This window comes from Lepidochelys kempii, chromosome 13, assembly GCF_965140265.1.
Source record: "Lepidochelys kempii isolate rLepKem1 chromosome 13, rLepKem1.hap2, whole genome shotgun sequence".
Taxonomy (NCBI): Eukaryota; Metazoa; Chordata; order Testudines; family Cheloniidae; genus Lepidochelys; species Lepidochelys kempii.
The window spans coordinates 33098713-33170489 of record NC_133268.1 but is presented as its reverse complement, the minus strand read 5'-3'; the positions used below and the strand labels follow the sequence as shown (position 1 = coordinate 33170489).

General features: G+C 44.1%; 4 protein-coding genes and 1 pseudogene across 4 annotated transcripts; 3 read left to right on the top strand and 2 right to left on the bottom strand.

Annotated features, from left to right (window-relative positions):
* Nucleotides 1-1336: 1336 nt before the first annotated feature.
* On the top strand, nucleotides 1337-2126 carry LOC140897207 (olfactory receptor 226-like). Its single transcript, XM_073309601.1, has 2 exons — nucleotides 1337-1445; nucleotides 1612-2126. The coding sequence occupies exons 1-2, from the start codon at nucleotides 1337-1339 to the stop codon at nucleotides 2124-2126; spliced, it is 624 nt and encodes a 207-aa protein (XP_073165702.1).
* A 6500-nt stretch (nucleotides 2127-8626) lies between these two features.
* On the bottom strand, nucleotides 8627-9583 carry LOC140897014 (olfactory receptor 11A1-like). Its single transcript, XM_073309266.1, has one exon. The coding sequence runs from the start codon at nucleotides 9578-9580 to the stop codon at nucleotides 8627-8629; it is 954 nt and encodes a 317-aa protein (XP_073165367.1). The 5' UTR covers nucleotides 9581-9583.
* A 17089-nt stretch (nucleotides 9584-26672) lies between these two features.
* Nucleotides 26673-27614, bottom strand: LOC140897047 (olfactory receptor 12D1-like). Its single transcript, XM_073309317.1, has one exon. The coding sequence runs from the start codon at nucleotides 27612-27614 to the stop codon at nucleotides 26673-26675; it is 942 nt and encodes a 313-aa protein (XP_073165418.1).
* Nucleotides 27615-43230: 15616 nt separating this feature from the next.
* LOC140897206 (olfactory receptor 12D1-like) lies at nucleotides 43231-44137 on the top strand (annotated as a pseudogene).
* Nucleotides 44138-63398: 19261 nt separating this feature from the next.
* LOC140897298 (olfactory receptor 12D1-like) lies at nucleotides 63399-64340 on the top strand. The gene has a single exon (XM_073309745.1). It carries the CDS (start codon nucleotides 63399-63401, stop codon nucleotides 64338-64340), a length of 942 nt encoding a protein of 313 aa, XP_073165846.1.
* Nucleotides 64341-71777: the final 7437 nt, after the last annotated feature.

Sequence of the window (71777 nt, the reverse complement as noted above, 5' to 3'; positions counted from 1 at the left end):
TGGCCAATGAGGGGAAAAGATTCTTTCAAATCTGGAGGGTGGGGTGGAACAAAGGGTCTGTCTGTCTGTGTGATGCTTTTGCAGGGAACAGATCAGGAATGCAGCCTTACAACTTCTGTTAGTTAGTAAGTAATATAGCTAGAAATGCATTAGATTTCCTTTTGTTTAATGGCTGGTAAAATAAGCTGTGCTGGATGGAATGTTTTTGTGTCTTTTTGTAATTTAAGGTTTTGTCTAGAGGGATTCTCTATGTTTTGAATCTGATTACCCTGTAAGGTATTTACCATCCTGATTTTACACAGGTGATTCTTTTACCTTTTCTTTAATTAAAATTCTTCTTTTAAGAACCTGATTGATTTTTCATTGTTCTTAAGATCCAAGGGTTTGGGTCTGTGTTCACCTGTACCAATTGGTGAGGATTTTTATCAAGCCTTCCCCAGGAAAGGGTGTGTAGGGCTTGGGGGGATATTTTGGGGGAAGACGTCTCCAAGTGGGCTCTTTCCCTGTTCTTTGTTTAAAATGCTTGGTGGTGGCAGCATACGGTTCAAAACCAAGGCAAAGTTTGAACCTTGAGGAAGTTTTTAACCTAAGCTGGTAAGAATAAGCTTAGGGGGTCTTTCATGCAGGTTCCCACATCTGTACCCTAGAGTTCAGAGTGGGGAAGGAACCTTGACAGCATGTTTTCTTTCTTTCTTTCTTTCTTTCTTTCTTTCTTTCTTTCTTTCTTTCTTTCTTTCTTTCTTTCTTTCTTTCTTTCTTTCTTTCTTTCTTTCTTTCGAATTTATGAGGTTTCTGTCAACGATTTCACCAATATTTATTCTGGAGTACAATACACATGGCAAGAGAATTTTGACAGTTACCCTTTACAAAAAAATCACTTTGTTCTGTGAAAATGTATGGATGGCAATTGAGATTTTTGCCTGTATTATTCACTTACATTTTCCATTTCATTTCCTTGTCCTTAGGAAATCAGACCCATGGTAAACACTAAATGGAGAAATCAAACGTCCATCACAGAATTCATCCTACTGGGATTCGGGAGTCGCCAGGAACTGCAGACCCCTCTGTTCCTGATGTTCCTGATGATCTACATTGTGACCATAGCTGGGAACATCCTCATCATTGCATTAATTGTGACTGATCGGAAACTTCACACCCCCATGTACTTCTTTTTGGGAATTTGTCCTGCTTGGAGACCTGCTACACCTCCACCATCCTTCCCAGGATGCTGGCCAGTCTCCAGACTGGGGACAGAACCATTTCTATTGCCGGCTGTTTTGTACAATATTTTTTCTTTGGTTGCCTTGCAGATTCAGAATGTTACCTCCTAGCAGCAATGTCCTATGATTGGTATTTAGCAATATGTAAACTGCTGCATTATACAATGATGATGAATGGCAGATTTTGCTTACTTCTCATGACTGGCTCCTGGATAGCTCAGTGGTTTGAGCATTAGCCTGCTAAACCTAGGGTTGTGAGTTCAATCCTTGAGGGGGCCATTTAGGGATCTGTAGCAAAAATTGGGGATCGGTCCCGCTTTGAGCACCGGGTTGGACTAGATGACCTCCTGAGGTCCCTTCCAACCCTGATATTCTATGATAATCTGCTGTGTAATTAATTCCATAATTATATGTTTGTTGTCCCATTTGATTTTCTGTGGCCCCAATGAAATTGACCATTTCTTTTGTGATTTGGCCCCATTGATAAATGTTTCCTGCAGTGACACTGAACTGATAGAACTTCTGGCTTTCATACTCTCCTCCCTAATAGCCCTGGGCCCATATCTATTAACCCTGACTTCCTACATGTGCATCATCACCACCATCCTGAGAATCCCTTCCGCAACCGGGAGGCACAAGGCATTTTCCCCCTGCTCCTCTCACCTCATTGTGGTGACCATCTTCTATGGGACCCTGATTCTTGTTTATCTGCTACCAAAAACCCACACACTGAGAGACCTGAATAAACTGTTCTCTCTCTTCTACACTGTCCTGACTCCCCTGGCCAATCCACTCATCTACAGCCTGAGAAACAAAGAAGTTAGCAAGGCCTTAAGCAAAGAAGTTAGAGAATTTATTGATTTCTTTGAAAGGCAGACACTCCGTTACTGCTTTAGATTAAAATAACAAACATGGAAAAGAGTTGACTGTGAAAGTGGAGTTCAGATTACTGATGATTTTCTATTAGGTGACCCAATAAATTTTCCAAAGAGTCTATGTGAATTTATTAGGTGGTTTTATTATTCCTGTTGCATACATCTATCTGGCTATCTACCCATCCATCCATCTAAATTTCCACAGTGTCAGATCTTGAGGTCCTTACGCATGCCATGCTTACTCCATATTCAGTCACATTCCTTCCTCCTTCTTACTGAGTCCAATTCCCATTTGCTTCAGTTGAGTATTTACTGAAGTGGCTGCTGTAGAGTTGTCATGTAGTTGCTTGCTACATTGACAAGAAGAGGTGTTTCCATTGATGTACTTAAACCACCTCTCTGAGAGGCAGTAGCTGAGTCAACAGAAGACTTCTTCCATGGATCTAGCTGTGCATACACTGTGGGTTAGATCAAATTAGCTACGTCACTCAGGGTTCAGAATTTTTCCCATCCTGAGTGATGAAGCTAGGTTGATCTAATTTTTACGTGTAGACCAAGCCCCAGTTAAAGAGGATGGGTCTGCTAACCAGAGGCCAGAACTCTGTGTATCCCCCATTTTCCCCTTTTGTGCTTCCCAATTTTCATCCAACAGCAAAACAATTCTGCCCACTGCGTCCCAGAACATTCCCTGAAGTTTTCAACTGGATCAGGTGGTGTTCAGCTGTTACTGCATTGCAAGCAGACAGGTGGAACAACAAACAGACAAGCTGAGAAACACCAAATCCTTGTGTATCAAAGCACTGTGAGGCGCTTGGATACTGCGGTGATGAGGGTTATATAGGTACCTAATGCAGACAGACGGACAGACAGACAGATTGATAGATCAATCCCAGAGATGGCTTTGAAAATCTCACCCATACTGTGTAGGGATATTAGGCTGAGCAACCAAACACCAAACTAAGGATATCAACATCTCCTTAGAGATATCTTCCTTTGGATGGAGAAGCTCCAATGACAAGCTATGTGCAGGTCCTAGGACATTTCTTTCCCCTAGCCTTTGGCATGGCAGGGCATACTTACTGTTCAGACCTTAAGTGACTTATCTATTCCAGGCTGAGAAGAGCAAAATGGTGGCCAAGAAGCTGATCTCCACTCCCAGCTCAGCCCAGTACACAAGAGATGTTCTTTTTCTCTCTTTTTTTGAGGAAAAATCTTTTCTTTGAGGAAAACAGACACCATGAAAATTTTATTTTACCCCAAATCCCAATTTTCCTTCAGGTGGGTCCAAACATGGGCAGTTAGCCCAAGCCCCCACCACCGCTGCAACAACCACATGCTAGTTTAAGCATGCTAGCTCAAGCCCTGGTAGCGCACGTCTATCTCCACAGTCTGGGAGGCTGGCTTCCAGCTGCAGTGCAGACATACCATGAAGACCTTCAAGGAAGGACTTTTCTCTTTCTATGTTTGAATAGCACCTGGAACAAACAGTCCCAATCCTGTCTGGGTCCTGTGAGGCACTAATAATAAACAATAATGGTGATGATAATAAATAATGAAGGATTTCTGCAGAAGAATCCAGTTTATCCAAAACCCAGTTATCTGTCAAACCACCAAAAAATTCTAGTAGATAATAGACTGAAAAAGTCAGATCAGACATAACACTTGTATGGGGATAAGTAGATAGAGGAGTATGTATGGGGCTAAATAGATAAGTATACAGGAGAACAGGTAGGTAGGTAGATATGCATGGGGATAGATAGGTGAGTAGGAATGGGGATAGGAAGAGAGACAGATGAGTATGCATGGCTGGGAGAGAGCATGACGCACTGTTTCCCAGGAGGTCTGTTCTCTCTGAGTGTTTACAACAGTCCCCCACTACAAACTCTTCCCATCAGTGCTCTATTGATCTTAGTTGGGTACATGGAACTGCAGGGACCTGCTGACATGGAATCAGCTACTGAGATTGGAGCTTTAGACCTTACCCTTTTCAGATGGGTCCTTTTAATTTCACTTGTATTAAAGAACCAGCATGATGGGACCCCAAACCTCACCGGGACATCTAAGAACAATTCCTATTGTGTCTGGGCTCAGCTGAGCCTTTACCACAAGCCTTGAGAAATCCACCTCCTGTTTTCCCTTGTGTGCATCCCACAGCAGGGCAGGAGACCAAGTGAAAAGGCAGAAAGTTGCAGCACTAGAAAACATAGTGCCAGTCACATTGTATGCAAAGGTTGGGATTTTCCACCGAGCTTAAGGCAGTTAGTCATCCAACTCTCTTTTGTACCCAGTGGGCTTTGGGCTTCTAATTCCAATGAGCAACTTGGAAAATCCCATTGTCACAGTTATGGGGCTGGCTGCCCCTCAGGTTTCTCTGGGAGCACACCTGCAAGGCCCATGCTCTGACCTGCCTCAAGGTGGAATCTCACAGTTCTCACCCTCTGAAGATCCATCTGCACTGCAGCCAGGGATATGACTGGCAGCTCTTGTAGACATATCAGCACTAGCATTTTGGGCTGTATAAGTAGGGGCATTGCCAGCAGATCAAGGGACATTGTTTCCCTCTATTCAACATTGGTGAGGCCTCACCTGGAGTACTGTGTCCAGTTTTGGGCCCCACACTACAAGAAGGATGTGGAAAAATTGGAAAGAGTCCAGCGGAGGGCAACAAAAATGATTAGGGGACTGGAACACATGACTTATGAGGAGAGGCTGAGGGAACTGGAATTGTTTAGTCTGTGGAAGAGAAGAATGAGGGGGGATTTGATAGCTGCTTTCAACTACCTGAAAGGGGGTTCCAAAGAGGATGGATCTAGACTGTTCTCAGTGGTAGCAGATGACAGAACAAGGAGCTCAAGTTGCAGTGGGGGAGGTTTAGGTTGGATATTAGGAAAAACTTTTTCACTAGGAGGGTGGTGAAACACTGGAATGCGTTACCTAGGGAGGTGGTAGAATCTCCTTCCTTTGAGGTTTTTAAGATCAGGCTTGACAAAGCCCTGGCTGGGATGATTTAGTTGGGGTTGGTCCTGCTTTGAGCAGGGGGTTGGACTAGATGACCTCCTGAGGTCCCTTCCAACCCTGATATTCTATGATTCTAGCTGTGCTCTAGCTCATGCACTAAAAATACAAGCAAGGAGAGGATAGCATCACTGACCCCCCACCCCAGATATGTACTCCCTTGTGCAGCCTGCTCTGAAACCCCTGCAATGGTATCCTCACTTCTATTTTTATTGAGCTAACTAGAGCACAGGGTAGTGAAGCACACACCCAGCAGCAGTGTAGACGTACCCTTGAGACCAGCACCTGGGTCAGGCTACCCCAGGCATAGCAATGGGTTACCACCATGGAAGTCCCACTAGGTTTTTGGCACCTGAATTTCCTCCCTCTGGGAACCTGTGACTAGTAGCTTCCTTAAAATAGAGTACTTTTATTCAGCAGTGGGAACAAAATGTTAGATAAGAAAGGATTTGAAAACAGAAAGCACCTGTATACATGTCTGTTTTACCTGAAGTCATGCCATGCTGTAATGGCAAGCCTAGCTGTTTTAGAGAGCCCTGCTGTCCCCCTACAGAGCCCCTTTCCAAAAGACTCTCCTTTCAAACCCTGGAGGCTTCTTTAAGTCTTGTTAGGCTTTCGTCCCTCCTAATCAAACCAGCTCTGCAGACTGTGTGGGACCAACCCAGAGTGAGCAGAGCCCATAGTTTGAATATTTTCCCTTAACTAACCTTAAGGGGAAGCTGATGAGGGAATTATCTTGAGCCATCTCCGCCTTCCTGCCTGGACCATTGCAGACCGTCCCTCACTGGGAAGCACTGAATCAAAAATATTTGCACAAAAAACACCATTGCAAAGCCAGTGCAGCATAGTCGCACCTGGCTTGGATTCTCCTGTCACTCCCATACCTTGTTCAACTGGGCATGTTCCTGTCAGTGGGTGGTAGATTCACAGGGCAAAAACTTGGCCCCGTTAAAGCAAATGACACCAACTTCAATGGGACCATGGTTTCATCCATTGATTTTAGCAGAAGCAAAGACCAGCATGACCCATCCCCTGTGTAAGGGGACTGTTGCCCCCTTACTAACATTCAGTGGGGGTGTTTAGGTTGGCTAGCTCCCACTACTAAAAAGGGGGAAGGGTCGATGACGAATCAGTACCCTGAGACTGACAGCACCCAGGAACAATGGGGAGAGGCCAATGCTCCAGGTCAGCCTGAATGACAGGGCAGGCAGGCTAATCAGGCAGTCAGGAGGCCAGGGCGGTCCCGTCCTCCGTGTGAGCTGGATTTGCCTGGGTCAGACAGAATGGGGCCGAGCTGAGGAGAAAGCAGGGGCCCAAGCTAAGCTGGGGAGCAGAGCTGTGCCAGATCCAGAGGGACGAGAAAACAGCCCAGAGAGAGCAGACCCTGTCCTGGGAGCAGAGCTGCAGCCCAAAGCCAGAGGCACAGCCCAGAGAGAGCGGACTTGCCCTGGGAGCAGAGCTGCAGCAACCAGAGCCAGAGGGGCCAGAGAAGCAGCCCAGGGAGCTGGAGGCAGAGCAGCAGCAGCCGTGCAGAGACCGAGTGGTGGAGCTGGGGCTGGAGCAGTCCGGAGCTGGGTGCAGTGAGCAGCTTGGGAGTGCGAGGGGGACCCTGGGCAGCGAGCCCAGCACAGGGAGATGTCTCAGCCAAGAGGCTCTGCAGGCCAGGCTTGGAAAGTAACCCCGACAGGGCGGGGGCGATGCTGGGAAGAAGGGTCCCACCACTTAGAGCCTGAGAGCTTGTGGCCACCACCAGCAAGTGTCCAACCCACAGCATCCCTGCAGCAAAGCCAGAGCCTGAGCAGGAGGCCTGGGACTTACAAGGGACAGGCTGTGAACTGCCCTGATGTTCCAGAGACACTGTTTGTGATGTTCCCTGCCACAGAGCGGGCTGATGTGCTTCCTTTAACCTTTCCCATTATTCCTTATTCTTTTTAAAATTAATTGTTGTTTAAATAACTTGCATTTGCTTTAACTTGTATGTAATGGTCAGTGGGTCAGAGAAGTACCCAGTGCAGAGAGAGTACCCCGGAGTGGGGACATCCTAGCCCCGTCCTAGGTGACCACAGCAGGGTTGGGGGGGTCGAGCCCCCCAGGAATCCTGGGCCCAGCCTTGTTGGGTGTACGAGGACTCTGCCAGACAGGGGAGTGGAAGGGGAGCCCTCAAGGGCAGGGAGGCCACTGGGTAAAGGAAGTGGGAGCGAGGACTCAGATCCTTCCGCTAGCCCACTTCACTGGGGTAGTGCAGAAGCCAGGAAAGTTCCCCACAAGGGCGGGACTATTCCCCCGCTTACACCTGCACAGAACAAGCCAGAGAATTCCACCAAGTCATTCCAGTATCAAGCCCATGACATCTGGATGGGCAAAACATAGGTGTTAGGAGACATCTGATCTTGTATTTTACTTACAGCTAGGTTGGCACTTCTTGATATTTAATCAAAAGACTTCAGTTTAGACAAGTACACCACGGGCTAAAAGCTTGTGGGAGTAAACAATGGTTTGAACCGATGGATTATTTGCAGACTAGTAGTTGAAATCCTATGCTCTCATGAAGTCCTATGTGTAAAAAAAGCTGAAAGTGTCTGAGAACTTAAAAATGGGATGAGACCAGACCGTGAACACCAGTGATGACTGAACGTGGTTATATTTCAAACAAAAAGAGTTCTCTACCAATCTTGTGGCTGTTTCCATCCCTTCACACTGACTCAATAGACATTCTAGGCTTCTGAGTGACAATTCTGGAATCTGATAATATAGATAAGAAGGAAGATACTATATTTGAGTTGCATGTGTTTGTTTTGCTTGTTGACCATTCTCCAGAACCAATATCTGAAAATGACTTGGTAGAACAACCTGAAGAAAAGCTCTGTGTAGCTCAAATGCTTGTTCCTTCCACCAACATAAGTTGGCCCAATAAAAAGGTATTTCCTCACCTATCTGATAATGAATGCATGTCACTTCACAGACTGTGAGGGATACATTAAAAGAAAGAGACAACAAATGAGATACTTTATTTTTTTTCATTTTTATTGGAAATTTGACAGAATATTAAAATGTTACATATACAGACACTATGGACATCCATCAGGTCAATTACCTTTTCACCTAGTTATATATTTCAGTATACTCAGTCTTGGCATAGATCTTATCCTATGCAAGTTGGTCAGATTTGCCTACCCCCATTCAGATTCTCCACTGTGAGGGAGAAGGTGGGACATTAGTTGTATTACAAGAAGCCTGCACCCCAAAGACTCCCATGGCCCCGCATCCGAGACACAGGCACTAAATTTGAAGAAGCTACCACAGAACTCACTACATCCTCACAGTCTCCTATGATGCATCATGTGGTTTAAGTATGGAACCATTAACATGCAGCCCCATCAGAGCATTTAAAACAGATTGATTAATCCTCATGATATTATACCCGGTCAAATTCTGGTGATCACTACAGACCAGATAACCACCTGGAGTAAATCAGCACAGTTGCATTTACTACTGCGGAGACACACCAGTTTACACCTACTGCAAATTTGATCCTGTGAACTTAGTCAGAGCTTTTCTTAGGGCCATATTTACATGCTTATTTCTTAGGCTGTAGATGAGGGGGTTGAGCAGAGGAGTCAGGACTGTGTAGAAGACAGAGAACACTTTATTTAGGTCTCTCAGTGTGTTGTTTTTTGGTAGCATGTAGACAATAACTAAGGTTCCATAGAAAACGGTCACCACAATGAGGTGGGAAGAGCAGGTGGAAAAGGCCTTTTGCCTCCCAGTGGTGGATGGGATTCTCAGGATGGTGGCGATGATATATATGTAGGATACCACCGTTAATAGAAAAGGGGGAAATGTATCAAAGAAGGAAAGGAATAAACTTACCATTGAAATCAGTTGCGTGTCACTGCAGGACAGTTTAAGCAGTGGAATGAAATCACAAAAGAAATGGTCTATTTCATTGGGGCCACAGAATGTTAACTGCAACATCAAAAATATAATTATGGTAATAGCCAGAAAGCCACTTATCCAAGAGCCAGCTGCTAGCTGGAGACAGAACCTACCATTCATAAGGGCTGCATAGTGCAGGGGTTTGCATATCGCTAAATACCGATCATAAGACATTGCTGCTAGGAGAAAACATTCCGTCACCACTAGGAAACCAAAAGAATAAAGCTGTATGATACAACCACTAAATGAGATGGTCCTGTCCCCAGGGAGAAAACTGGCCAGCATCCTGGGCAGGATGGTGGAAGTGTAGCAGGTCTCCAAGCAGGACAAATTCCACAGGAAAAAGTACATGGGGGTGTGCAGGTGCTGATCAGCCACAACTAGTGCAACAATGAGGATGTTCCCTGCCATGGTAACAATGTAGATCACTAGGAAAAGCAGGAAGAGAAGAATCTGCAATCCAGGGAGATTCCTGAAACCCAGGAGGACGAATTCTGTGATGGACGTTTGATTTCCCCATTTTCTTTTCTCCATGCCATTTAGCTACTTTAAGAAGAGATTATGAAAAATAATTAGAACATAAAGCATGGCTAAACCAGAATAAATATTCAACCAATTAGCTTTAAAAATCCAAAGAGCAAACTGAAATGAGGATTTATATTCTCTTACAGAGTCAAGTAATTAATATGTTGCAAACTTTGTAAGAAACAAGAAATATAGCAATTTTCACATCCGACCAGCTCACTCTTACATCCAGTCTTGTACCCTATCTCTGACAGTAGCCATGAGCAGCTGCTAGAGATCAGTGTGGAAGATCGCCAAATGGACAATTCCAGGTCATGCTGACTAGCGGCTACTCAGCATAGGTCCCGGAACAAGGGGTGCGGGGGGTGCTGAAGCACCCCCTGGCTTGAAGGGGTTTCCGTTATACACCGGGTTTACAGCTTGGTTCAGTGGCTCTCAGCACCCCCACTGTGCAAACTGTTCCAGCCCCCCTGCTGCTTAGGCTACCTCCCAGCCACAATCCCACCTAACCCCATGGATACATACTTGTGTGGTTAGCCAAAGTCTCTGCCTGTGCCACCAAGGTTATTTTTAGGCAATTTGTTGACACAATCAGTGAATTCCCATGGGCTACTTCACTGAGAAGAAGTTAATACATTTTTAAAAGCCCTTCCAAAAACAGATTTTCAAAGGAACTCTGGGCTAGATTTCTGAGGGTCCGGCAATCAAAACTGGGGCCAGATTTTCAATAGGGCTTGGTAGTTTCCCCTCTGAAAATGGGGGATCCAAAAGGAATTTGCAATTTGCAACTGTATTCACCCCTACCCCTAAAACAAGCAATGTTCCCTGTTTCAAGCAGCTTGGATACATGCACTTTGCTTATTTTTATGGCTGACTTAGAACAACGCTTCCTCAGCTCTCATCCCCTAATGCCCCTACTCTACTTACGCTATATTGATGACATCTTCATCATCTGGACCCATGGAAAAGAAGCCCTTGAGGAATTCCACCATGATTTCAACAATTTCCATCCCACCATCAACTTCAGCCTGGACCAGTCCACACAAGAGATCCACTTCCTGGACACTACAGTGCTAATAAGTGATAGTCACATAACACCACCCTATACTTGAAACCTATTGACCGCTATTCCTAACTACATGCCTCCAGCTTTCACCCAGAGCACACCCTGCTGCTATTGTCTACAGCCAAGCTCTACGATACAACCACATTTGCTCCAACCCCTCAGACAGAGACAAACGCCTACAAGATCTCTATCAAGCATTCTTACAACTACAATACCCACCTGCTGAAGTGAAGAAACACATTAACAGAGCCAGAAGAGTACCCAGAAGTCACCTACTACAGGACAGGCCCAACAAAGAAAATAACAGAACGCCACTAGCCGTCACCTTCAGCCCCCAACTAAAACCTCTCCAATACATCATCAAGGATCTACAACCTATCCTGAAAGATGCCCCATCGCTCTCACAAATCTTGGGAGACAGGCCAGTCCTTGCCTACAGACAGCCCCCCAACCTGAAGCAAATACACACCAGCAACCACACACCACACAACAGAACCACTAACCCAGGAACCTATCCTTGCAACAAAGCCCATTGCCAACTGCGTCCACAGATCTATTCAAGGGACGCCATCATAGGGTCTAATCACATCAGCCCACACTATCAGAGGCTCGTTCACCTGCACATCTACCAATGTGATATATGCCATCATGTGCCAGCAATGCCCCTCTGCCATGCACATTGGTCAAACTGGACAGTCTCTACGTAAAAGAATAAATGGACACAGATCAGATGTCAAGAATTATAACATTCATAAACCAGTCGGAGAACACTTCAATCTCTCTGGTCACTCGATTTCTGACCTAAAAGTGGCTATTCTTCAACAAAAAAACTTCAAAAACAGACTCCAACGAGAGACTGCTGAATTGGAATTAATTTGCAAACTGGATATAATTAACTTAGGCTTGAATAGAGACTGGGAGTGGTTGAGTCATTACACAAAGTAAAACTATTTCCCCTTGTTTATTCCCCCCCACCCCCACTGTTCCTCAGACGTTCTTGTTAACTGCTGGAAATGGCCCACCTTGATTATGACTACAAAAGGTTTTCTTCCCCCTTCCACACTCTCCTGCTGGTAATAGCTCATCTTAAGTGATCACTCTCCTTACCAGGTGCGGTGGCGCACGCCTGTAATCCTAGCTACTTGGGAGGCTGAGGCCGGTGGATCTCCTTACAGTGTGCATGATAAACACCCATTTTTTCATGTTCTGTGTGTATATAAATCTCCTCACTGTATTTTCCACTGAATGCATCTGATGAAGTGAGCTGTAGCTCAAGAAAGCTTATGCTCAAATAAATTGGTTAGTCTCTAAGGTGCCACAAGTACTCCTTTACTCTTTGTTCTGTGCCCTCTTCCCATCCATGGGGGTAGGGCACTGTACCTTGTCTCTGCCCAGTGATCCCTGGACCCTTGACAGTGGTCACTCCTCTGTACTGTTCTCCAACCAGGCTCCTTGTTCTCCAGGGCCCTGCACAGGCATCTGTGGGGTGAAGAAGAAAACTCCCCAGCAAATCCACCAAGCTGAACTAGGCTCCCATCGCTCAGTCGTTCCTTTCAGGGCCTGGGGAAGCAGCAGGAACTGATGGAGAGGGAGGGGGCAGGAGGGGGCTCCAGGTTCATGTTGCTTTGCTCTGCCACATCCATGCAGTGGGGGAGGGTCTGTGCCTTACATTCTTCCTAGCTCAGGGAAAGCTTGGTACATGTTAGCCTCCTCTCTGCTCCCCTCCCAGGCTCCTGCAGGGGTGAAGGGAAGAGGAGAGACCCTGCCCTACAGCACTGAGAACCAGAGTTGCTGAGATCCTGTCCCATTGATTGGGAAGCAAATGGTTTGCAATCTACCCCCAGGATGATCAGTGCCACAGGAAAGAGGGCAGATCTGAATCTGACCAGAGCCCTGCACAACGGAAATATCCCCATCAGACACATGCAGAGGTCACTCATAGACTTTAGGTTCAGAAGGGACCAACATAAATATCTAGTCTGGCCTCCTGCACATTGCAGGCCACAGAACCTCACCCACCCACTCCAGTAACAGACCCATAACCTCTGGCTGAGTTACTGATGTCCTCAAATCATGGTTTAAAGACTTCAAGTTACAGAGTATCCACCATTTACACTAGTTCAAACCTGCAAGTGCCCCATGCTGCAGAGAAGGTCTCTGCCAATCTGAACCAGGGGAAAAATCCTTCCTGGCCCCTCTCAGCTCCCCACAGACTGGCCAGCAAACCCTGAGCATCCATCTGCCCCTGGTTGCACACTGCAGCCCAGCTGATAGGAGCCTGGAACTGCAAACGGAGCCTCTGCTGTGTCCCTGCTGCTATGTAATAGCCATAACTCACTGCTCCCAGCCCCTCTCTGCAGCCTTGCAGCACAGCAATAACAGGAGGCAGTAGGAGACACATCAAGAGGAGAATAGGAAGTGAGACAGAACAGTAATGGCACAGTTAACGGCCACGCCACAGTGACAGATGAGGCTGCTCTTTCCTGATCTGCATGGATTTTCCATGCACCATGAATGGCTCGTAAAAGGTACTGAATGCCCCCATCTCTCACTGTAGGGGATAGCAAAAATGAAACATCTCTATTTAGCTAAGCAATAACCCCAACAGTAAAAAAGCACAGATCCTGAAGTCCAGACTCAGGAAAAGCTCCCATTGATCCTGCTCAGTGGGAGTTTTACTGGAGAAAACACTGAGCAAATGAATCAGAGCCTCAGGATTTGGCCTAAGGATTTCAGCACTTACTTTTAATCCTGACCGTGAAGTGGCGACTGCACCACAGAAGTGGACTGAGCTTGGGGAGCTGAAGTTGGTTTTCACTGTCTCTGCTTTCCTCGGTCCCTTTGCAGAGTCTGCCTCCATCTGCTGAGATGTCTCTATGCACTCAGAGCGACACCTGGTTTCTGCAGCTCTACTTGACTGCATGCATTACACCAAGGCTTAGTGCTGCCTAGCCTGGGCTCTAGCAGCTAAAGCAGCCTGCCTTGAGACAGCTGATTTTAATGATCACTTTTAAGTGATGGTGATTGGGGGAATTAGATATATGTACCTGTTAAACCAGTGTAATGCAGTGGGTGTTCCATTCTCCCTTTTCACCAGCACACCTCCCACTCCCCCAAAAGGAATGAGAAGTAAACAGGTAGTTAGGCACTTAATTCCCCTTAATTTGTGTGGGAGTTAAGTGCCTAAATATCTTTCCAAACCTGGCGGTGGCTTAGAGAATCATCCTATGGAGCTAGGAGAACTAAGGGATGAGCATTTAAGAGAAATCTGCAATTATCTGGTCATTTCTGGGCTAGGTTATAGTAACAGTACTGCAATTAAATTAGGGCTGTCAAGTGATTAAAAAATAATCGTGATTAATTGCGCAATTAAAAATTAATCATGTAATTAAAAAATGAAGTGTGATTAATCATGCAATTAATCACAATGTTAAACAATAATAGAATACCATTTATTTAAATATTTTTGAATGTTTTCTACATTTCCAAATATATTGATTTCAATTACAACACAGAATACAAAGTGTACAGGGCTCACTTTATATTTATTTTTTATTACAAATATTTGCACTGTAAAAAAACCAAAATAAATAGTATTTTTCAATTCCCCTATTGCAATCTTTTTGTAATGAAAGTTGAACTTACAAATGTAGAATTATGTACAAAAAATAACTACATTCAAAAATAAAACAATGTCAAGTCCTCTCAGTCCTATTTCTTGTTCAGTCAATCGCTCAGACAAAGAAGTTTGTTTACATATGCAGGAGATAATGCTGCTCGCTTCTTGTTGACAATGTCACCTGAAAGTGAGAACAGGCGTTCCCATGGCACTATTGTAGCCAGTGTCACTAGATATTTACATGCCAGGTGTGCTAAAGATTCATATGTACCTTCATGCTTCAACCACCATTCCAGAGGACATGCGCCCGCGCTGATTCTGCTCGATAACAATCCAAACAGTGCAGATCGATGCATGTTCATTTTCATCATCTGAGTCATATGCCACCAGTAGAAGGTTGATTTTCTTTTTTTGGTGGTTCAGGTTCTGTAATTTCTGCATCAGAGTGTTACTCTTTTAAGATTTCAAAAAAGCATGCTCCACACCACGTCCCTCTCACATTTTGGAAGGCACTTCAGATACTTAAACCTTGGTTTGAGTGCTGTAGCTATCTTTAGAAATCTCACATTGGTATCATATTTGCGTTTTGTCAAATCTGCAGTGAGAGTGTTCTTAAAATGAACATGTGCTGAGTCATCTTCCAAGACTGCTATAACATGAAATATATGGTAGAATGCGGATAAAATAGAGCTGGAGATATACAATTCTCCCCCAAGAAGTTCAGTCACACATTTAAATAATGCATTATTTTTTAACAAGTGTCATCTGCATGGAAGCATGTCCTCTGGAATGGTGGCCAAGGCATGAAGGGACATAAGAATCTTTAGCATATCTGGCATGTAAATATCTTGTGTTGCCGGCTACAAAAGTCCCATGTGAATGCCTGTTCTCACTGTCTGTTGACAGTTTAAATAAGAAGTGGGCAACATTATTTCCTGTAAATGTAAACAAACTTGTTTGTCTTAGCGATTGGCTGAACAAGAAGTAGGACTGAGTGGACTTGTAGGGTCTAAAGTTTACAATGTTTTGTTTTTGAATGCAGTTATGTAACCAAAAAAAAATCTACATTTTTAAGTTGCACTTTCACAATAAAGAGATTGCTCTACAGTACTTTGAGGTGAATTGAAAAATACTGTTTCTTTTGTTTATGATTTTCCAGTGCAAATATTTGTAATAAAAATAATAGAAAGTGAACAGTGTACACTTTGTATTCTTTGTTGTAATTTAAATCACTATATTTGAAAATGTAGAAAAACATCCAATAATAAATCCAATTAATACATTTCAATTGGTAGTCTATTGATTAACATTGTGAATAAAAGTGTGATTAATTGTGTTTAATTTTTTAATCATGATTAATTTTTTGAGTTAATCACATGAATTAACTGTGATTAATCATCAGCCCTAAATTAAATGTATCAGAAACCATTTAAATTGTGAAAAGCAGGAGGAATTACAAGGGCAGGGATTGTCTGCCTTGCTGGCTCCAAAGGATAAATTGAACCCCCCACTGCTATGCATTTGCACCATGACCTAAAGGTTATCTGATCTGGGTTGTTTTAGATAAGCTTGGGGAGCAAATTCAAAAGCTGAGGCAGGACCAAGCAAACCTAGACCATCCTGACAGATGTTTTTCCCAACCTGTTCTGAACACCTCCAGCGATGGGGATTCCACAACCTTCCTATGTAAACAGTTTCAGAACTTAACTAGCCTAACAGTTAGAAAGATTTTTCTTAATACCTAACCTCAATCTTCTTTGCTTCAAATTTAGCTGATTACTTCTTGTCCTACTCTTGGTAGAAGGAAAGAAGGAAAGAAAAAGAAAAGTTAGTTAATTCTGCGTGGCCGCATCCATACACAGAAGTTACAGCAGTTTAACTACAACTGGTTTTTAAAACAATTTAACTAAAGCTGCATTTTTAAACTGATTTAGTTAGCCTCCTGGGTGGGCATTTGTATCAATTTAAACCTGGAATGATCAGTTTAGTTTGGGCCTGTAAATTTACCAGTGTAAACTCTGGACTAACATTACATCATAGTGCAGAGGGCTGGTGATTTAACTCATTAGGCACCTTTTTCTCCATGGATCTTAAAAGCACAGAGTAAATATTAAGACATATCAGTTCAGAATCTATCTATCTATTTATCTATCTATCTATCTGGCTGGCTGGCTGGCTGTCTATCTATCTATCTATCTATCTGTCTGTCTATCTAATCTGTCCTACATACAGACATGTCCCTCACCACCATATTAGGTGAGGGTCAGATGTTAATACTCTCCTGATGTCCAGAAATGCCTAACTGTGCCTGTTCTTCGACTGGTTTCAAAGGGATAACTCTCAGAGTGCAGTCCTATACAGTGTGAATAGCATACTGGGTATCTAGAGAACCTGTCTACAGGAAGATATTTTGGGGTGAATATCTGTCCCCATATTTTATGTTAGGGGTGTAGCTCATGATGTTTTGGGGAATGGGACTGTGTGGAGGTGTGGAGTTCGCTGCCTCAAATACAACATGACCCTGAGGCAGAGAATTGCCAACTGAAGCTGGGTAAGGCAAACCCAACATTGAGTTGGGGAAAATCAATCTAGACATATGACTCAGATCACATGGTGTTGGCTTGTTGCAAGTACATGTGTGATGGTGGATTAGCTCATTCTAGGCTCTGGGTGCCATCCTGACTCGGTTCCCCCTTCTTCACCAAGTGTGAGGTAGACTCGGGAGCTTTCTGAAATTCTGGTGCTCTGTTGTAGAACGTCAAAGAAGTTTGGTGAGCTGCTTCAGTTATAATGACACAGAAAGGGTTAACAAATAGAACTGGTCAAAAAAAATCCACTCAACCTGTTTTGTGACGGAAAGCTGGGTTTTGACTAAATGAAAATTTTCAAGGAAACAATCTGGTTTTGACTTTTTCTCAAGAAATCTGAAAACCAAAACAGTCTTAAAAATCCAAGGCTGATTTGTCCTCATCTTGTTTATTCTCAAGCCTCCCCAAGAAAGGGGGTTTTTTGGGGGGATTTTTTGGGGGAACACATCTCCAAGTGGGCTCTTTCCCTGTTCTTTGTTTAAAATGCCTGGTGGTGGCAGCATACGGTTCAAGGACAAGGCAAAGTTTGTACCTTGGGGAAGTTTTTAACCTAAGTTGGTAAGAATAAGCTTAGGGGGTCTTTCATGCGGGTCCCCACATCTGTACCCTACAGTTCAGAGTGGGGAAGGAACCCTGACAGTACCTGTCAACCTAACATTAAAATGCCATGTAACTGCTACACCAGCATGTATGTAGTGAGTAGTCAACTATGCTGTTGGGCCTGTTTCTCATTTACACTCAGATCACTTGAAAGCATTCTGGGTATTTTAAGGGGCATTAAAATAGGAGACGATTCTGTTTATGGTATAAAGGGGCCTCATTGTAAATGTGAATCAGCCTTCTTATGTATTTGCCTCAATTCTCAGATACTCATATATCTGTATTTTTCATTGTTCAAGATTAAAATGTGTGTCTATTGGTTTGTTGTTGCTATTCATATCACCTAATACCCACAATTAACACACAGCATTGTCCAATGAATATGCTACATGTGCTGAGGTCAGGAGTGCTGGGTTTGATTCCTGCCTCTTGCAGTGATCTGTTGTGTGGTGTTGGGCAAATCTCTTCCCCTTCCAGTGTCTCAGTTTCCCCACCTTTAAATGGCAATATTGATCTTTACATGCCTGTGAGAAGTGCTTTGAAAATTTTGGACTGAAACTGCATTGATCAGAACAAGTATGTAAGTGATGGATGTGTATTTTTATGTCACGGACCTACAAAAGGTTTGTGGCACAGATCTTCACAATGCCTAACTTTTAGATGCCTACAAAATACCTGGAACAACAATTGGATCCACATAATCTGAGTTAGCCACCCAGGCTCCCTACACAATGCATGGGGAGAGAATAGAATTCACAAAAGCCAGCATGCTAGGCAGGAATCTGCCTCAGCTAGCAAAATGACTGAAATTCCACCCTGTCAGAAAATTCAGTGCCTAAGGCTATGTCTACACTACAGTCTATGTTGGTATGACATTGTACCCCATAATGCTTATGAAGTATGCTTATGAGTGTAAATATGACATAACTGGAATAATTTTTATGTTAGATATGCCATGTAACATATCTTTGCAAAGGTTATGATCTACTGAATATATTCATCCTATTTGTATGCATGTATCATTTTTATATCTGAAGTTATGAGTGTTGGCTCTATGTTTGTATTTAAAGTGTTTCCTGTAGGAAGCATATAAGGCAGATTTGGTCAACATAGTGTGAAGGGTTATTCAAGTAATTGGGAGTACTTAACTAACAATGGACTTTGGGAGATGCCAATCCACATCTGAGCTTTCCTGGGAATGTTCAAATTAACATGTAAACAATGGCGTCGGCCTGCAAAATGTTGAATCATCCATAGATATGTGGCTTGCTCAGTTGTCTACAGACTCCATATTGTTGCTGTGATCTTGCTCAGGAGAACAAAGGGGGTCCACCCACAAGAGAGAGAATATATAAGGCCCTGGAAATCCCTCCATTTTGTCTTCAGCTGGCTCAAAAGATAGCCTCTCCACCCCAAATCGATGCCTGAAAGAAACTGGAACAAAGTACAGTAAGTACGGGGGTGTGAGCGATTGTTGGACCCAGACTAGGAAGAAGTCTAGTCTGTGAAAGAAGCTTATTGGAATCTCTCTGAGGGTGAGATTTACCTGCATTTAGTTTCCGACTGTATTAGGCTTAGACTTGCATGTTTTGGTTTTATTTTACTTGGTAATTTACTTTGTTCTGTCTGTTATTACTGGAACCACTTAAATCCTACTTTTTATACTTAATAAAATCACTTTTTGCTTATTAATTGACCCAAAGTAAGTAATTAATTCCTGGGGGAGCAAACAGCTATGCATATCTCTCTATCAGTGTTATAGAGGGCGAACAATTTATGAGTTTACCCTGTATAAGCTTTATACAGAGTAAAACAGATTTATTTGGGGTTTGGATGCCATTGGGAACTGGGTATCTGGGGGCTAGAGACAGGAGCACTTTCTAAGCCATTTTCAGTCAAGTCTGAAACTTGTGAGGGACGTGGTTCAGACCTGGGTCTGTCTTTGGAGCAGACTGGCATGTCTGGCTCAACAAGGCAGGGTTCTGAAGTCCCAAGCTGCCAGGGACAAGGGGCTCAGAGGTAGTCTCAGCACATCAGATCGCAGTTCACAAAGGTGTTTCTGTGATCGAACCCATCACAGTTGACATAACTAATGTTGCTCAGGGGTGTGAATATTCCATAGCTTCTGCTGCTCATGGAGGTATTTTTTTTAATGCCGATGTGAGAGCTGTCTGCTGTCTGCATGGAGTGTCTTCAACAGAGGCACTACAGGGCACAGCTGTATCAGTATATCTGCAGTACTGTATGTATAGGCATACCAGATGTCAGGGCTTCAGGGAGGTGCCTCTCTCTGCTTATGAGAATGAGTCAGGCACTGGCCTAACTCCATACAAAATGTCTGGGGAAGGGATTGAGCACAAGTAGCTCAATGGTTAGGGTACCCCTCTGTAATGTAATAGATCCAGGTTCATTTTCCATATCTGCAAAGCTAGGCAAAAGATTTGAACAGGGATCATAGAATATCATAGAATAACAGAGTTGGAAGGGACCCCAGAAGGTCATCTAGTCCAACCCCCTGCTCAAAGCAGGACCAATTCCCAACTAAATCATCCCAGCCAGGGCTTTGTCAAACCTGACCTTAAAAACTTCAAAGGAAGGAGATTCCACCACCTCCCTAGGTAACACATTCCAGTGCTTCACTACCCTCCTAGTGAAAAAGTTTTTTCTTAATATCTAAACTAAACCTCCCCCACTGCAACTTGAGACGATTACTCCTCGTTCTGTCATCTGCTACCACTGAGAACAGTCTAGATCCATCCTCTTTGGAACCCCCTTTCAGGTAGTTAAAAGCAGCTATCAAATTCCCCCTCATTCTTCTCTTCCGCAGACTAAACAACCCCAGTTCCCTCAGCCTCTCTTCATAAGTCATGTGTTCCAGTCCGCTAATCATTTTTGTTGCCCTCCGCTGGATGTTTTCCAGTTTTTTTCACATCTTTCTTGTAGTGTGGGGCCCAAAACTGGACACAGTACTCCAGATGAGGCCTCACCAATGTCGGATAGAGGGGAGCGATCATGTCCCTCAATGTGCTGGCAATGCCATTGACCTTCTTGGGATCTGCCACTTCTCAGGAGAGCACCCCAAGCAGAAGACCGTAGAGTGGTTCTCACTTCTTTTTCTGGACCATTTAATATTTAATTAAGGTGAAAGAACTTCAGTAGGAGACCTGGCTAAACATAGTGCATACCACTTCAGGGTATCATCTAGTCCAGTGGCTAAGGTACTCCTCTGACATATGGGGAGCCTCTCTTCATCAGTCAGAGAGGGGAATAGAATCAGGATCTCCCACGCCACGGTGAGTACCCTCACCGCTGGCCTAAATGTTATTAAAAGGCAGGTCAGCCTCTACCTAGGGAGGTGGTAGAATCTCCTTCCTTAGAGGTTTTTAAGGTCAGGCTTGACAAAGCCCTGGCTGGGATGATTTAACTGGGAATTGGTCCTGCTTTGAGCAGGGGGTTGGACTAGATGACCTTCTGGGGTCCCTTCCAACCCTGATATTCTATGATTCTATGATTCTATGATTCCTCCTCCACTTTGTGTGTAGGTAGCAGTGCTCTGAGCACACCTACTGGATTATTCCCAAAGACAAGATATTTTGCCCTAGTTTGAGAATCGTGTTAGGGCTTAGGCAGGTGGTAGGTGTTAGGACAACTAGAGTCAGCAGTGCCCATGTGCAGAGGCTGAAATGTAGGCTCCTAAGGAACTTTTACAGTGGACACTTAGGCACAGAGTGAGGTGAGAGTGAAGGAACTGAAACTGCATTACTTATCAGAAAGAAGATTGAGAGGTGACATGCTTACAGATGATGAGCACCTTCATGGGAAGAAAATACAAGGGGCTAAAGGGATCTTTAGTACAGCAGAACAAGTCAAAACAAGAACCAGAAAAAATCATTTGAGGAATAAGGCACACATTATGAATGGGGAAGGTGGCTAACCATTGGAACAAAGTGCCGAGGAAAATTGTGGATTATAAACCTCATGACGTCTTCAAAATCAAGAATGGCAGCCATTCTGGAGGACTTGCTCTCATGGTCCATGGGTATGCTGTCCGTTCTTGAACCATTGTCCACTACCCTGAGCCCACCCATTTCAAGTGACAAGCCTATGCTTTCACTTCTCTTGGGTGAGATTCTGAGGTCCAACCATTCTTCTAATCCCCAGTTTACCACCTTTTTAGTTTCAGTTGTGTTACTGCAGCAGGTCTAACTCTAGTCTGGCCCTGCTATAGATTTTCCTCCCTGAGCATGTGACAGAGAGTTTGCATTGAAACAGGAACAGTTTCTTCAAAACAGAGTGGGATTTATTTGCCTAAGGAAACACAGCATTAAATGGGTTAATGGATTAAAATGGGTTAAAAGAAGAAAATGGGTTAAAAGAAGAAAGAGTCCCATATGCTTCTTGTCTCACCTAACCTTCAATCCTCTAGCCATAGTTTAAGCTCTTACAGATCCCACTTCTGAGTCTGAGGGATGGTTGCATCCCCGCAGACCCTCTCTCGGTGTCTTGTATTGAATCTTTTATTTGACTGGTGTCAAGGAGGCCCTGGGAAAAGTCTTCAATAAATATATGGAGCTCTCAGCAATTCAGGAAGAGTGACTGATATGGGAATGAATCAATCTGTCATATCTTGTGTGATGCATGACCTGGAAGGGTAAAGCATCCTTCAGGATAAATAACTGAACTTCAGCTGTTAAAGACATATGGGTAGAAAATGTTTGTGTTTTTGTGTATTTACATATATATTGTTATAGGTCAACAATGTAATCAAACAGTCCCTGTTTATGCTGTATTCTGTTAATTCTAAGATCAAAAGGACATTGTAACAGTTATATGAACTGTAAACATAGGATATCACTGTATTCATATGTCTTTGGAATGTATATCAAATCATCTGTGAATGGTGGGAAAACAGGCAATAGCCTTATGTTAATCTGTGTGGATAATTACCAGGGATGCTTAGGAAATGGGTCCACTTCAAAACCCCCATGAGTGCCTATTGTTCGCAAAGGTCTCCTAGCTGTCACAAGAAGGACTGAAACTGTATAAAGATGTTTGGGTCCCAATCCTTTTATATCTCAGATCTGCTTGACGCTTGACGCAGGGAAAGCCTAAGCCGTAAGGACTGAGATCCCAGCCCTGACTGGATCACCCTGAATGTAAACGTTGGACTATAACCAATGAACTGTTTCTGAAATAATGGTTTGTGACTACAAAGCTCACCATCTCTGCTATGAATCTGACCTCAAGAATTATAATCATATTTGTATGTATACTGATCTTTTTGCCAATGCTCTCTATCTAACTTTTATTTTTAATACATTTTAGTTTAGTTAATAAGAATTGGCTGTAAGTGTGTATTTGGGTAAGATCTGGAATATACATTAACCTGGGAGGTTACGTTTCTGATCCTTTGGGTTTTGTAGAACTTTTTTATATGATGAAAAAGATTTTCAGTAATCCTCATCATATTTTACTTCAGTTTCTGGGTGGAGGCCTGAGGCTGGGATACGTTAAGGAAACTGTGTTGTTGGCTTCTGGATAACCAGTGAGGTATTCTAAAAGCTTTTTTCTGCTGGCTTGGTAAATTTGAGTGTTGGAATATTCACCAGCTTTGAGGATTGTCTACCCCATTATTTGCAGTTCATCCTAACTGAGTGACCTCAGTTGGCTCCCCTGTGACCCCCGTCACAACTAGGAAGGCAGTTAGCATTGTTGTCCCTAACTCATGCTAATGGGAGTTTCCTTGGGGAACATGAAAACATGCAAAGTTTTGGGATGGCTACATTGCTTGTTGATTAGAGTTGACACTTACTACTACCCCAACTGGAATCGTAAGTCTCATGTGCGCCACATTCCACACAGTGGAATTCAAGATTTTAGCTACGTTTCATCTCCTTCTCTTCTCTAAGCAGGAAAAATGCTACATTTTACATCACACTGGTCTGGGATGCCTTTGGGTGGTTTCTGGTTGTTAAAATATTTTGTCTCTCACCTTGGTGTCAGGGCTTCCTATACAATTTTATATTTGGTATGATTGAACAGGTCTTCATAATTTTTGTTTGTTATATGTGTTATGTATTGTTTAGTGATGTGAATGATCCTAAATGGATTCCTGAATGTTGGAACAAAATAATTAATTGACATGGATGATTTCTGGTGAAACATCTTCTTTATCCTAAAGATCATTTCAATCTTCAGTGAAAAAATAATAAAGATAGGATGAGACACTGCTATTTCATTCTGGATTTGGAAAGAGCCACGATCTTTCAAAAGCACCTAAGTGAGTTAGGCTATGGCCGCACTGCAATGAAAGGCCAGCAGCTGGCCTGGGTCAGCTGACTCATGTTTGTGTAACATGGGCTGCAGGGGTATAAAATTGCAGTTTGGACATTAGGACTCAGGCTGGAGTCCTGACTCTGAGACCCGGCAAAGCATTTTATCACTGTGTAGGCATACCCTTAACTTCATAAATCCTAATGACTTACAAAGTTACTTAGATTCCCACAGGCCAGAATTTTAAAATTCCTAAAGATACATATAGGTGTCTAAGTATGTTTTAAAATATGCCTCAGTGGCTAGCTCTCAATAATTGTAATTCGCTTAAATTTGCATTTCTAAAGTGCCAGGATATTTCTAAAGTATTTAAATAGCTTCAATTCCTAAGCTTCAATGATTTTGAAAGTGATTAGATTCCTAAGTGCCAAATTATTAAAGATGCGGGTGAGTGTCTAGGTGGATTTTCATATATGTCCAGACACTTAACTGCCATTTATTCTAACGTGTTGCATTTTAAAAAGATGAGACCACATATGTATCTGTCCAGAAAGAAGACTGGCTTGGGGGATAAAACACTGGGCAAAGTTTTCTCCTTTCACGTTGTGGCTCTGGTACAAACTGACTGTTTGATCTTTCACAAGTCTATAGGGATGGGATTTTCAAAAGAGGGAATTAGGTGCAAATATTTGATTGGATTCTTTTAAGCTCCTTTGAAAATCCCAGCCTGAAGCTACATTAGCTTGCAGCAGCTCAAGGTCTGGACCAAGATTAATAGCCACTGAAATTAGAAAAGAATGTAAAATAAATACATTTCAGAGGGGGGCACTGTGGTACAGTAGACTGGAGAGGAAACAAGATTGTGGCTCAGAATGGCTGGGTTCTCTTCCTGTTTCTGCATGACCATGGGCAAGTCATTTTGCCTCCTTGTGCCCCTATCGGGTAGGTGGGCTCATCATCTGTGGCCAGCAGTGCACCTAGGAGAAGAAAAACTCTCATTTCAAACCAGGTTTGGTCAGCTAGTTTGTAACAGTTGTGACAATTGCATAAGCAATATGGGTCTGACCCTGGCTAATGAGCCTAATAACTTCTAATTGATTAAGAATAACTTGTGCTTTCGTCCAACGCATCTAGGAATGATCTGAAGCCATCAAGAGATGGAGAATCCAACATTTTCCTTGATAGTTTGTTCTAATGGTTAATCACCATCACTGTTAAAATCTGTGCCTTATTTATAATCTGAATTTATCTGACTTCACCTTCCAGCCATTGGTTCTTGTTTTGCCTTTCTCATCTTTTACTATCCTCTATTTTCTCCCCATGAAGGTACTTATAAATGGTACTCAAATCACCTCTCAATCTTCTTTTTGATAAGCTAAACCAAACGAGCTTTTATAGGCATATTCTCTAGACCTCCAGTCACTTTTGTGCACCCTCCCTAATTTTTCAACATCCTTTTAAAATTTATGGCAAGAGAACTCTATGCCATATTCCAGAATCAGTCTGACCCATGCGGAATACAGAGGTAAAATCAGCTCTCTGCTCCTACTTAATACTCTCCTGTTTATACATCCAAGGATGACATTAGCCTTTTTTGCCACAGCATGACACTAGGAGCTTATGCTGAGTTGTTTGTGCACTATGACTCCTAGATCCTTTTCAGCATTTTGCTTGTAAGTAGGATACTGCTTTGCAGGATTCAGTCTCCCATTCTGTAGGTCTGTCCTGCATTCCTTGTTCCTAGATGTAAAACTTTGCCTTTGACTGTGATAAAATACATTTTGTTTCAATGGGTCCGGCTCACACCACTTCACCAACCCTTTGTCTCATCCACAGTTCATGGATCAGCAGAGATTTCATATTGAATTCCAGCTCATTGGTACAAATGTTGAATAGCATTGGGTCTAGTATTGATCAACACAGAACCCCACTTGAAACACCCTCATTCCATGATAATTCACACCAGCAACTAATTTTTGAGATCTATCAGCAAGCCAGTTTTTTAAAAAAATATGTGTGCTTTATTTACATTATATAGTGCTCATTTTAAATCACAGTACTGTGTCATACTAAGTTAAATGCATTACCAAATATGTTACATTTATGCAGTACCTTTACCAACCAAACTTCTAATCTCTTCAAAGAATTAAATCATGTTTCTTTGACAAAATCTATTTTGTATAAAGCCACATGATGGGCAGTAATTATATCCATCATTCAGTTGTTTATCAGTTGAATCCAATATTAGTTTTTCCATTATTATTTCTGGGATCTCTCTCTCTCTCTCTGGTGAGAAAATATTTAAAAATCTGCATTTTGTTCTAATGAAGAATGAAAGCAAATGTCAAAACTTTGATTTTTTTTCCAAATGAAATTCTTGTATTCCAGTCAGCACCAGCGAAAACTTACTGCAAGTCCTGTGCTGGCATACCCCCTAGATGTAGTAGTCCCTAAGAGCATAGCACGAGCACAGAAAGCTTCTCCGTTTCCTTCCTCAAGGACTCAGTGCAGGGCATCAAATGAGAGTGGAGAGAGGGTGGAAAGAGGTGGACAAGGGTCCTAGAGAGAGCTGGAGAAATTTAATCTTACCTGTTCCTCAGGCCGCAGAAGGAAACAGAGAGTCATCCAGGTCCTTGACTGACCATTGCTTTGTCCCTACATTCTATTTTCCCCCATTAGTCCCTATGCTCTATTCCCTGCATCCAATGGACAATGGACCCTGGATTGTATTGACCAATGCACAATATTCACATTGCTGGTGCACAATGGTTCCTGCACTACAGTCCCTAGTGTCTCATGTACAAAGATGAAATGGTCCCTTCACTATGCACTCCAGTGCCCACGGCCCTGCGGTCCCTTCCCTATATTACTCACCACCCAGTGATGCCTGGACCATATTCCCAGCTCCCACAGTCCTCATGAAGAGCAGAGAAAGAGACAAAACATTCCCTTTATTCATATCCTGTCTGGGAAAAGTTTTCTGTGCAGGTTTTTCCTCAGGGCAGACTGCACCTCTTTGTTCCTCAGGGTGTAAATCACGGGGTTCAGGACAGGAGTGACCACACTGTAGAGGAGAACAATCATCATGTCCCATTTAGGGGATTCCCCAGAGGAGGGGGGCACATAAGTCAAGATGGCCGCCCCATAGAATAGAGACACCACAGTGAGGTGGGAGGCGCATGTGGAAAAGGCCTTTCTCCTGCTTTCCCACGACTGGACCTTCAGGAGCAGGAAGGAGATGATGTAAAGGTAGGAGAGGAGGGTGAGGGTAAAGGGGATGACTACAATGCCCCCAGTGATGATGTTGAGAAGGCTCAGGTTGAGGTGGGTGCTGCCGCAGGCCAAGGTCAGCAGGGGCTTGATGTCACAGAAAAAGTGGGGGACACGTCTGGGACCACAGAAGCACAGCCGGGAGGTCATGACTGTGTGCATTAGTGCATGCAGGAAGCCAGTGACCCAGCTGGCTGTTGCCAGGAACAGGCAGGCCCGTGGGCTCATGACCAGCCTGTAGCGCAGTGGGTTGCAGATGGCCACGTAGCGGTCATAGGCCATGATGGCCAGCAGCACAGCCTCGCTGCTGCCCAGGAAGTGGAAGAAGTGGAGCTGGGCCAGGCAGCCGGCGAAGGAGATGGTTTGGCATCCCGAGAGGAAACCAGACAGCATCTTGGGCACAGTGACTGTGGAATAGCAGATGTCCAGGCAGGATAGATTCCCTAGGAAAAAGTACATGGGGGTGTGAAGCCGGGGCTCCATCAGTGCCATGACTACCATGGCCCCATTACCCAGCAGGCTGGCCACATAGAGAAGCAGGAAGAGTGCAAAGAGAAAGTGCTCCAACCCCCGGAGTTTGGTCAGGCCCATGAGGATGAATTCGCTCACCTCTGTCCTGTTCTCCATCGCCGTGGGGGGGTGAGGGGGAAACAAAGAGAAAAAAGGAGGCATATGAACCAGAGGCTGAGGTTCTCAACTGGCCTTAGGTATTTGGATACCCATTTCTTTTTTAAATTAATGAAAAGTTGACATCCTATCCCTCTTTGCAGCTCTGGACATTTCAATAGTTTTGCTAGCATTTCTTTGAGCAGATTTGCTCCCTGGGTAACATGAGCCCTGAAACTCCCTGCATCTCAGTGTCAGATCCACTTTGCAGATCTATCTATCTATCTATCTATCTATCTATCTATCTATCTATCTATCTATCTATCTATCTATCTATCTATCTATCTATCTATCTATCATGTGCAGTGTTGCTATTGCCAGGTGGTCCCAGGATATTAGAGAGACAAGGTGGGTAAGGTAATATCTTTTATTGGACCAACTTCTGTTGGAGAGAGACAAGCTTTCGAGCTGACACAGAGCTCTTCTTTGGGTTTGGGAAAGGTACTCAGAGTGTCCCAGCTAAATACAAGGTGGAAATGTTTGTTTAGCATAAATAGTTAACAAATATTTCAAGGGACCTTTCAAAGTGAAGTGGCCAATTAACAGCCCACCAGTCATTGAGGGAGGTGGGGAGAGAAAGGGAAAAGGAAGACAGCTGGGGGTGGGGGGATTGTTAGTGGGTTACAGATTGTTGTAATAAGCCATAAATTCAGTGCCTCTGTTCAGTGCAGGATTTTTAATGTCTAGCAGAGTTATCAATTTACACTCCCAGGCTCATCTTTTGAAAGCATTGTGCAGGTTACCTCTGAGAATGAGGACTGATAGATCACTGTATAGCTGGCCTCATCCTCAAAGAGAGGTTGGTCCAATAAAAGATATTACCTAATGCCCCTTGTCAATCTATCTATTGTGATACATACACTTCCATGTAGCCATCTGTCTCATGTATCCATATACTGCCATACATATTCAGCCAACTAAGCATCCATCTATGGTATTTAAAAAGGTCTTCATCACCAGGCTGTTTATGTATCAAACACAATTCAAAGGCATAGATGTCAAATCAAAAAATTATTTTCTGCCCTCACTTCCCCAAAGCAGGTTAAGGGACCTGTTTCTTGAGGCTGGGATTTTCCAAAACATCTAGGGCAGTTCAGTGTTGACAAATGCAAAGTAATGCACATTGGATTCCCAACTATACATACAAAATAATGGGATCTAAATTAGCTGTTACCACTCAAGAGAGGGATCTCGGAGTCATTGTGGATAGTTCTCTGAAAACATCCACTCAATGTGCAACGGCAGTCAAAAAACTGAACAGAATGTTGGTAATCATAAGGAAAGGGATAGATAATAAAATAGAACATTTCATATTGCTTCCATATAAATCCAGGGTGCACCCACATCTTGCATACTGCATGCAGATTGGTTGCCCAATCTCAAAAAAGATATATTGGAATTGGAAAAGGTTCAGAAAAGAGCAACAAAAATGATTAGGGGGATGGAACAGCTTCCATATGAGGAGAGAATAAGACTGAGACTTTTCAGCTTGCAAAAGAGACAACTAAGGGGTGATATGATACAGATCTACAAAATCATGACTGGTGTGGAGAAAATAAATAAGGAAGTGTTATTTATTCTTTCTCATAACACAAGAACCAGGAGTCACCAAATGAAATTAATAGGCAGCAGGTTTAGAACAAACAAAAAGTATTCCTTCCTACAACACACAGTCAACCTGTGGAACTCCTTTCCAGAAGATGCTGTGAAGGCCAAGACTATAACAGGGTTCAAAAACGAACTAGAGAAATTCATGGGGAATAAGTCCATCGATAGTTATTAGCCAGGATGGGCAGGGATGGTGTCCCTTGCCTCTTTTTGCCAGAAGCTGGGAATGGGCAACAGTGTGGATCACTTGATGATTACCTATTGCGTTCATTCCCTCTGAAGTACCTGACATTGACCACTGTCAGAAGATACTGGGCTAGATGGACCTTTGGTCTGACCCAGTATTGTTGCTCTTATATTCCAATGTTCAGTTATTGACATTCAGTGAGAGCTGTTCGGCTAATTCCCGTAGATGGATTTGAAGATCGTACGATTCTGAGTATTCTCTCTCTCTCTGGTGTCATTCCTGGGGGAAGGCTCTGTGGTAAAGCTGTGCCTTGCTACTCATCCATAGCCACTGAAAAAAACACCTCCTCCTGAGAGTTTGGATTCCAGTGTCCATCCGGACCATGGAATCCATATGATGCAGGTCATTAAGTCGATTTGATATTAATTACTGGACTTTTAATCAAAAAGCTGGGTTCTCTTTTCATCTCTTCCACTGACCAGCTGTGTGATTGTGGGTTAGTTACTGCCCTTCCCCATGCCTCAGTTTCCCCTCTCACCTTTTTTTTTTGTCTTGTCTTTTTAAACTGTTCTTCAATGTAGGGACTGGCTTGTGCTAGGTGTAAGTACATTGCCTACCATAATGAGGTCCAAGTCTTTGTCATAGAACACACATAAAGCTCACCTGCCTCTCTGCTGAGCGGCAAAGCAGTGAGAGGCTCAGAAATGGAGGATCTGAGAGAGTGAGACAACACTGCTCAAACAAAGGAGGGAGGTGCACCTCAGGAGTCATGGTGAGGAAGGTCAAACTTCCCTGGTCTGTTGTTATTACTTCAGCCCAGAAAAGAGTAATTCCCCGGGGGTTGGGGGGGTTCTGATAATGTTATGAGCACCCCACACATCCTGCTTCTCAGGAACAGATTTCTCTTTGGTGATTGAATGCCTGATATAAGCTCCCCTTCCTGGAATCCATGACAAAGAGCTAGCATGACTGACCCCCATCTCGGGCATGACAAGAAGGTTGAACTAGATGCCTGCCAAGTTAAGAGCTGCAAACCTCTGCGGCTCAAGTCCAAAGTTGCACCAAACGCTCTCTGCGGGCCACATAACACACAGGCTGGCCAGGAGGTTACATGACAAATGTGCTTTTACCCATGCATGCTGAGCTGGCCTCTCCATGATGTAGGTCAGGACTGCTGTGGGGTCTGATTGTGATTCCCTGCCCACCCCATCACTTAACAGCAGGTCTTGTTAACTACAGCAATCAGTCCCAGTGGTGGGAGTAGGACTTAAGAGCCCTGGATTCTATTCCCAGCTATGCTATTAGCCCGTTGGTTGACTTTGTGCAAATCACATCCCTGCCTGGTGCCTCAGTTTCCCTGTCTGTATAATGGGGATAATGATACACAGTACATCTCACTTAATCATTGCCCTGTCTTTGTCGGGGCCTCAGGCACTGGTGAACTTTGGTCCCTACTATTCTTTGCCTGTGGCACATAACCACCTAGTGTCCTGTGGGCTGTAACATTTTGGTCTAATTTTCATTTTGGGGTTTAGCATGCAGATGCTGGGTGATGCTGGTGTTCTGTGATCTACAGAGGGTCGGACTGGATGGCCTGGTGGTCCCTTCTGGCCTTAAACTTTGTGACTCTTTGAGAACTGCTTGAGACCTACTGATGAAAAGTGCTATATAAAAATGGGGTAGGACTATCGTTACTCAACAACCTTCCCGAGGAGATCAGTTGAAGCCAGAGTGTGACTGCCTGTAGGAAATGCTGCAGTATCATTCCCTTCAAATAGCCTTTCCACCATCAAAATGGTTTTCACAATGCTGAAATCTCCTTCCCTCTTTAAAACCTCCCCAAAGTAAGTGTGTGTGTGTGTGTGTGTGAGAGAGAGAGAGAGAGGAAGAGGAAGAGGAGAAGGAGCAAAAGAAAAGAAAAGAAGAAGAAGAAGAAGAAGAAGAAGAAGAAGAAGAAATTAATAAACTCTAAAAATATCAAGAGAAAACAAAACAAACAATTTAGCCCAAGCCCAGCTCTAACTCTGGAAAAGGAGACATATCAGAGACCCCATGAAGTCCAGAGGGGACTTAGCTATGGGTACTGATTTTAAATGGAGGGTGCTCAATTACTAGGGTGATGGGTGGCACTATAAAGAACTAAATTAGATAGAACATCCTATTCTATTACAGACCATCTACTGCCCTTATCACTGTGGGGGTTAGGTTGGGCATTAAGGTAATACTGTCATTTGCCCAGCTAATTTTCTTACTTCGATTTGTAAGCCCCTTGTGGCATCCCTTTTTATTTATTTGTACCTTCCACAGCATAAGAGGGCCCTGAATGTTAACCTGGTATTAATTATAATAATATAATTGTTTTATTATAGGAGCCTAAAGGAGTTGTGCTCCCAACTCCATTTCAATGAGCTGCAAACTCATTAGGTGCCTAGTGCTTTTAAATTCATTTGAAAAATCGGAATGTTACTGCACATATCTAAATGCTTCATAAAGACTCCTTTAATTGTATAAACTAAACTAACCTCACTGAAGCCCTTAGGCTGGGATTTCCAAAGGGTGATAGGTGCTCAAACCCCAATGAAATGCACTGAGAGTTGGGCACCTATCTGTTGTAGATTCCTTTGGAAAACTCCACCATAGCCACCTCTGGAGAGACGTATCAGATATGTCTGTCAGTCTGACAAGACCTAACATATTTCCTGTGTCTTTATCATCCTCTGCACTGTACCTTCTATGTCTCCAGCTCAACTTGTTTTATCTTTGCTGTCATGTAGAAAGCAAGCAAGCAAGTCAGTCAGTCACTAATTTCAGGAAGCCGTGGCACCTCCCATATTTGCATTTGTAAATTCCGAAGACTGAACTTTTAGATCATACCTGTTTGGGTGCAAACGTCCTTCAAGCTGACATATTATAACCATGACTGAAAACAAAACAAACAAACAAAACATCAAACCACTGGGAAAGTATCAGGGACTTCAGCCTGTTTGGACAGGGATCGGGGTGCGAGCTCACATTGTTCGGAAATGCTTGATGAGTCTGTAACAAGAAGCCCTTTTATCATCATCCCGCTCTGAACAGACATCTGTTCTCCCCAGAGAAGATCAATTTGCTTTGTTCTGATGGTTCCTCTGGGCCAGAACACTTTGAACCACCTGAGAGTCCCTTCCATATCAGCAAACTACCCCAGCCTTCCCAAGAGAGATGGGGGTAAATATTATTGTGCAGACTGGCTCTGACTGGAAAGTGAAAAGAATAACAACAGATTTGCAAACGTTTACAGGAGTGATTGCATTATTGCACTATTGCCACATTGTATTCTTGTGCCGTTTGTCTGTCTCCATCTTTTGTCTTTCGTCATATACTTAGATTAGAGGCAAAAAACTGGGCTATTAGATTTTTATCCCTAAATGTCAGTAAATCCCAATTTCACCATACACACATAAATCAAGGGAAAACATTTCCATCGATAATAACTGAAATTTACTGATTGGCCAAGTAAGGAAAATGCAGCTGGAGTCTGATTTGAGGATATTTACTTTGCATATTTTGATATGATGTCAACAAGTTGTGTTTTGATGGTGTATAAAGCTGCAACTTTTTGAATCTCAGCATCTGCTGTCATTAAATAATTGTCTGACACATCCTTTTCCCTGACCCCTCCTCCCCATCTCCCCATTTCCTGCAACAGTGAACATTTAAATGGATTAAAAATAGGGGAAATGCTTAAAACCCATAATTTTGTGCAAATGTACAAAAATAAATCAAGACAAATGGGAAAATGCTTTAAATAACCTTGATATCATTGATAAATATATAGCATCAATAAAAAAATGAAGTCTGACAACCCTCGATATAATGAAAAGGAGTACTTGTGGCACCTTAGAGACTAACCAATTTATTTGAGCATGAGCTTTCGTGAGCTACAGCTCACTTCATCGGATGCATACCGTGGAAACTGCAGCAGACTTTATATATACACAGAGAATATGAAACAATACCTCCTCCCACCCCACTGTCCTGCTGGTAATAGCTTATCTAAAGTGATCATCAGGTTGGGCCATTTCCAGCACAAATCCAGGTTTTCTCACCCTCCACCCCCCCCCCCCCACACAAATTCACTCTCCTGCTGGTGATAGCCCATCCAAAGTGACAACTCTTTACACAATGTGCATGATAATCAGGTTGGGCTATTTCCTGCACAAATCCAGGTTTTCTCACATCCCCCCCACCCCCATACACACACAAACTCACTCTCCTGTTGGTAATAGCTTATCCAAACTGACCACTCTCCAAGTTTAAATCCAAGTTAAACCAGAACATCTGGGGGGGGGTAGGAAAAAACAAGAGGAAATAGGCTACCTTGCATAATGACTTAGCCACTCCCAGTCTCTATTTAAGCCTAAATTAATAGTATCCAATTTGCAAATGAATTCCAATTCAGCAGTTTCTCGCTGGAGTCTGGATTTGAAGTTTTTTTGTTTTAAGATAGCGACCTTCATGTCTGTGATTGCGTGACCAGAGAGATTGAAGTGTTCTCCGACTGGTTTATGAATGTTATAATTCTTGACATCTGATTTGTGTCCATTTATTCTTTTACGTAGAGACTGTCCAGTTTGACCAATGTACATGGCAGAGGGGCATTGCTGGCACATGATGGCATATATCACATTGGTGGATGTGCAGGTGAACGAGCCTCTGATAGTGTGGCTGATGTTATTAGGCCCTGTGATGGTGTCCCCTGAATAGATATGTGGGCACAATTGGCAACGGGCTTTGTTGCAAGGATAAGTTCCTGGGTTAGTGGTTCTGTTGTGTGGTATGTGGTTGTTGGTGAGTATTTGCTTCAGGTTGCGGGGCTGTCTGTAGGCAAGGACTGGCCTGTCTCCCAAGATTTGTGAGAGTGTTGGGTCATCCTTTAGGATAGGTTGTAGATCCTTAATAATGCGTTGGAGGGGTTTTAGTTGGGGGCTGAAGGTGATGGCTAGTGGCGTTCTGTTATTTTCTTTGTTAGGCCTGTCCTGTAGTAGGCAACTTCTGGGAACTCTTCTGGCTCTATCAATCTGTTTCTTTACTTCTGCAGGTGGGTATTGTAGTTGTAAGAAAGCTTGACAGAGAACTTGTAGGTGTTTGTCTCTGTCTGAGGGGTTGGAGCAAATGCGGTTGTATCGCAGAGCTTGGCTGTAGACGATGGATCGTGTGGTGTGGTCAGGGTGAAAGCTGGAGGCATGCAGGTAGGAATAGCGGTCAGTAGGTTTCCGGTATAGGGTGGTGTTTATGTGACCATTGTTTATTAGCACTGTAGTGTCCAGGAAGTGGATCTCTTGTGTGGACTGGACCAGGCTGAGGTTGGTCGTGGGATGGAAATTGTTGAAATCATGGTGGAATTCCTCAAGGGCTTCTTTTCCATGGGTCCAGATGATGAAGATGTCATCAATATAGCGCAAGTAGAGTAGGGGCTTTAGGGGACGAGAGCTGAGGAAGCGTTGTTCTAAATCAGCCATAAAAATGTTGGCATACTGTGGGGCCATGCGGGTACCCATAGCAGTGCCACTGATCTGAAGGTATACATTGTCCCCAAATGTGAAATAGTTATGGGTAAAGACAAAGTCACAAAGTTCAGCCACCAGGTTAGCCGTGACATTATCGGGGATAGTGTTCTTGACGGCTTGTAGTCCATCTTTGTGTGGAATGTTGGTATAGAGGGCTTCTACATCCATAGTGGCCAGGATGGTGTTATCAGGAAGATCACCGATGGATTGAAGTTTCCTCAGGAAGTCAATGGTGTCTCGAAGGTAGCTGGGAGTGCTGGTAGCGTAGGGCCTGAGGAGGGAGTCTACATAGCCAGACAATCCTGCTGTCAGGGTGCCAATGCCTGAGATGATGGGGCGCCCAGGATTTCCAGGTTTATGGATCTTGGGTAGTAGATAGAATATCCCAGGTCGGGGTTCCAGGGGTTTGTTTGTGCGGATTTGATCTTGTGCTTTTTCAGGAAGTTTCTTGAGCAAATGCTGTAGTTGCTTTTGGTAACTCTCAGTGGGATCATAGGGTAATGGCTTGTAGAAACTCATGTTGGAGAGCTGCCGAGCAGCCTCTTGTTCATATTCCGACCTATTCATGATGACAACAGCACCTCCTTTGTCAGCCTTTTTGATTATGATGTCAGAGTTGTTTCTGAGGCTGTGGATGGCATTGGGTTCTGCATGGCTGAGGTTATGGGGCAAGTGATGCTGCTTTTCCACAATTTCAGCCCGTGCACGTCGGCAGAAGCACTCTATGTAGAAGTCCAGTCTGCTGTTTCGACCTTCAGGAGGAGTCAACCTAGAATCCCTCTTTCTGTAGTGTTGGTAGGGAGACCTCTGTGGATTAGTATGTTGTTCAGAGGTATTTTGGAAATATTCCTTGAGTCGGAGACGTCGAAAATAGGATTCTAGGTCACCACAGAACTGTATCATGTTCGTGGGGGTGGAGGGGCAGAAGGAGAGGCCCCGAGATAGAACAGCTGCTTCTGCTGGGCTGAGAGTATAGTTGGATAGGTTAACAATATTGCTGGGTGGGTTGAGGGAACCATTGCTGTGGCCCCTTGTAGCATGTAGTAGTTTAGAAAGTTTAGTGTCCTTTTTCTTTTGTAGAGAAGCAAAGTGTGCGTTGTAAATGGCTTGTCTAGTTTTAGTAAAATCCAGCCACGAGGAAGTTTGTGTGGAAGGTTGTTTTTTTATGAGAGTATCCATTTTTGAGAGCTCATTCTTAATCTTTCCCTGTTTGCTGTAGAGGATGTTGATCAGGTGATTCCGCAGTTTCTTTGAGAGCGTGTGGCACAAGCTGTCAGCATAGCCTGTGTGGTATGTAGATTGTAATGGATTTTTTACCTTCAGTCCTTTTGGTACGATGTCCATCTGTTTGCATTTGGAAAGGAAGATGATGTCTGTCTGTATCTGTACAAGTTTTTTCATGCAGTTGATAGATTTCCACTCCATACGGCTAAATGCAGTGCCTTGCATAATGACAGGTTTCAGAGTAACAGCCGTGTTAGTCTGTATTCGCAAAAAGAAAAGGAGTACTTGTGGCACCTTACAACGGTCAGTTTGGATGAGCTATTACCAGCAGGAGAGTGAGTTTGTGTGTGTATGGGGGTGCGGGGGATGTGAGAAAACCTGGATTTGTGCAGGAAATAGCCCAACTTGATTATCATGCACATTGCGTAAAGAGTTGTCACTTTGGATGGGCTATCACCAGCAGGAGAGTGAATTTGTGTGTGGGGGGGTGGAGGGTGAGAAAACCTGGATTTGTGCTGGAAATGGCCCAACCTGATGATCACTTTAGATAAGCTATTACCAGCAGGACAGTGGGGTGGGAGGAGGTATTGTTTCATATTCTCTGTGTATATATAAAGTCTGCTGCAGTTTCCACGGTATGCATCCGATAAAGTGAGCTGTAGCTCACGAAAGCTCATGCTCAAATAAATTGGTTAGTCTCTAAGGTGCCACAAGTACTCCTTTTCTTTTTGCGAATACAGACTAACACGGCTGTTACTCTGAAACCTCGATATAATGTACTCAGTTTATAGCAGTGCAGTGTATGGGAGTTAGATAGTATCCCTTTAAATAATTTGCAAGCCCTGTCATTGCAGTAACCATGTTCTGTGTTTCATAAGCCACCAGAAACCGATGAGAGCAGCAGTGCATGTGGGCCTTGTGCATGTTTGTGTAAATATTTAGCATTTGGGACCCAGCTGTTTCCTGTGTGATTTCTTCCAATTGCTTTGCTGTGCAGAGGAATAGAACCAGCACTCCGTCATAAACTCCAAGAGTTTCAGAAATTGGAATTGTTGAATAATAAAATGGTACATGCTTAGATTGGTGTTTACAAAGGGCACTTAGAGAATTAGGCACCTGATATGTATTGTTTTTTAAGGATTTAGGCACCTAACACTCTTAGAACCCATTTTATATCCCAACCCTCAGGCCCTGATCCTCTGCATCACTTTATGTGCCTGGGGGTGAAATTTATTAGAGCTGGTTGAAAGGGGGTTTTTTTGTTTCCCCTCCCCCATGGAACAAATTGGGCAAAACCTAACAAAACATAAAATAATTTTTGCTGAATTATTTTGTGGAACATTTTTGTTTACAAGCAACAAAAGGAAACTTTCTGGGTTTGGCGTGGTGAGCAGAACCAGTTGAAAAAAATTACAGAGAATGGTTTTTACACTGAAAATTCTGAATTGGCAGAATCAAAGTGTTCCATGGAAACGTACTGTCCAATTCCACAAGGTACCTGGGTAGCTGACTCCCTAGGTGGCCAGTTCCTTTGCTGGCAGCCTGGAGGGCGGTTGGTCTCCTTAGCTCCCTGTAGTCCCTGAATGTTCCTGGGCTGCTCAGCTCTCTGGGGAGCCAGATTCTGGACTACCCATCTGTGGGGTAAGAATATGGACTAGATAGCCTCCTGGTTCCCTGACTCCTTGGGCAGCTGGCTCCTGGGCCATCCTGCTCCCCGGGCAGCCAACTCTCCACTCAGAATTGTTCAAAATTTTGTCTTCCGGTTTTCCAACTTTTTGCTTCCATTTGAAATGAAAAAGACAATATCTCGAATGTAAAATTTCCACCACAGCAGAAATCATGGTTCCTGTGCCGCTTTGTGGTTGAGTTTTCAGTCTAGAAATAGTTGGGGTTTCTGCTTGAAATTTTTTGAATGAAAATGTCATGTAGCATTCAGTGGAAAGAGAAAAAAAATGTTTAATTGAAAACCTAATTTTCCACTGAAAAAGTGTGTTGGTGGAAAATTTCCAACTGGCCCTGAAATTCACCCCTTATAGATTTATGTCCCACTAACCACACATGAAAATAGGATTTTAGTGGTGTATAGGCATTGCGTAGCTTTCTATACACACACAAGAATCCCCATGGAATTCATGCTGGGATTTTCCAAGAAGCCAAAGAGAGTTAAGCACCTAAATCCCATTGAATTTACTTATAATTTACGTGTCTAATTCCCTTATGATCTTTCAAAAGTTCCAGCCTCAGGTCTGATCAACACTTAAAAACTAGATTGACCTAGTTATGTCTCTCAGGGCTGAGGAACATTTTGCATCCTGAGCACTGTAGCTAGGCCAGCCTCGTCTCCAGTGTAGATGTAGGTAGGTCATTGGAAAGATTTTTCCATTGATTAGCTACCGCCTCTCAGAGAGGTGGATCAGCTACATCGCTGGAAAAACCCCTTCGACTGATGTAGTTACTATCTACACAAAGGTGCTACAGCAGGATTGCTACAGTGCCATAGTGGTGCTGTTGTAGCTGCTGGCTGCAGTATTTGCAGTAATAAGGCCTAAAAAGTCACTCCTGTGAAGCTCTGAGAATCATCGATTCCCACACAGGTTAATGAAAGTCCAGGGAAGCTCTGCACCTTATCTCAATTGGCCTTAAGAACGAAGGGACAGAGGTAAACATTTCAAAAGTCCTAATTGCCAGATTCTTAAAGGAACCTAGGTGACTAGTATGATTTAAAAAGCATCTCAGCACCTTACACCCATTGAAATCCATGAGTTTTTAGAGGTGCCAATTTTGGTTGGACGCATTCCTGGAAGTTTCATCGCATGATGTAATCTTTAATTAAAGATTGATTTTTAATTCCTGGAGACTACAGAGCAATCCTGGAGGGTTGGCAACGCTGTGAGTTTTACATGCTGAGACACTTTTGGAAATTCTACTAGATGCTTAAATACCTTTAAAAATCTGGCCTTTATGGCCAGATTTTCAAGGATATGTAGGCACTCAGAGATGTACAAAGGTGCCTAGTGTGATTTTCAAAAATGCCAAAGCAGGTTAGGTGTTTAAATTAGTACTTGGCGGGAAATGGTTTTCATGTCCTGTGAGAAGTTTTGAAATTTTTATTTCTTACCCATTTTGAATAAGGATAAAATCTCCAAATCTCAAACTTTTTGCATACTGGTTGATTTTGGGGGTGGGGGAGTCAGGGGTCAGGTCAATAAAAACAAGTTTTGTTTTTTCTATGTTAACCTTTTAAACTTTCTTTACTATAGACTTACTTTCTAAACAAAAAGTTGTTTAGAACTGAAAAAAATGTAACTTTTCATTTACAAAATGTTGAAATGAAATGTTTTGACAATTTGAAAGCTGTTTCTTAAACACGATATATATTGAAATGGGAAAGTTGCTGAAACCAACTCTTTCCCATTTAGGTTTGGTTTTGATGGAGCAGACCCTGACTAACTTGAATGGAAATTGGAGTAGGCTCTAAATCGTGCTCTGAATGAAATCAGTATGGGGAAGATTTTGAAAGCCACCGAAGGGTTACCCAATTCCCCTTATTGAGGTTGCAGGAACAAACCATCCCGATGTGTAGAAAGAATAGTAAATATTACAGGCGACCAGCTTGGCTTAACAGTGAAATCCCTGCTGATCTTAAACACAAAAAAGAAGATTACAAGAAGTGGAAGATTGGACAAATGATCAGGGAGGAGTATACAAATATTGCTCAGGCATGCAGGAGTGAAATCAGGATGACCAAATCACACTTGGAGTTGAAGCTAGCAAGAGATGTTAAGAGTAACAAGAAGGGATTCTTCAGGTATGTTAGCAAGAAGAAGAAAGTCAAGGAAAGTGTGGGCCCCTTACTGAATGAGGGTGGCAACCTAGTGACAGAGGATGTGGGAAAAGCTAATGTACTCAATGCTTTTTTTCCCTGTCTTCATGAACAAGGTCAGCTCCCAGACGACTGCACTGGGCAGCACAGCATGGGAAGGAGGTGACCAGCCCTCTGTGAAGAAAGAAGTGGTTCGGGACTGTCATAAATATAAAGGGAAGGGTAAACACCATTAAAATCCCTCCTGGTCAGAGGAAAAACCCTTTCACCTCTAAAGGGCTAAGAAGCTAGGATAACCTCGCTGGCACCTGACCAAAATGACCAGTGAGGAGACAAGATAATTTCAAAAGCTGGAGGGGGGGTAGAAACAAAGGCTCTCTCTGTCTGTGTGATGCTTTTGCCAGGAACAGAAAGGAATGGAGTCTTAGAACTTAGTAAGTAATCTAGCCAGATATGCGTTAGATTCTGTTTGTTGAAATGGCTGAGAAAATAAGCTGTGCTGAATGGAATGGATATTCCTGTTTTTGTGTCTTTTTGTCACTTAAAGTTTTGCCTCGAGGGATTCTCTATGTTTTGACTCTAATTACCCTGTAAGGTATTTACCATACTGATTTTACAGAGGGGATTCTTTTACTTTTTCTTCTATTAAAATTCTTCTTTTAAGAACCTGATTTCTTTTTCATTGTTCTTAAGATCCAAGGGTTTGGGTCTGTGTTCACCTATGGAAATTGGTGAGGATTTTTATCAAGCCTTCCCCAGGAAAGGGGGTGTAGGGTTTGGGAAGGATTTTTGGGGGAAAGATGTTTCCAAGTGGGCTCTTTCCTGGTTATATATCTGTTAGACGCTTGGTGGTGGCAGCAATAAATCCAAGGGAAAAAGGAAAATAGTTTGTACCTTGGGGAAGTTTTAACCTAAGCTGGTAAAAATAAGCTTAGGAGGTTTTCATGCAGGTCCCCACATCTGTACCCTAGAGTTCAGAGTGGGGAAGGAACCTTGACATGGTGGCAGAGCTGTGGGATTAACCTGAAATCATTTTGAGATCAATTTGAGATTTTTTGAACCAGAAGCACAGATTTTAAAAGGAAATATTTTTTTTCCTTTGGGCTGCTGAAAAGCAGGTTTTAAGCTGAAAGCAGTTAGAGGTTTGTTTTTTTTTTCTCTCTGCTTGGGGGCCAGAGCAGAGACAAAAGGGAATTGTCTTTTGTGAGCTGGAGTTATCTCTACCTAAAGGCAGGGTAGTTAACCTCCTGCAGGGAAATTCATAAGTCTTCACAGACCTTATTTTTTTTTCCTAAGAGCAACTAGAGGAGTTTTCTGCCTATTTACCTGGAGACAAAGGTGTTAGGGTTTTTTTAAGGATTTTTCTGTAGGCTGACAATCACTATCAGAGAACATAGGTATCCGGACAGCACAGCAAAATTTTACAAGCCAACTTTTTTTTTTTGTATTCTTTCTAACTCTCAGATGTAAAGTTAGTTAAAAACAGAGAGGTTAGGATGACAGACTGCACTGTTCAACAGAAGCTGGAATTAGCCAGATATTAGGCTTTGACTTTAGCAAAGATTTTGACACGATCTCCCACAGTATTCTTGCCAGCAAGTTAAAGAAGTATGGGCTGGATGAATGGACTATGAGGTGGATAGAAAGCTGGCTAGAATGTCGGGCTCAACGGGTAGTGATCAATGGCTCCATGTCTAGTTGGCAGCCAGTATCAAGTGGAGTGCCCCAAGGGTCGGTCCTGAGGCCAGTTTTGTTCATTATCTTCATTAATGATCTGCAGGATGGTGTGGATTGCACTCTCAGCAAGTTTGCGGATGATACTAAACTGTGAGGAGAGGTAGATACTCTGGAGGGTAGGGACAAGATACAGAGGGACCTAGACAAATGAGAGGATTGGGCCAAAAGAAATCTGATGAGGTTCGACAAGGACAAGTGCAGAGTGCTGCACTTAGGATGGAAGAATCCCATGCACCGCTACAGACTAGGGACCGAGTGTCTAGGCAGCAGTTCTGCAGAAAAGGATCTAGAGGTTACAGTGGACAAGAAGCTGGTCCATTGTCATGGGCATACATGTGATAGTGTAACTGTAGATATTGATCCAAGAAGCTAAGACTGTTCTTCATTGGCAATAAAGCTGTCTGGGTGGCTTTGCTACAAACAACTCTTCTGGTATTATTGGGCAGTTCAATCGGAGCCTGCTGTATGGGCTATCTGGCCAGAGCCAGTGCAGCATGGAGAGAGAACACACACACACAGCCAACAATAGCACCCTATGTATACGTGAGGCTTGACATGTAAGGCTTGTGTCCAAAGTTCCATTGTTATTTCCAAGGAGCTGGTCTGTGGGCATTTCCCAGACTCGCAACATGTTTCAGTAACAAACCTATGGCAAAATCTCATAACTTCATATACAATGATAATACATATATTTCAACAGGACGGTAATGTTCAGTAGATTATTACTTTTCCAATGATACCTCACAAGGCATACTTTAGACAAAATACATTATAATTTTTTAAAAGTGGTTACCATAATAGTGTAGACTAATGCAATACAGTCTGTTGGACAGACAATCTGATTGAGTTCAGGGAGTAGGTTCCAGTGCCAAGATTTTCAATTACAGGAGCCAGTGATGGGCAGTAGCATACAAGCACTAAGATAAAGACACTCTTCTAGACTGAAGTTTCAAAAGAACCTATGGGGGTTAGCTGCCAACCTCATATGTAAGGTCAATAGGATGTGGTCTCCTAACGCTAAATCCTTATTTAGGCATCTGGCTGATTTTCAATGGTGATTTTCACTCAGTAGTGTTGTGCTGGAGATAGACCCTATTTCTTCCTGTGCCATGGTGGAATGGAAAAAGCAGCCCCATGTTAAAAATCCAGTGGAAGCTCCTGCCTTCTCCCCTGTGAGGACAGGATTTTCAAACCAGCCTATCAGAGTTAAGTGTCCGACTCACATTAACTTTCAGTGGCATTTGGGTGTCTAACCCCCTTAGGTTGCTTTAAAATCCCAACCTCCATCCACACAGGGAAACCTCTCCTTGTGGATCATCATATCAGGAGAGCTTGTTGTCTCTCTGTGTTCATACACACCCCACTCTCTCTCAGAGTCATGAAGAAATGCAGAGCTCTATCATTCTTCTTTTTTGTACTACTCTGACTGGGTACAGAAGGCCCTTATAGATGCAGCCAGAAAACACCACCCCTAAATGTTTGATTCCATCCAGTCCCATTACATCAGGAATGCTCTACATGACCAGCCTGCTGGGCAAAAGGGCCATCATAGCTGTGGTGCTGGCTGAGCCCCGGCTCCACAACCCCATGTACTTCTTCCTAGGCCACCTCTCCCACCTGGACATCTTCTACAGCACAGTCACCGTGCCCAAGATGCTGACCGTCTTCCTCTCGGGGCACCAGACCATCTCATTTGCCAGATGCCTGGCCCAGCTCCACTTCTTCCACTTCCTGGGCAGCAGTGAGGCTTTGCTGCTGCCCGTCATGGCCTATGATCACTACTTGGCCATCTGCAACCCACTGCACTACAGGCTGGTCATGAGCCCACAGGCCTGCCTGCTCCTGGCAGCAGACACCTAGGCCACTGGCTTCCTTCCTGTGCTGATGCACACTGTCATGACATTTCAGGATTTGTGCATTTCTGTGGCCTCAATGAAATCCACCACTTCTTCTGTAATATCAAGCCCCTGCTGAGCCTGGCCTGCAGCAGCAGCACCCGCCTCAACTTGACACTGCTCAACTTCGTCACTGGGAGCATCGCGCTGAGTCCGTTCATCCTCACACTTCTCTCCTACCTCTATATCATTTCCTTCCTCCTCCTGAAGGTCCGCTTTCAGGAATGGCAGGAGAAAGGCCTTTTCCACCTGTGCCTCTCACCTCCCCATGGTATCTATTCTATATGCCGGTCCTTGGTAATTACATGATTGCCTCTCCAGGTTCCTCTCTGAAAGAGACATGATACACATCCTCGTATAGCATCGTCACCCCACTTCTGAACCCCCTGATCTACACCCTGAGAAATAAGGAGGTGAAAACAGCACTAAGGAAATTCCTGAACAGAAAACTTTTCCCTTAAAGAAAAAGAATTAAATGAAGGCAAGCAATGTTCAATTACAATTAAAGCATTTTAGTCTTTGTCTTTTTTAAAAACCCTTTGTATTTTTTTCATTTTCCCCACTTTCTGGTGTCACTACAGGGCAGAGTTAAGGTTGCTTGGCTAGAATAACATCATTTCTCATAAGATGTTTGGATTTTCTTTAACTTTAATGGTGAATATCCTGTGTGTATTGTGGGAAATTTTCAACATCCTTGTAATATATTTATCCTTAAATTACTGATATGTACTCATGTACTCCATCTTAATGTCTGTTGATGGAGACATTTTCAGTTGGAAACAGTCAAAGTTACTTCCCCACTCTAAACTCTAGGGTACAGATTTGGGGACCTTCGTGAAAGACCCCTAAGCTTATTTTTACCAGCTTAGGTTAAAACTTCCCCAAGGTACAAACTGTTTTACCTTCTGTCCCTGGACCTTATGCTGCCACCACCAAAGTGTCGAACAAAAATAACAGGGGAAGTGCTCACTTAGAAATGTCTCCCCCCAAAAATATCCCCCAAGCACTACACCCCCTTTCCTGGGGAAGCCTTGATAAAAATCCTCACCAATTTGCATAGGTGAACACAGACCCTAACCCTTGGATCTTAAGAACAATGAAAAAGCAATCAGGTTCTTAAAAGAGAATTTTAATTAAAGAAGAGGTAAAAGAAAATCCTCTGTAAAATCAGGAAGGGAAATACCTTACAGAGAAGTCAGATTCAAAACATAGACAATCCCTCTAGGCAAAACCTGAAGTTACAAAAAGACACAAAAACAGGAATATACATCCCATTCAGCACAACTTATATTATCAGCCACTTAAAACAGAATCTAACGCATATCTAACTAGATTACTTACTAAATTTTTACAGGAGTTCTGAAGAGCATTCCTGATCTGATCCTGGCAAAAGCGTCACACAGACAGACAGACCCTTTCTTCCCCCACATAGAATCATAGAATATCAGGGTTGGAAGGGACCTCAGGAGGTCATCTAGTCCAACCCCTTGCTCAAAGCAGGGCCGATCCCCAATTAAATCATCCCAGCCAGGGCTTTCTCAAGCCTGACCTTAAAAATATCTAAGGAAGGAGATTCCACCCCTCCCTAGGTAACGCATTCCAGTGTTTCACCACCCTCCTAGTGAAAAAGTTTTTCCTAATATCCAAACTAAATCTCCCCCACTGCAACTTGAGACCATTACTCCTTGTTCTGTCATCTGCTACCACTGAGAACAGTCTAGAGCCATCCTCTTTGGAACCCCCCTCCCCTTTCAGGTAGTTGAAAGCCGCTATCAAATCCCCCCTCATTCTTCCCTTCCGTAGATTAAACATCCCCCGGTCCCTCAGTCTCTCCTCATAAGTCATGTGTTCCAGTCCCCTAATCATTTTTGTTGCCCTCCACTGGATTCTTTCCAATTTTTCCACATCCTTCTTGTAGTGTGGGGCCCAAAACTGGACACAGTACTCCAGATGAGGCCTCACCAATGTCAAATAGAGGGGAATGATCACGTCCCTCGATCTGCTGGCAATGCCCCTACTTATACATCCCTAAATGCCATTGTCATTGGCAACAAGGGCACACTGTTGACTCATATCCAGCTTCTCGTCCACTATAACCCCTAGGTCCTTTTCTGCAGAACTCCTGCTGAGCCATTCGGCCCTAGTCTGTAGCGGTTCATGGGATTCTTCCGTCCTAAGTGCAGGACTCTGCACTTTGTCCTTGTTGAACCTCATCAGATTTCTTTTGGCCCAATCCTCCAATTTGTCCAGGTCCCTCTGTATCCTATCCCTACCCTCCAGCGTATCTACCTCTCCTCCCAGTTTAGTGTCATCTACAAACTTGCTGAGGGTGCAATCCACACCATCCTCCAGATCATTTATGAAGATATTGAACAAAACCGGCCCCAGGACCGACCCTTTGGGGCACTCCACTTGATACCGGCTGCCAACTAGACATGGAGCCATTGATCACTACCCGTTGAGCCCGACAATCTAGCCAACTTTCTATCCACCTTATAGTCCATTCATCCAGCCCATACTTCTTTAATTTGCTGGCAAGAATACTGTGGGAGACCATGTCAAAAGCTTTGCTAAAGTCAAGGAAAAACACGTCCACTGCTTTCCCTTCATCCACAGAACCAGTTATCTCGTCATAGAAGGTAATTAGATTAGTCAGGTATGACTTGCCCTTGGTGAAGCCATGCTGACTGTTCCTGATCACTTTCCTCTCATGTAAGTGCTTCAGGATTGATTCTTTGAAGACCTGCTTCATGATTTTTCTGGGGACTGAGGTGAGGCTGACTGGCCTGTAGTTCCCAGGATCCTTCTTCTTCCCTTTTTTAAAGATGGGCACTACATAAGCCTTTTTCCAGTCGTCCGGGTCTTCCCCCGATCGCCATGAGTTTTCAAAGATAATGGCCAATGGCTCTGCAATCACATCCGCCAACTCCTTTAGCATTCTCAGATGCAGCGCATCCGGCCCCATGGATTTATGCTCATCCATCTTTTCTGAATAGTCCCGAACCACTTCTTTCTTCACAGAGGGCTGGTCACCTCCACACCATTCTGTGCTGCCCAGTGCAGTAGTCTGGGAGCTGACCTTGTTCGTGAAGACAGAGGCAAAAAAAGCATTGAGTACATTAGCTTTTTCCACATCCTCTGTCACTAGGTTGCTGCACTCATTCAGTAAGGGGCCCACACTTTCCTTGACTTTCTTCTTCTTGCTAACATACCTGAAGAAACCCTTCTTGTTACTCTTAACATCTCTTGCTAGCTGCAACTCCAGGTGTGATTTGGCCTTCCTGATATCACTCCTGCCTGCCCGAGCAATATTTTTATACTCATCCCTGGTCATTTGTCCAATCTTCCGCTTCTTGTAAGCTTCTTTTTTCTGTTTAAAATCAGCAAGGATTTCACTGTTAAGCCAAGCTGGTCGCCTGCCATATTTACTGTTCTTTCTACACATTGGGATGGTTTGTCCCTGTAACCTCAATAAGGGTTCTTTAAAATACAGCCAGCTATCCTGGACTCCTTTCCCCCTCATGTTATTCTCCTAGGGGATCTTGCCCATCAGTTCCCTGAGGGAGTCAAAGTCTGCTTTTCTGAAGTCCAGGGTCCGTATTCTGCTGCTTTCCTTTCTTCCTTGTGTCAGGATCCTGAACTCGACCATCTCATGGTCACTGCCTCCCAGGTTCCCATCCACTTTTGCTTCCCCTACTAATTCTTCCCGGTTTGTGAGCAGCAGGTCAAGAAGAGCTCTGCCCCTAGTTGGTTCCTACAACACTTGCACCAGGAAATTGTCCCCTACACTTTCCAAAAACTTCCTGGATTGTCTGTGCACCACTGTATTGCTCTCCCAACAGATATCAGGATGATTGAAGTCTCCCATGAGAACCAGGACCTGCAATCTAGTAACTTCTGTGAGTTGCCTGAAGAAAGCCTCATCCACCTCATCTCCCTGGTCCAGTGGTCTATAGCAGACTCCCACCACGACATCACCCTTGTTGCTCACACTTCTAAACTTAATCCAGAGACTCTCAGGTTTTTCTGCAGTTTCATACTTGAGCTCTGAGCAGTCATACTGATCTCTTACATACAGTGCAATTCCCCCACCTTTTCTGCCCTGCCTGTCCTTCCTGAACAGCTTATATCCATCCATGACAGTACTCCAGTCATGTGAGTTATCTCATCAAGTCTCTTATTCCAATCACATCAAAATTCCTTGACTGTGCCAGGAGTTCCAGTTCTCCCTGCTTGTTTCCCAGGCTTCGTGCATTTGTGTATAGGCACTTGAGATAACTCGCTGATTACCCCTCTTTCTCAGTATGAGGCAGGAGCCCTCCCCTCTCACGCGCTCCTGCTCGTACTTCCTCCCTGTATCCCACTTACCTCAGGGCTTTGGTTTCCTTCCCCCGGTGAAACTAGTTTAAAGCCCTCCTCACTAGGTTAGCCAGCCTGCTTGCGAAGATGCTCTTCCCTCTCTTCATTAGGTGGAGCCCGTCTCTGCCTAGCACTCCTCCTTCTTGGAACACCATCCCGTGGTCAAAGAATCCAAAGCCTTCTCTCCGACACCACCTGCGTAGCCATTCGTTGACTTCCACGATTCGATGGTCTCTACCCAGGCCTTTTCCTTCCATGGGGAGGATGGACGAGAAGACCACTTGCACCTCAAACTCCTTTATCCTTCTTCCCAGAGCCACATAGTCTGCAGTGATCTGCTCAAGGTCATTCTTGGCAGTATCATTGATGCCCACGTGGAGAAGCAGGAAGGGGTAGCGATCTGAGGGCTTGATGAGTCTCGGCAGTCTCTCCGTCACATCGCGAATCTTAGCTCCTGGCAAGCAGCAGACTTCTCGGTTTTCCCGGTCAGAGCGGCAGATAGATGACTCAGTCCCCCTGCAGAGAGAGTCCCCGACCACCACCACCCGCCTCCTTCTCTTGGGAGTGGTGCTCATGGAACCCCCAACCCTAGGATAGTGCATCTCATGCCTTCCAATTGGCGGAGTCTCCTTCTGCACCCTTCCCTCAGACGTATCATCTGGTCCACTTTCCGCATTAGTACCTGTGGAGAGAACATGAAAATGGTTACTTACCTGTATCTGTGTTGCTGGTACATGGACGTTCCCCTTTTTTCTTCTGGAGGTCACATGATGCCAAATTTCTTCACCATCCTCCTGTCCTTGATGTGCAGCCTGCTCTGAATCTTCAGAACCTTGTGCCCTGACGTCTGTCCAGGTAATCTTCAATTTCTCTTATGCAATGCAGGGTTGATACCTGTTGCTCCAGACCTCGAATCTTCTCTTCCAATATGGCGACCAGCTTGCACTTTGTACAGACAAAGTAGCTTCTGTCCTGTGGAAGAAAGACAAACATAGCACATCCAGTGCAGGTCACAACAGCTGAATACGCCCCATCCATATTACCTACCTTCTACGAGCTTCCTCAGGAGTTGTAGTAATTACTCAGAGACTTCGGCATCCTCCAGCTTTGAAAATATCTTGTCCCCTCATTGGTCATTTTGGTCAGGTGCCAGCGAGGTTATCCTAGCTTCTTAACCCTTTACAGGTGAAAGGGTTTTGCCTCTGGCCAGGAGGGATTTTAAAGGTGGTTACTCTTCCCTTTATATTTATGAAACGCCCCCCCAAATCACAGATAGGGTGAAACACTGGCTGTAATTTCTTCCCGGAGCTCTAGGAGAAAACAGAGTTAATAAGACACATGCATCTCTAAATATACTACCAAGTACATAAAGACTAACCATATTTTCCACATCTCAAGGACGATTTTAACCAGTTGATTCTGGGAAACTTTCATGGGAGAGTGCATCAACCACTTTGTTAGAAGCTTGTGAGGTGTGTTGGATGTCAAAATCAAAATCTTGGAGAGCTAAACTCCACCAAAGAATTTTTTTGTTATTTCCCATGGTGGTATGAAGCCATTGTAGTGCAGCCTGGTCGGTTTGCAGGTGGAAATGCCGTCAGCAAATGTATGGGCGTAGCTTTTCCAGAGCATAGACAATGGCTTAACATTCTTTTTCACTGACTGACCAGTTGCTTTTCCTCTTAGACAGCTTCTTACTGAGAAACACTGCAGGATGGAATTCTTGATCCAGTCCTTCTTGCATTAAAAATGCTCCCACACCACTCTCGGATGCATCTGTGGTTACTAGGAATGGTTTGTTAGAGTCTGGGGCCCTTTGCACAGGATCAGACATGAGTCTCACTTTAAGCTGGTTAAAGGCCTTCTGACACTCTTCGGTCCACTGAAAGGCATTTGACTCTTTCTTTTTGGTTGGGTCTGTCAGTGGGGCGGCGATTTGGCTGTATTGCGGTACAAATTGCCTCTAATATCCGGCCAAGCCTAAGAAGGATTGAACCTGTTTCTTTGACTTTGGGACAGGTCACTTTTGGAAAGCATCCACTTTGGCCTGTAGGGGGTTGATAGTTCCTTGACCCACCTGGTGTCCAAAGTAAGTCACTCTGTTTAGGCCTATTTGACACTTCTTAGCCTTAATAGTTAGTCCTGCCTCCCTTATGTGCTCAAAGATTTTTTGTAGATGTTCCAGGTGTTCTGCCCAGGAATCCAAAAATATGGCCACATCGTCAAGGTAGGAGACTGTATATTCTCCCAATCCTGCTAGGAGACCATCTACAAGTTTTGGGAAGGTGGTGGGTGCATTCCACAGCCCGAAAGGGAGCACATTAATTTACACAGCCCAACATGTGTGATGAAGGCTGACCTTTCCTTGGCGGATTCATCTAGTGGTACCTGCCAGTACCCCTTGGTTAAGTCCAAGGTAGAGATGAACTGGGCCCGTCCCAGTTTCTCTTATAGTTCATCTGTGTGTGGCATTGGATAGTTGTCTGGGCGAGTTACAGCATTTAGCTTACAGTAGTCCATGCAAAAACGTATCTCCCCATCTGGTTTGGGAACTAGAACCACTGGAGATGCCCATGCACTTCCAGAGGGGCGGATTACACCCATCTGTAACATATCCTGGATCTCCCGTTCTATAGCAGTTTTAGCTTGAGGAGACACCCGGTAAGGTCGGACTTTAATTGGGTGAGCATTATCTGTGTCAATGGAGTGGTATGCCCATTCAGTCAGTCCTGGGGTGGCTGAGAATGTTGGAGCATAGCTAGTGCACAGCTCCTTGATCTGCTGTCGCTGCAGACCCCCAAGGGTCATGGAGCGGTTGACCTCTTCCACGCCACCATCGCTTTTCCCTACATAGTAGACACCTTCAGGCCACTCAGCGTCATCTCCTCTCTGGGCTGTAAACTGACAAACCTTTAATTCTCTGGAATAAAATGGCTTCAGAGAATTAATATGGTACACCTTAGGCTTTCGGTTGGAGGTGGGGAATGCTATGAGATAATTAACAGCTCCCAGGCGCTCCTGGACTGTGAATGGCCCTTCCCACAATGCTTCCATTTTATGGGCCTGGAGCACCTTTAAGACTATGACCTGGTCCCCTACTTTGAAGGAACGCTCTCTGGCATGTTTATCATACCACGCTTTTTGCTCTTTTTGAGCATCCTGTAGATTATCTTTAGGAACGGCTAGAGAGGTTTGGAGGGTGTTTTGTAGTTTGGTTACAAAGTCCAGAATGTTAGTTCCTGGAGAAGGTGTAAATCCCTCCCATTGCTGCTTCACCAACTGTAATGGCCCCTTAACCTGGCAGCCATATACAAGTTCAAATGGTGAAAACCCTAAACTGGGATGGGGTACAGGTCCATAGGCAAAGAGCAACTGCTGCAACACTAGGTCCCAATCATTGGAGTGCTCATTTATGAATTTACGTATCATGGCCCCCAAAGTTCCATTAAACTTCTCCACCATGCCATTTGTTTGATGGTGGTAAGGAGTGGCAACCAACTGATTTACCCCATGAGCTTTCCAAAGGCTTTCCATAGTTCCTGCCAGGAAATTAGTTCCTGCATCTGTGAGGATGTCGGCGGGCCCACCTACCCTGGCAAAAATGTCTGCTACTGCCTGGCACACACTTTTAGCCCTGGTGTTTCTTAGACCTACTGCTTCCGGCCATCGGGTGGCAAAATCCATGAAAGTCAGTATGTACTGCTTTCCTCTGGGTGTCTTTTTCGGAAAAGGACCCAGACTATCCACAGCTACTCGCTGAAATGGAACTTCAATGATGGGGAGTGGCTGGAGAGGGGCTTTGACCTGGTCTTGGGGTTTTCCCATTTTTTGGCATACCTCACAAGACCGGACATAGGTAGAAACATTCTTGCCCATTCCCTCCCAGTGGAATGATCTCCCCAGCCGGTCTTTGGTCCTGTTCACCCCAGCATGGCCACTAGGGTGATCGTGGGCTAAGCTCAAGAGCCTGGCCCGGTATTTAGTTGGAACTACCAACTGTCTCTGAGGATGCCAGTCTTCCTGGTGTCCACCAGAAAGAGTTTCCTTGTATAAAAGTCCTCTTTCTACAACAAACCTGGATCGATTAGAAGAGTTGAGAGGTGGCAGGTGCTGTGCCGCCATCCAAGCGCTCTGGAGGCTTTCATCTGCTTCCTATTCAGCCTGGAACTGTTCCCTTGATGCTGGAGACATCAGTTCCTCATTGGATTGTGGACCTAGGCTTGGTCCCTTTGGAAGCGATGTACAGGGATGGGGCTACTTCCGTGGACTGTGAACCGTTCTCAGCTAGGGCACTATGTTGGGGTTCAGGCTCCAGCTGAGCCTCTTGTGTAGGGTTATCGGCCGCTGCCGGTTCAGTTTCACTGGGGCCCTCTGGTGTTGAGGTTGCAAGTATTGGATTCAGTGCTGGCAATGGGTCTGATGCTGGTTGTTTGGTTGGTTCCGGTTCTGGGACTGGCTCTGTCTGGGTCTCTGGGACTGGATCTACTACTGTTGTTGCAGACATTGGCCTGGGGTCTGGGTCCATCACCTCTAACCGGGTCCTGGTAGAAGTTTCTGGAACAGAGCTAGACGTCATGGCTTGTTTCGCCTGGCTGCGGGTGACCAATCCCACCGTCTTTGCTGGCTTCACACGATTGGCCAAGTCTTCCCCCAACAGCATGGGGATGGGATAATCATCATAGACTGCAAAATTCCACGTTCCTGACCAGCCCTTGTACTGGACAGGCAACTTGGCTGTAGGCAAATTGAAAGAGTTGGACTTGAAGGGTTGAATCGTCACTTGGATCTCTGGGTTGATTAAATTGGGGTCCACTAAGGAAGCATGGATAGCCAACACTTGTGCTCCGATGTCCCTCCACGCAGTGACCTTCTTCCCACCCACACTCACAGTTTCCCTCCGCTCCAAGGGTATCTGGGAGGTGTCTGGGCCTGAGGACCTCTGGTGTGATTCTGGTGCAATGAACTGTAATCTGTTGGGATTCTTGGGGCAGTTGGCATTTACATGCCCTGGCTCATTACATTTAAAACATCATCCAGCTGACTGGTCACTGGGGTGAGGTGGGTTGCTAGAGAACGGTGTGGCATGACGAAAAGGTGGCTGGAGTGTTCCTTGGGGGGTAGTTGGGGCCTTGGGTGGCCCCCGGTAGTAGGGTGTGGTCTGAGGTTGTCCTTTCTGGTATCCATTCCAACTGCGACCATTTTTTTTTCATTTCTGCCATCTCCACCCATTTGGCTCCAATCTCCCCTGCCTCGATTACAGTTTTGAGCTTCCCATCTAGGATGTATCTTTCTATTTCCTCAGGAACACCCTCTAAGAACTACTCCATTTGTAGTAGGAAGGGCAAATCTTCTGGAGATTTAACACTTGCTCCTGATATCCAGGCATCCCAATGTTTCACAATGTGGTAGGCATGTCGGGTAAATGACACATCTGGTTTCCACTTTAGGGCTCTGAACCGCTGACAGGAATGCTCGGGTGTTAGCCCCATTCTGACTCTTGCCTTAATTTTAAACAGTTCATACTGGTTCATGTGTTCCTTAGGCATTTCAGCCACCACCTCAGCTAAGGGTCCACTGAGTTGCGGCCTCAGCTCTACCATGTATTGGTCTGTAGAGATGCTGTACCCAAGACAGGCCCTTTCAAAGTTTTCTAAGAAGGCTTCGGTATCATCACCTGCCTTGTGGGTGGGGAACTTTCTGGGATGGGAAGTGGTACCTGGAGAAGCATTGCTAGGGTTTGTTAGTATATTCTCCTGAGCCTTTGCCTTCTCCATCTCCAGTGCATGCTTCCTCTTTTTTTTTTCCTTCTTCTCCATTTCCATCCGCATGAGTTATATCTGTCTTTCGTGTTCCTTTTGTTTTTCCTCAGCCTCAAATCTGGCTAATTCCAGCTTTTGGTGAACTGTGGAGTCTGTCATCCTAACCTCTCTGTTTTTAACTAACTTTACATCTGAGAGTTAGAAAGAAAACAAAAATAAACTTGGCTTGTAAAATTTTGCTGTGCTGTCCGGATACCTATGTTCTCTGATAGTGATTGTCAGCCTACAGAAAAATCCTTTAAAAAAAAAAAAACCACCTTTGTCTCCAGGCAAATAGGCAGAAAACCCCTCTAGTTGCTCTTAGGTTAAAAAAAAAAAAAAAAAAGAAACTTCTCAGGTCTGTGAAGACTGGTGAATTTCCCTGCAGGAGGTTAACTACCCTGGCTTTAGGTAGAGAAAACTCCAGCTCACAAAAGACAATTCCCTTTTGTCTCTGCTCTGGCCCCCAAGCAGAGAAAAAAAAACCCTCTAACTGCTTTCAGTTTAAAACTGCTTTCCAACAGCCCAAAGGAAAAAAAATCCTTTTTAAAATCTGTGCTTCTGGTTCAAAAAATCTCAAATTGATCTCAAAATGATTTCAGGTTAATCCCACAGCTCTGCCACCATGTCAAGGTTCCTTCCCCACTCTGAACTCTAGGGTACAGATGTGGGGACCTGCATGAAAACCTCCTAAGCTTACTTTTACCAGATCACGTTAAAACTTCCCCAAGGTACAAACTATTTTACCTTTTGCCTTTGGACTTTCGCTGCCACCACCAAACATCTAACCGGTATTATTAGGAAAGAGTCTGTTTGGAAACGTCTTTCCACCCAAAAATCCTTCCCAAACCCTACACCCCCTTTCCTGGGGAAGGCTTGATAAAAATCCTCACCAATTTGCATAGGTGACCCCAGACCCAAACCCTTGGATCTTAAGAACAATGAAAAAGCATTCAGTTTCTTAAAAGAAGAATTTTAATCGAAGAAAAAGTAAAAAGAATCCCCTCTGTAAAATCAGGATGGTAAATACCTTACAGGGTAATTAGATTCAAAACATAGAGAATCCCTCTAGGCAAAACTTTAAGTTACAAAAAGACACAAAAACAGGAATATACATTCCATTCAGCACAGCTTATTTTTCTCAGCCATTTATCTAACGCATATCTAGCTAGATTACTTACTAAGTTCTAAGACACCATTCCTGTTCTGTCCCCAGCAAAAGCATCACACAGACAGAGAGAGAGGCTTTGTTTCTCCCTCCCCCCAGCTTTTGAAAGTATCTTGTCTCCTCATTGGTCATTTTGGTCAGGTGCCAGCAAGGTTATCCTAGCTTCTTAGCCCTTTAGAGGTGAAAGGGTTTTTTCTCTGGCCAGGAGGGATTTTAACAGTGTTTACCCTTCCCTTTATTTTTATGACAAACATTAATTGGGAAATTCTTGGGTTTCAGTACTTATTTTCTATATAACTAAAATTAGTCATCGAACCTAGGTGATAAGTAACAGCAAACACAGATTTGTCACGAACAAATCATCTCAAACCAATCTAATTTCCTTATTTGATAGAGTTGTTGGCCTAATGGATATAGGGGAAGCAGTAAATGTGACATATCTTGATGTTATTAAATCTCTTGAAACAGTCTTTCATGACAATCTGATAATTAAACTAGGGAAATAGAGTCTAGATGAAATTACTGTGTGTATACGAGGTTGACTGGAAGGACATATTCACAGGAGTCTGTCCTGGAGACTGGTGCTATTCATTATTTCCATTAACAACTTGGATGAAGATATGGTTATAAAATTTACAGATGATACTAAGCTGGAAGGGGCTGCAACACTTTGCAGGAGAGGACTGAAATTCAAAATGATGTTGTTTAATGGGATAATCCCCAATTAAATCATCCCAGACAGGGCTTCGTCAAGCCTGACCTTAAAAACTTCTAAGGAAGGAGATTCCACCACCTCCCTAGGTAACGCATTCCAGTGTTTCACCATCCTCCTAGTGAAAAAGTTTTTCCTAATATCCAACCTAAACCTCCCCCACTGCAACTTGAGACCATTACTCCTTGTTCTGTCATCTGCTACCACTGAGAACAGTCTAGAGCCATCCTCTTTGGAACCTCCTTTCAGGTAGTTGAAACAGCTGAGACTCCCCCCTCATTCTTCTCTTCCACAGACTGAACAATCCCAGTTCCCTCAGCCTCTCCTCATAAGTCATGTGTTCCAGACCCCTCATCATTTTTGTTGCCTTCTGCTGGACGTTTTCCAATTTTTCCACATCCTTCATGTAGTGTGGGGCCCAAAACTGGACACAGTACTCCAGATGAGGCCTCATCAATGTCAAATAGAGGGGAACAATCACGTCCCTCGATCTGCTGGCAATGCCCCTACTTATACATCCCAAAATGCCAGTGGCCTTCTTGGCAACAAGGGCACACTGCTGACTCATATCCAGCTTCTCGTCCACTGTAACCCCTAGGTCCTTTTCTGCAGAACTGCTGCCTAGCCATTCGGTCCCTAGTCTGTAGCAGTATATGGGATTCTTCCATCCTAAGTGCAGCACTCTGCACTTGTCCTTGTTGAACCTCATCAGACTTCTTTTGGCCCAATCCTCTCATTTGTCTAGGGCCCTCTGTATCCTATCCCTACCCTCCAGCATATCTACCTCTCCTCCCAGTTTAGTGTCATCTGCAAACTTGCTGAGGGTGCAATCCACACCGTCCTCCAGATCGTTTATGAAGATATTGAACAAAACCAGCCCCAGGACTGACCCTTGGGCACTCCACTTGATACCGGCTGCCAACTAGACATGGAGCCATTGATCACTACCCGTTGAGCCTGACAATCTAGCCAACTTTCTATCCACCTTATAGTCCATTCATCCAGCCCATACTTCTTTAATTTGCTGGCAAGAATACTGTGGGAGACCGTGTCAAAAGCTTTGCTAAAGTCAAGGAACAACAGGTCCATTAATTTCCCCTCATCCACAGCGGCAGTTATCTCTTCATAGAAGGCAATTAGATTAGTCAGGCATAACTTGCCCTTGGTGAATCCATGCTGACTGTTCCTGATCACTTTCCTCTCATGCAAGTGCTTCAGAATTGATTCCTTGAGCACCTGCTCCATGATTTTTCCAGGGACTGAGGTGAGGCTGACTGGCCTGTAGTTCCCAGGATCCTCCTTCTTCCCTTTTTTAAAGATGGGCACTACATTAGCCTTTTTCCAGTTGTCCTGGACTTCCCCCGATCACCATGAGTTTTCAAAGATAATGGCCAATGGCTCTGCAATCACATCCGCCGACTCCTTTAGCACTCTTGGATGCAGCGCATCCGGCCCCATGGACTTGTGCTCGTCCAGCTTTTCTAAATAGTCCCGAACCACTTCTTTCTCCACAGAGGGCTGGTCACCTCCTCCCCATGCTGTGCTGCCCAGTGTAGTAGTCTGGGAGCTGACCTTGTTCGTGAAGACAGAGGCAAAAAAATCATTGAGTACATTAGCTTTTTCCACATCCTCTGTCAGTAGGTTGCTGCCCTCATTCAGTAAGGGACCCACACTTTCCTTGACTTTCTTCTTCTTGCTAACATACCTGAAGAAACCCTTCTTGTTACTCTTAACATCTCTTGCTAGCTGCAACTCCAGGTGTGATTTGGCCTTCCCGATTTCACTCCTCCATGCCCGAGCAATATTTTTATATTCTTCCCTGGTCATTTGTCCAATCTTCCATTTCTTGTAAGCTTCTTTTTTGTGTTTAAGATCAGCAAGGATTTCACTGTTAAGCCAAGCTGGTCGCCTGCCATATTTACTGTTCTTTCTACACATCGGGATGGTTTTTCCCTGTAACCTCAATAAGGATTCTTTAAAATACAGCCAGCTATCCTGGACTCCTTTCCCCCTCATGTTATTCTTCCAGAGGATCCTGCCCATCGGTTTCCTGAAGTTGTCAAAGTCTGCTTTTCTGAAGTCCAGGGTCCGTATTCTGCTGCTTTCCTTTCTTCCCTGTGTCAGGATCCTGAACTCGACGATCTCATGGTCACTGCCTCCCAGGTTCCCATCCACTTTAGCTTCCCCTCCTAATTCTTCCTGGTTTATGAGCAGCAGGTCAAGAAGAGCTCTGCCCCTAGTTGGTTCCTCCAACACTTGCACCAGGAAATTGTCCCCTACACTTTCCAAAATCTTCCTGGATTGTCTGTGCACCACTGTATTGCTCTCCCAGCAGATATCAGGATGATTGAAGTCTCCCATGAGAACCAGGACCTGCAATCTAGTAACTTCTGTGAGTTGCCTGAAGAAAGCCTCATCCACCTCATCTCCCTGGTCCAGTGGTCTATAGCAGACTCCCACCACGACATCACCCTTGTTGCTCACACTTCTAAACTTAATCCAGAGACTCTCAGGTTTTTCTGCAGTTTCATACTTGAGCTCTGAGCAGTCATACTGGTCCCTTACATACTAGGTAGACTTAATACTGCCTCAGCATGGTGGGGAAAGGGGAAATAAAATGGACTTCATGACCTCTTGAGGTCCCTTTTATTCTTACATTTTTATGTTTTCTATTAAGGATTAGCCTTTCTCAAAAAATGTTGATTTTTTTCAGCGGGATATACCTGCATCAGGAATCAAATCTAGGAGGTCTGGATAGTAAAGCATAAGCTCCTACTGCCTTGGCTAAAAGATACAGTTCTGTGGAGGAAGGCCTTTGCAACACATCAGCCTCTCCACAAAACCTAGCCTCCACTAGAGGGGGACAGAGCACCTCATCAAGTGAGCTGAGGGTTAGGTGCCTAACTCACTTAGGTGATTGTGTAAATTCCACCAGGTGCCTATCTGCATCTTTGGATGACTAAATACAATTGGAAATATGCTCTAGTCCCTGAGCTCTGGAGCCAGATTATGTCTTCCTCAGTTCTGTTCAGATGCTTATACTTCAATTATGTTACCCGTTGATTTTAGTATATTTGTCTGGGATTTGCAAAGAGGCCTGTGCACCCAACTCACACTGAAAGTCATTCATTTTAATGAGACTTGGCCATTAATATCCCTCCAACAACTTTGTTCTCAGCTGACATGCTTTGCTTCTACAACCTCTACATACCATACTAGTGTTTGGTGTTTCTCATCCTCTCACAAGGAACTATTTCATTACACAAATACTGTTCACTGAAATTGAGTGGTTCTGCTCATAAAAACTTCTGCAAATCAGTTGCTTTTCTTTATGCTTTTCAACAAACTCTAGTCCTCACAATATTGTCAATTTCCATCTTTCTGGCAAACATAGGTCTTGTTTATTTTCTAATTCAAATTCTCAGATGGTACAAGAATCATGTCCCAGATGGAAGGCACTGTCCCTGCTGACAGTTTGGTTGTTACAGAGAGTGTGACTGTGATAAAAGGTGGCTCATTTGCACACGGTTCAAGGTTTGCTGAGCATCCAGTGTTCAATCCTCTCCGAAATCTCCCCCGCAGTGGACTTTATCCCATGCCATTGTTATTGTCATAAATATAAAGGGAAGGGTAAACCCCTTTAAAATCCCTCCTGGCCAGAGGAAAAATCCTCTCACCTGTAAAGGGTTAAGAAGCTAAAGGTAACCTTGCTGGCACCTGACCAAAATGATCAATGAGGAGACAAGATACTTTCAAAAGCTGGGAGGAGGGAGAAAAACAAAGGGTCTGGGGCTGTCTGTATGATGCTTTTGCCGGGGACAGAACAGGAATGGAGTCTTAGAACTTTTAGTAAGTAATCTAGCTAGGTATGTGTTAGATTATGATTTCTTTAAATGGCTGAGAAAAGAGCTGTGCTGAATAGAATGACTATCCCTGTCTGTGTGTCTTTTTTGTAACTTAAGGTTTTGCCTAGAGGGATTCTCTATGTTTTGAATCTAATTACCCTGTAAGGTATCTACCATCCTGATTTTACGGAGGTGATTCCTTTACTTCTATTAAAAGTCTTCTTGTAAGGAAACTGAATGCTTTTTCGTTGTTCTAAGATCCAAGGGTTTGGGTCTGTGGTCACCTATGCAAATTGGTGAGGATTTTCACCAAAACTTCCCCAGGAAGTGGGGTGCAAGGGTTGGGAGGATTTTGGGGGGAAAGATGTGTCCAAACTACGATTCCCAGTAAACCCAGATAAAGTTTGGTGGTGGCAGTGGAAATCCAAGGACAAAGGGTAAAATTAATTTGTACCTTGGGGAAGTTTTAACCTAAGCTGGTAAACGTAAGCTTAGGAGGTTTTCATGCAGGTCCCCACATCTGTACCCTAGAGTTCAGAGTGGGGAAAGAACCTTGACAGTTATATTTCAGATTCAAAAGGAAATCCGTTTATCCAGATATGATATGGAACTTAATAGCTTATAATGATTCACACATCTTTATCTAGAGATGCAAAACCTCAGTGTTCCCAGATTATGAAATCTTTCTTTCTTCTATTTCATATTTTTCTTTTATCACTCCTCTCTCAATCTCCCCATTTTATCTTTTTCATTCTGTTTTCAGTTGATTGGTTTACAGAGGATATGAGCTGACTACTGACTCTTGGAAGCAGCAGAAGCGACACATGAGGTACTGGAATACTTGGGAGCTGCCAGAGCGGTGGGGGTGGAGGGGTGGAAAGAAAGAGAGACTGGTCACCATGTTTATGGTTGGGAAGGAATTTTCCTCCATGTTAGATTAGCAGAGGCCCTGGGAGTTTTTCACCTTCCTCTGCAGCATGGGGCAGAGGTTGCTTGCAGTTTTAAACTCATAGGGTCCTAGAGCTCAAGCTCCAGCCCAAGCCCGGACAGCTACATTGCAATAAATCAGCACCTTATCCCAAGCCCCACAAGCCCAAATCAGCTAGCATGGGCCAGCAACTGGTTTTTAATTGTAGTGTAGACAGATCCAAAATCTATGAGTCTGTGCTGGGCTCTGCTGGCCATGTCCCAGAACCAGCATCTGGACTCTTCTACCTATGACCCTGGCCTCTTGGATAAATCCCTTCTACTACCATCAGCTAATATAATTAGCCCCATTGCTTAAGTCGTAGGAGCTTGTGCAGCAGTGCTCAGAGTTAAGCTCATTATGATAACATATAATGGCAGTTTATTATAGGTAAACATAACAGAATTAATGCAAAAAAAACCCCAACACTTATGTGAATGAACATTGTTTAAGTTGCAAAGTGAAACACTAACTCAGCAAAAAGAAAAGGAGGACTTGTGGCACCTTAGAGACTAACCAATTTATTTGAGCATGAGCTTTCGTGAGCTACAGCTCATTTCATCGGATGCATACTGTGGAAACTGCAGAAGACATTATATACACACAGAGACCATGAAACAATGCCTCCTCCCACCCCGCTGTCCTGCTGGTAATAGCTTATCTAAAGTGATCATCAAGTTGGGCCATTTCCAGCACAAATCCAGGTTTTCTCACCCTCCGCCCCACCCCACCCCACACACACACACAAACTCACTCTCCTACTGGTAATAGCCCATCCAAAGTGACCACTCTCTTCACAATGTGTATGATAATCAAGGTGGGCCATTTCCTGCACAAATCCAGGTTCTCTCAACTTGATGATCACTTTAGATAAGCTATTACCAGCAGGAGAGTGGGGTGGGAGGAGGCATTGTTTCATGGTCTCTGTGTATATAATGTCTTCTGCAGTTTCCACAGTATGCATCCGATGAAGTGAGCTGTAGCTCACGAAAGCTCATGCTCAAATAAATTGGTTAGTCTCTAAGGTGCCACAAGTACTCCTTTTCTTTTTGCGAAGACAGACTAACATGGCTGTTACTCTGAAAACTAACTCAGCAGTGAGAAAACATCAGTTGCCTGTGGAATGTGAATTCTGGTCTTTTTGGTGTGTTTGCATTATGACAGAGACTTTAATTGGATGATCACATAGCCTATGTCTACACTTGGTGCAAGGGGTGTGATTCCCAGCTAGTGCAGACATACTCATACTATCCCTGCTTGAGGTAGCATGCTGAAATAGTAGTGCAGCTTTGGAATCATGGCTGTGGCAAGAAGCAGCATGGGCCAGCTGCCACAAGTAGAAACCTACCCAGACCCCATGGGTACATACTTGGGGGGGGTGGGGGGGGGCTAGCTTATCATACAATCATAGGACTGGAAAGGACCGAGAGGTCATCTAATCCAGTCCCCTGCACTCATGGCAGGACTAAGTATTATCTAGACCATTTCTGACAGGTTATTGTCTAACCTGCTCTTAAAAATCTCCAATGATAGAGATTCCACAACCTCCCTAGGTAACTAATTCCAGTGTTTAACCACCCTGACAGTTAGGAAGTTTTTCCTAATGTCCAGCCTAAACCTCCCTTGCTGCTATGTAAGCCCATTGCTACTTGTCCTATCCTCAGATGTTAAGAACAATTTTTCTTCCCTCTCCTTGTAACAACCTCATATGTACTTGAAAACTGTTATCATGTCCCCTCTCATCTTCTCTTTTCCAGACTAAACAAACCCAATTTTTTCAATCTTCCCTCACAGGTCATGTTTTCTAGACCTTTAATCATTTTTGTTGCTCTTCTCTGGATTTTCTCCAATTTGTCCTCATATTTCCTGAAATGCGGCACCCAGAACTGGACACAATACTCCAGTTGAGGCCATCTCAGCATGAAGTAGAGGGGAAGAATTACTTCTCATGTCTTGCTTACAACAGTCCTGCTCATACATCCCAGAATGATGTTCCCTTTTTTTACAACTGTTTTACATGGTTGACTCATATTTAGCTTGCAGTAGGGCTACACTACTATTTTTAGCACACCATCTGAAGCAGAGCTAGCATGGGTCCATGAACACAAGCTGGGAATAGCATCCCCAGCTCCAGATGCAGATGTGGTCATATTGTTTTCTTCCACAAGATCCTTTCTTTGCTCAGTGCATAGGACAGATACACAAGGGGCAACATTATGGTGGCGTGGGCAACTGTACATGATCTGGCATTTCCTTGCTTTAAAGTTCTTAACTTTACAAGCAAATAAAACTTTCTAGCTAAAGATATATAGATAACACATTACCCCTCTCTACCTCCATTTCCACAACTGTAAAATGAGGAGGCTAACCCTCAGCAGCACTGGGAACATAAGAACATTTGAATGGCTACACTGAGTCAGACCAGTCTCCTCTCTTCTGACAATGGCCAATGCCAGGTGCTTCAGAGGGAATAAACAGACCAGGTAATCATCAAGTGATCCATCCCCTGTCGCCCAATCCCACATTCTGGTAAACGGAGGCTAGTGACACAATCCCTGTCCACCCTGACTCATAGCCATTGATGGACCTATCCTCCATGAACTTATCTCATTAATTTTGAACACTTTTTTAGTCTTGGCCTTCACAACATCCTCTGGCAAAGGGTTCCACAGACTGACTATGTTGTGTGAAGAAATACTTACTTTTGTTTGTTTTAAACCTGCTGCCTATTCATTTCATTTGGTGACCCATTTCATTGGGAAGGTTTAATTAATGACTTGCAGGCAATCTGGGACACTTGTGTGGAAGGTGTTCATAGAAATACAAACTGCAAGGATTGTTGCATCTAGCGTGTCTCCCTCATCTCTTCAGCGATGGAGAACCAGACAGAGGTGAGCGATTTCATCCTCTTAGGCCTGACCAATCTCAAGGGGCTGAAGCACCTCCTCTTCCCTTTCTTCCTCCTGCTCTACATAGCCAATGTGTTGGGAAATGGGACCATCATAGTCATGATAGTGGCCGAGCCCCGGCTCCACACCCCCATGTACTTCTTTCTGGGCAACCTCTCCAGCCTGGACATCTGCTTTTCCACGGTTGCTGTGCCCAAGATGCTGTCTGGTTTCCTGTCTGAGAACCAGACCATTTCCTTTGCCGGTTGCCTGGCCCAGCTCCACTTTTTCCACCTCCTCGGCAGCAGTGAGGCCATGCTTCTGGCTGTCATGGCCTATGACCGCTACGTGGCCATCTGCAACCCGCTGCGCTACAGGCTGGTCATGAGCCCACAGACCTGCCTGCTCCTGGCAGCGGCCACCTGGTCCATCGGCTTCCTGCATGCCCTAATGTCCACAGTCATGATCTGCCGGCTGCATTTCTGTGGCCCCAACCTCGTCTACCACTTCTTCTGTGACATCAAGCCCCTGCTGAGCCTTGCCTGCAGCAGCACGCACCTCAACCTGACCCTGCTCAACATCGATGCCGGGGTCCTTGGTCTGAGTTCCTTCATCCTCACGCTCTTCTCCTACATCTACATCATCTCCTTCCTCCTCCTGAAGGTCCACTCGCAGGAAAGTAGGAGAAAGGCCTTCTCCACCTGCGCATCCCACCTCACTGTGGTGTTTCTTTTCTATATGCCATCCATTAGCAATTACATGATTTCCTTTCCAGGTTTCCCCTCTGAAAGAGACATGATACCCACCCTGATGTATTGCATCATCACCCCAGTTCTGAACCCCCTGATCTACACCCTGAAAAATAAGGAGGTGAAATCCACTCTGAAGAAATTCCTGAACAGAAAACTTTTCCCTGAAAGAATATGAGTTAAATGAAGGGAAACTCCATTCATTTACAATTAAAACACCTTTAGTCTTTGTTGACCTACAGATTTTTATAGCCACGCTGCATTTTTTTCCCCATTTTTTCTCCTTTCTGGTATCTCTACAGAGCAGAATTAAGGTTATTTGGGTACCCTAATGTCATTTCTTAGAACATATTTGGATTCTGTTTAACTTTAATGGTGAATATCCAGTGTGTATTTTGGGAAAATTAAAGCATTCTTGTATTGTATTCTACTCCACATTATTGACATATATCCTGGACCTTAACTCCATCTTAGTTTCTGTGATGGAGAAACTTTCAGTTAGAAGCACAATGGAGGTGAAGAGGGAATGACCGTTAATCATATAAATAAATAAAATCATTGAAATATAGCCTATGCACGATATATCAATGAGTTTTGGTTATATAGGAAGTTGGTAATTTCTGTAACAGAGTAGAATTAAGATGATTTGGGTTCCTTATTTGTGTATTTCCAGAAATCAACACATCAGGATTTCTTAAACCTTAATTGAACTTCTTGGATTTTAACACTTGTTTTGAATAATTAAAACATCTCTGTAATGTCTTTCACTCCTGTTTACTTTATGTGCACTCTCAACCTTTTCTCCATCTTAACATAGATTTTGTATGGGAATTGAAAAAGAGAAAATGGAAATGGAATATATATATGTAGGTACCATTCAGCACTGGGCACCAGGTTCTTGAGATCTATCCTGTGTCTTGCTCAAAAAGTAAAGTTAGCAATTGGAACTAGAGCATAGGAGAACAATTTGTGTTAGCCACAGGAAACTAGAGAGTAGAGGACAATCCACAACAGGCAATGTAGGTGGGTGGGTCAAATATCCTAGAAGAATTTCTTCATCATTACTAGCTGTGGGACAAATGTTAAAATTAATTGTTATTTATTAGTGGTATATTACAGTAGCTCTTTTTGGCATCAAATGAGAGCAGAACCCCATTGACTGTAAGAAAACATAGTGAGAGACTGACCCAACTCCAAAGACATTTCAGTGTAAAACTGTTCCACCAAAAAAAGTCACTGGAATGGGGAGACTGGATACTGGTTCCCACACCTTGCAGACTTTTCACTTAAACCTTAGTCCATCCCATGCTTTGCTGCACATTGAACTACCCACATTTTCCATCCTTGCCAACTGCCCTTCTCTCCAAATCTTCCCATTTCTTGATGAGATGTTTAATGTTGTTCAGAACTGTTCCTTTCCATGTTATTCGCAGTATTCCTCCTTTCTTCTTGTGTGTTTGGTTTCCATTCAAGGGTGGTATTTGGTAAGCGTTCTTTTTCCATTCTCAGTGCCTGTCCCAAGCCCGGATCAAAAAGGAGGAGAGTTGGTCAATGGGGCAGCTTCCCATCACCGTAAAAAAAAAAAAGTTCTAGCTAAGAAACTATTCACCTTGCAGAAGAGGGCTGTAACCACCAAGCAATAGAATCCTTCTAGTGCTGTCTTTCCCTTTCTCTCTCATACCCTGTCCTGATTTATTTAATCCAAAGTGGAACAATTTTGACAGGAGAGATTGAGGGAGCCCTGTTAAGGGACCCAGAGGGATGGGGGGTGGCTGAGGAGCCCGCCCTCCTTGGTATATGGGTAGTGGAAGAAGGTCCCTGCCCATGGGGACTGAATGCCTTCCATGGAAAGGAGGCACTTCAGTCTGCTTGTGAGAGGTTTGAAGTAAGGGCAGCATTATGGGAAGCTGCCAGAAATCTTTCAAGTTTGGTGCTGCTTCAGCAAGGGCTGCTGAAGGGTTGTAAATTAGTTAGGAGTAGTTAAAGATGATTTGGCACAACAGGGTTTAAAGTCAAAAGCAGAGTTAACAGACCACCTTTAGAGACTGGAGCTGGGACTTGGTCCTGGGGGAATGGAGAGAAAGAAGGGGAAGAAAAAAAAGTTTCAAAGTGCAAAATGGCAGGGTTTGCAGGAGCAGGTAACAACCCCCACTCTTCTCCCAGAGCCAGAATGAGAACCTGGGAATAAGGGTTCCCTACTGTTTCAACCCAGGCAGCCTACTCTTGGCTCAGAGCTGGGAAGGGGGACACTAAGGAAGGAAACTGGAATCATGCTTGCTGGAAGCTCACCCCAATAAACATCAAATTGTTTGCACCTTTGGACTTCGGGTATTGTTGCTCTCTGTTCATGCAAAGAGGACCAGGGAGTAAGTGGGTGAAGGAATAAGCCCCCCTAACAAGTCACACATCAGAATAATGCATAACCCAATGGTTAGGCGATGCACCAGAGATGTGGGACACCCCTGTTTAAATCCCTTCTCCCCCTTAGGTGGCTGGGGGACTAGAACCTGGGTCTCTAACATCCTAGGTGAGTCTTGTAACCACTGGGCTAAAAGTTATGAGGGAGGTTCCCATGCAGGCCCATTTTGTATGAGCTCACCTACAGGGGCCTGAGTTCTGACCATGCCTAGATGCAGTTCGCCTGCTCAAAGGAAGAAACATTAGGTGCACAGGGAATTTTGACTGCAAGAACTTGGGCACCAAATTTAGGCATCTCCAGGGTTTGGAGGGGATTTTGTGAATCCCAACATGGCCTGTTTCTGGGATTTAGGTGCCCAAAGTTTCAGGTAAGTGCCTAAACCCCTTTGAGTGTCTAGCCTCAGATGCTTGAAATAATTAATATTAACAACAAAGGGGAAGGATCTCAGTACAAAGCAGGAAAAGAACATGTTAAAGAATAGTTTGGTAAGTTGGATGCATTGAAGGCCTTGTCTACACTTGCAAGTTAGAGTGCATTAAATCAGCCCCGGACGCCCTAAATCCTGAGGTGTCCACACTGGCAAGGCACTTAGAGTGCCTGGACTCCGCAGCTGGAGCGCCCCTAGTAATCCACCTCCAACAAGAAGCATAGAGCTTTCTGCACCTGGGCTGAAGTGCTGCGGTGTCAGTGTGGACAATGTGTTGCGTTACTGCACTGTGATTGGCCTCCAGAAATGTCCCATAATCCCTTGAAGTCAAGTGACCACTCTCACCATTGTTTTGAACTGTGCAGCAGATATGTGGATATCCCCTTTCAAAGCTCCGTTTCTCACAGCCGGCTGCTTATCTGCTCCGGGACACAAAGCAAACCATTACTGTGGAATGCTCCTGCTTCAGAGGCAGGCATTTGTGCGTGTGTGTGTGTGTGTGAGAGAGAGAGAGAGAGAGAGAGAGAGAGAGGCGGGGCGTGGGGGTTGATGTTGGGGTTTTCCCCTTCTCCCTGCCACTGTCTGAACTTATAAGACAGCTTGCTGACACATGCTCTGTCCCCCAAAACACACGGTCTCTCTCCCCCCACATACATACAACACACTTCCCACCATTTGAAAAGCAACTGGCAATCTAGTAGGATGCCCTGGGACAATAGGATTGGAAAACCTGCATCATGTGATGCTGTGCCTGCCCCATTAGGTGTTGCAAACTCTTTCCAAAGTACACTGCATCCACTTGCACACTGGGATGGCTACCACAATGCACTGCTTTCTGTGGCATTGCAAGAGCTGCTAATGCGGACATGCTCCACCGTCACAAGGAGCACAGTGTGAACACACAGCAACGCTTTCCCTGCTGCTGTCCCTGAGGGTCGGTTTAACTCCCGGCGCTCTACTTCTGCAAGTGTAGACGTAGCTGAAGTCAGCAGAACCTCATGAATGTCATCCTAGAATACATACAGAACTAGCTGAAGCAATCTTGGAACCATTCATGATCATCTTTGAGAACGCTTGGAAGATGGGTGAGGTCCCACGGGAACAGAGAAGGGCAAACATATCTTCAAAAGGGAATAAAGAGGGCCTGGGGAATTATAGACAAGTCAGTCTAACTTTGATACCTGGAAAGATACTGGAACCAATTATTAAACATTCAATTTGTTCAAACCTAGAGGATAATATAGCGATAGGTAATAGCCACCATGGATTTGTCAAGAACAAATCATTTCAGACCAATCTTATTTGCTTCTTTGGCAGGATTAAGTGGATGGGGGGAAGCTGTAGATGTGTTTTATCATGATTTTATTAATCATAGAATCATAGAATATCAGGGTTGGAAGGGACCTCAGGAGGTCATCTAGTCCAAGCCCCTGCTCAAAGCTTAAGGCTTTTGTTACAGGTTTCAGAGTAACAGCCGTGTTACTCTGTATTCGCAAAAAGAAAAGGAGGACTTGTGGCACCTTAGAGACTAACCAATTTATTTCAGCATAAGCTTTTGTGAGCTACAGCTCACTTCATCGGATGCATACTGTGGAAGCTGCAGAAGACATTATATACACAGAGACCATGAAACAATACCTCCTCCCACCCCACTCTCCTGCTGGTAATAGCTTATCTAAAGTGATCACTCTCCTTACAATGTGTATGATAATTAAGACTGGACTTCTACATAGAGTGCTTCCGCCGACGTGCACGGGCTGAAATTGTGGAAAAGCAGCATCACTTGCCCCATAACCTCAGCCGTGCAGAACACAATGCCATCCACAGCCTCAGAAACAACTCTGACATCATAATCAAAAAGGCTGACAAAGGAGGTGCTGTTGTCATCATGAATAGGTCAGAATATGAACAAGAGGCTGCTCGTCAGCTCTCCAACACCACTTTCTACAAGACATTACCCTATGATCCCACTGAGAGTTACCAAAAGCAACTACAGCATTTGCTCAAGAAACTTCCTGAAAAAGCACAAGATCAAATGCGCACAGACAAACCCCTGGAACCCCGACCTGGGATATTCTATCTACTACCCAAGATCCATAAACCTGGAAATCCTGGGTGCCCCATCATCTCAGGCATTGGAACCCTGACAGCAGGATTGTCTGGCTATGTAGACTCCCTCCTCAGGCCCTACGCTACCAGCACTCCCAGCTACCTTCGAGACACCACTGACTTCCTGAGTCTACAATCCATCGGTGATCTTCCTGATAACACCATCCTGGCCACTATGGATGTAGAAGCCCTCTACACCAACATTCCACACAAAGATGGACTACAAGCCGTCAAGAACACTATCCCCGATAATGTCACGGCTAACCTGGTGGCTGAACTTTGTGACTTTGTCCTTACCCATAACTATTTTACATTTGGGGACAATGTATACCTTCAGATCAGCGGCACTGCTATGGGTACCCGCATGACCCCACAGTATGCCAACATTTTTATGGCTGATTTAGAACAACGCTTCCTCAACTCTCGTCCCCTAACGCCCCTACTCTACTTGCGCTATATTGATGACATCTTCATCATCTGGACCCATGGAAAAGAAGCCCTTGAGGAATTCCACCATGATTTCAACAATTTCCATCCCACCATCAACCTCAGCCTGGTCCAGTCCACACAAGAGATCCACTTCCTGGACACTACAGTGCTAATAAACAATGGTCACATAAACACCACCCTATACCTGAAACCTACTGACCGCTATTCCTACCTACATGCCTCCAGCTTTCACCCTGACCACACCACATGATCCATCGTCTACAGCCAAGCTCTGCGTTACAACCGCATTTGCTCCAACCCTTCAGACAGAGACAAACACCTACAAGATCTCTATCAAGCATTCTTACAACTACAATACCCACCTGCGGAAGTGAAGAAACAGATTGATAGAGCCAGAAGAGTTCCCAGAAGTCACCTACTACAGGACAGGCCTAACAAAGAAAATAACAGAACGCCACTAGCTGTCACCTTCAGCCCCCAACTAAAACCCCTCCAACGCATTTTTAAGGATCTACAACCTATCCTGAAGGATAACCCAACACTCTCACAAATCTTGGGAGACAGGCCAGTCCTTGCCTACAGACAGCCCCCCAACCTGAAGCAAATACTCACCAACAACCACATACCACACAACAGAACCACTAACCCAGGAACCTATCCTTGCAACAAAGCCCGTTGCCAACTGTGCCCACATATCTATTCAGGGGACACCATCACAGGGCCTAATAACATCAGCCACACTATCAGAGGCTCGTTCACCTGCACATCCACCAATGTGGTATATGCCATCATGTGCCAGCAATGCCCCTCTGCCATTTACATTGGTCAAACTGGACAGTCTCTACGCAAAAGAATAAATGGACACAAATCAGATGTCAAGAATTATAACATTCATAAACCAGTCGGAGAACACTTCAATCTCTCTGGTCATGCAATTACAGACATGAAGGTCGCTATCTTACAACAAAAAAAACTTCAAATCCAGACTCCAGCGAGAAACTGCTGAATTGGAATTCATTTGCAAATTGGATACGATTAATTTAGGCTTAAATAGAGACTGGGAGTGGCTAAGTCATTATGCAAGGTAGCCTATTTCCCCTTGTTTTTTCCTACCTGCCCCCCCCCCAGACGTTCTGGTTAAACTTGGATTTATGCTGGAAATGGCCCACCTTGATTATCATGCACATTGTAAGGAGAGTGGCCAGTTTGGATGAGCTATTGCAGCAGGAGAGTGAGTTTGTGTGTGTATAGGGGTGGGGGGGGGTGAGAAAACCTGGATTTGTGCTGGAAATGGCCCACCTTGATTATCATGCACATTGTAGGGAGAGTGGTCACTTTGGATAAGCTATTACCAGCGGAGAGTGGGGTGGGAGGAGGTATTGTTTCATAGTCTCTGTGTGTATAATGTCTTCTGCAGTTTCCACGGTATGCATCCGATGAAGTGAGCTGTAGCTCACGAAAGCTTTTGCTCAAATAAATTGGTTAGTCTCTAAGGTGCCACAAGTACTGCTTTTGTTACAGTCGTTCTTGACAGTCTCAGCATCAAACTAGGGAAATAAGGTCCAGATGAAATTACTGTAAGGTGTATTCATAACTGGTTTTCAAAGACTAGTTATCTATGGCATACTGTCAAACTAGAAGGACATATCCAGTGGAGTCCTGCAGAGGTCTATCCTGGGTCTGGTACTATCCTATATTTTCATGAATGACTTGAATGGATGTATGATTCTAAAATTTGCAGCTAACACTAAGCTTGGAAGGGCTTCAGGCACTTTGGAGGACAGGTTTAGAATTCAAAATGATGTTGATGAATGGGAGTATGGGTCTGAAATCAAGAGGATGAAATTCAACAAAGAAAAGTGCAAAATGCTACACTTGGGAAAGAAAAATCAAATATGCAAATGCATAATTAGAAATAACAGGCTAAGCAGGAATACTGCAGAAAATGATCTGGGGGTCATAATGGATCACAAATGGAATATGAGTCAACAGTGTGACGGTGTGGCAAAAACGGCAAATGCCATGCTGCGGTGTATTAACAGCAGTGTCATGTCTATTTTTTTAATCGTACTTAATTTTTTTGAGTTAATTGCAATTAATCAACAGCACTAGTTCAGAGTCTTCAAATATGTAAAAGGTGGCTATAAAGAGGATAGTGATAAATTGTTCTGCATGTCCACTGAGGGTAGGATGAGAAGAAATTGGCTTAG

Excerpts from the sequence above, each read along its gene's own strand:
- LOC140897014 (XM_073309266.1), bottom strand. The coding sequence starts at position 9,580 with ATGGAGAAAAGAAAATGGGGAAATCAAACGTCCATCACAGAATTCGTC.
- LOC140897298 (XM_073309745.1), top strand. The coding sequence starts at position 63,399 with ATGGAGAACCAGACAGAGGTGAGCGATTTCATCCTCTTAGGCCTGACC.
- LOC140897047 (XM_073309317.1), bottom strand. The coding sequence starts at position 27,614 with ATGGAGAACAGGACAGAGGTGAGCGAATTCATCCTCATGGGCCTGACC.
- LOC140897207 (XM_073309601.1), top strand. The coding sequence starts at position 1,337 with ATGTCCTATGATTGGTATTTAGCAATATGTAAACTGCTGCATTATACA. Across the intron at positions 1,446-1,611 it reads CTCCTGGATAGCTCAGTGGT|TAATTAATTCCATAATTATA; the intron begins TTGAGCATTAGC and ends TAATCTGCTGTG.